This window comes from Xyrauchen texanus, chromosome 35 (genome assembly GCF_025860055.1).
Source record: "Xyrauchen texanus isolate HMW12.3.18 chromosome 35, RBS_HiC_50CHRs, whole genome shotgun sequence".
NCBI lineage: Eukaryota > Metazoa > Chordata > Actinopteri > Cypriniformes > Catostomidae > Xyrauchen > Xyrauchen texanus.
In genome coordinates, this window is record NC_068310.1 from 33,163,555 (window position 1) to 33,235,643 (window position 72,089).

General features: G+C 37.3%; 3 protein-coding genes across 4 annotated transcripts; 2 read left to right on the forward strand and 1 right to left on the reverse strand.

The window, feature by feature from the left end:
- Positions 1 to 1,178: 1,178 nt before the first annotated feature.
- On the forward strand, positions 1,179 to 38,424 carry LOC127628896 (ankyrin repeat domain-containing protein SOWAHB-like). The gene is made up of 12 exons (XM_052105853.1): positions 1,179 to 1,430; positions 7,107 to 7,168; positions 7,632 to 7,883; positions 17,477 to 17,590; positions 20,909 to 20,965; positions 21,199 to 21,300; positions 22,218 to 22,229; positions 26,857 to 26,859; positions 34,117 to 34,203; positions 36,303 to 36,375; positions 37,147 to 37,242; positions 37,389 to 38,424. Exons 1-12 carry the CDS (start codon positions 1,307 to 1,309, stop codon positions 37,571 to 37,573), a joined length of 1,167 nt encoding a protein of 388 aa, XP_051961813.1. The 5' UTR covers positions 1,179 to 1,306; the 3' UTR covers positions 37,574 to 38,424.
- An 8,833-nt stretch (positions 38,425 to 47,257) lies between these two features.
- Positions 47,258 to 48,714, forward strand: LOC127628582 (iroquois-class homeodomain protein IRX-1-like). Its single transcript, XM_052105355.1, has 2 exons — positions 47,258 to 47,549; positions 47,977 to 48,714. The coding sequence occupies exons 1-2, from the start codon at positions 47,343 to 47,345 to the stop codon at positions 48,712 to 48,714; spliced, it is 945 nt and encodes a 314-aa protein (XP_051961315.1). The 5' UTR covers positions 47,258 to 47,342.
- A 2,120-nt stretch (positions 48,715 to 50,834) lies between these two features.
- LOC127628954 (tumor necrosis factor receptor superfamily member 5-like) lies at positions 50,835 to 59,462 on the reverse strand. Of its 2 annotated transcripts, none has more exons than XM_052105948.1 (9): positions 59,330 to 59,462; positions 57,416 to 57,500; positions 56,957 to 57,079; positions 56,610 to 56,759; positions 55,613 to 55,703; positions 55,355 to 55,413; positions 53,178 to 53,279; positions 53,012 to 53,031; positions 50,835 to 52,883 (listed from the first exon to the last, which is right to left on the reverse strand). In XM_052105948.1, the coding sequence occupies exons 1-9, from the start codon at positions 59,357 to 59,359 to the stop codon at positions 52,653 to 52,655; spliced, it is 891 nt and encodes a 296-aa protein (XP_051961908.1). In that variant the 5' UTR covers positions 59,360 to 59,462; the 3' UTR covers positions 50,835 to 52,652. The 2 variants fall into 2 exon arrangements, with proteins under 2 accessions (XP_051961908.1, XP_051961907.1); XM_052105947.1 differs by having other exon boundaries at positions 52,976 to 53,031.
- Between the last annotated feature and the right edge of the window lie 12,627 nt (positions 59,463 to 72,089).

A 72,089-nucleotide genomic window follows, 5' to 3' on the forward strand; every position in this document is an offset into this window, starting at 1 on the left:
CATCAATAAAATAAGTTACTCAGAGGTCCTTAGAGGACAAAAATGTGCACGTCAATAAAATAAATGTATAATATCATATATTAATATTATTTTCCACTTTCAATGAGTTAATATTTTTAACCAACATCAGTCCAGATCATAACTACCAAATATTCATTCATTTTCAGGATTTTAACCCTTTAAATGCCAGTTTGTTTACATAATGCCACTGTTATTTTTTATGAAAAAAAAAAAAAAAAAAAATGAATTATTTCCCATATACAAAACGCTAAGGGGACTTTTTTATTTTTATTATCACAGTCTGGGATATGTCAATGATTAGCAACATCATTGATTTTGATGCATTATTATTTTTTGTGCAGTGTCAGCTTTAAAAAAATATGATATATTCATATTATTTTCCACTTTCGCTGACTTTGATTTTTTAACCAACATCAGTCCTGATCATAACTACCAAATATTCATTCATTTTCAGGATTTTAACCCTTTAAATGCCAGTTTGTTTATATAATGCCACTGTTATTTTTTACATACGCACAAACACAAATTTCTCAATACACACATAAAAAAACACACTCTGACATACCAACACACCCACACAATTTTATCTGCATCATTTATACAACTGGCCTGCAGTGCTCTATGTAATACAGAAAACAGAAAATAGGAAAAAAGCATGTATTTGCTCCATAAACATGAGAACAATGGCGCCATCTGGTGGAATATATTACAAATTAAAATGTTGATGCCAAGGCTCCGGAATGAAAGCATAATATCATAGAATTCCTGATTTTATGCTTTAATGGCACTAGGATCAAATATTGCAATTTAACTGGGTTTCAATGGGGGCATTTGTGTCCTTAAGGTCCTGAGTGTAACTCTTTTGTGTGCACAGTGTATTATAGATGTATTAAAGGAAATGAAATATCAAAATTCCCCCAAAATGCACACCTTTGCTCAAATGTATGCCTATGGCAATACAATTGAAAAAGACAAAAATGTCACTTCGGTCACACAAAGGTTTAACCCTTTTATGAAACACCAGATGGCAGATCTGTATCTAGCAATGACAGACTAAATTATTTACAATACATAATTTTATTCTCTTGCACAGGCTCCAGAGCACAAATGGTTAAATTGTAGGAGGCTCTGTCTCCGGATTTGGGTGGAGTGAACTTGGAAAGCAAGTGTACACTTCTCTTCAGTAATTAGCTGATTCATGTTTCAGCATCTTCGAGGAAAACCCGTCACGTTTAGCGCGTTTTTCTTGTAAAAATTACATTTTACTCTCGGCTCCCTGTCAGCTATGTGGGACATCAGTGAAGCCTCTCTACTGGATTATATCTATTCCTCTGGAGGAAAAGTAAAAAATTCAGACTTGTCCAAAACATATAAGCATTTTATAAACCATAGCGATTTGCAACTACGTGGTGAGTAAACGAGAATCTGACATTTCTTAAAATGCGTTCGCTTTACTTGCACTCGGTCTTGTACTCATAGCCCGTTACCCGCGCGACAGAATGAGGGGGCGTTCACACATTACAAGTCCTCGCGGTCATGTACTGATAGACGGAGCCGAATGGAACACAAGGGGTCGTTCACTCCGAACGTATTTTTGTTATCGTCCGCGCTGTTTTCAATGGTTTTTCTACGTAAACATAAGCGCGTTGCGGCGCGTCTCGGTTTGTGTGTGTGTGTGTGTGTGTGTGTGTTTTAGCATCTCGTGCAACTTTTAAAAGCACGTCTCGGGGGGCCTGGGTAGCACAGCGAGTATTGACACCGACTACCACGCCTGGAGTCGCAAGTTCGAATCCGGGGTGTGCTGAGTGACTCTAGCCAGGTCTCCTAAGCAACCATATTGGCTTGGTTGCTAGGGAGGTTAGAGTCACATGGGATAACCTCCTCCTGGTCACGAATAAGTGGTTCTTGCTCTCGATAGTAGCGTGTGGTAAGTTGTGCGTGGATTGTGGAGAATAGCATGAGCTTCCACATGCTATGAGTCTCTGTGGTGTCATGCACAAGGAGTCACGTGATAAGATGTGCGGATTGACGGTCTTAGAAGCGGAGGCAACTGAGACTTGTCCTCCGCCACCTGGATTGAGGTGAGTAACCGTGCCACCATGAGGACCTACTAGTGGGAATTGGGCATTCCAAAACAGGAGAAAAGGGGATAATAACAAAAAAATGTGTGTCCTGTCCTAATAAACGAAGCAGTCTATATTGCAAGCATGCTACGGTCGTTTATTATTGAATGGGGCATTCGAAATCTGCTTTTTCACGAGCACATTTTTCATCCTTCGTTTTAAAACCAACATTTTCTAACACTGCTGTGCTTTAGCTTTGCTTGAGCTCTGTCTTTTGGGCTGTAGCTTGTTTGGCTTGTAGTAAACCTCTAAACTGAATGTGGCAAACATCTGCTTTAGATTAGAAAAGTTTTACCAACACACATAATTACACATGGAATTCTGTAATTTCCTCTTTGTGGTCCCTCAAGAAGGGCCTCACATTCCCAAACCATGACAGTGGAGTTCTAGATCGGAACTGGCAGTGCCATTGGTGCATTCATTGTTTGTTTGACATAATTTTTTACAGATGTTGAATGTGCATCTGATGCTGGCTGAAGCTTGTTTTCCTTTTCTGATGCCTCAAAGTGTCTTTCATATTGTAACTGATTATTTAAGATGTTTTGTAGTGGCAGACCTATTTCAGCTTGATAAGATCGGACAATATTTTCAGGTATGAATGTGTGTAATATATGAAGGGATGGATTACCGACCGGGCCAATGGGGCCAGTGGCCAGGGGCCCTTGACCTTTAAGGTTGCACGATCCAGTTTGGCGATCCCCCTGATCGAAAACCCATCAACAATGAAAAAATGGAGGGGGGGGCCCTTGGAGATAATTGACCTCGGGGCCTTTGCAAGTCATAATCCATCCCTGAATATATGTTGTATAATAAAACGTCCATGTTTCGTCAAGTAATGCTTACCACAGATCTCATAAATTGGGGATCCCATGGCATAGAATTTAGGGTCCACCTACAAATTGACGTCACAGCTGAACAGTTCTACAAAAACGAAATTTAGACCTGAACACTTGGTGCACAAAACACAATGACTGTAGCAATCAACAGATTTTGTCGAAAGTAGTGAGCCCCCCGCCGCCCACCCACAAGATGCCGGCCTGGGAGGCTGCCCATGTCGGCCTTTCCTAAATCCGGCACTGACACTGCACTCTGGAATACTTGATTCTGATTGGTTAATAGGAGCATTCTGCAGTCAAATATTTTATATAATGACCATTAAAGTGCATATTTGACTGCATCTTCTACTCTGTGCCATGTACGTGTCTCTCATCGCACTCTGAAGTCTCTTTCTTCAAACACAATCGAATAATTTCAGCTCTGAACAATTTTTCATATCCATTTATTTATTTATTAGGTAAGTAGATGTGCAATAAGCAGAATAATGTACATTTAAATGGTCAATATGGCAAGATAAACCCCTTCAGGAGGAAACAAGGGTCCTTATAACCCAGTCCTATACATTATCCCTTACATAGCCTATATCACATACTGTATATATTTCCGCATATCATCGGTCATCAGCCACCCTGCTCTCTAGATATCAGCATCGACAATTGAAAAACCCATATTGGCTGACCACTAGTGTTTTGTGTGTGAAATAATAAATAATATTGAAATAAATTAATTGTATGCATGTTGCAGCAAAGTAGGCCAAATAGTAAACATAATGCTTTTATAAACCATTGAATAATTATTTTAATTAAATTATATGATGTTATGTTTAATCCCTCATTCATGTGTCTAACATAAATATATAAAACAATTATCCATAATGGCTTATAATACTCTGACCAGCTGTGCTGCTACAGTTGTGTACAGAGGTTTCGAAATCTGTTGCATCTGTTACAATCTGACACTGCTGACCAATTATCATAATTATTCTGAAACGGTTACTGCAACAGTATGCATGCCACGCTCCAATTCTGCCATTATTATGATTCTAGTCCTTTTAAGGATTGCAGTTTTTATAGGATCAGTTGCTATTTTCTGTGTGGGAACATGGTGACTTCAGAGTCTCATGCTGTTGCCATGCAGTTATCCAGCATAGAGTAATAAATAAGCTTAGAAATCTAAACCGTGCACCTCTCAGCACCAAGGCAGGAATTTTGCTGGCTACATTTGTTAAGTGGTGACTTCCCTTATGGTTTCCTGTTGTTGTGGATGTGCAGTTGCAATGCCATCCTCAATGTCTTTTTCCCCTGGCAGGAAAACGGAAAGGTTGTGTAGGGTATTTAAAGGTTCAAGACCCAAGCCCTGATATATTATCAGCCAGTTGGTAAACAGTATAAATGGCAGTTTGCATAATTCCAGTTTGATTGGTATTATGAATTGCATTTTTTAAAATCGATGTGTTTTGAAGTCGTGAACTTTCCAAGTGTGTTTGTTATATATGACTTTTGATTTAAGTATATTTTATGCATGATATTGGACTATATGATCAAATATTTCACAAAAACAGGGTATTTTCTAAGACTTCCGTTTAAGTGTCAAAAATGGACTGTAAACCTTTAAAAACGTTTTGTAAATGTTGTATGTGTAGTTTCATTTCATTGTTCTTAGACAGTCACATTTTAATATTACTTCATTAGGTTCATTAATGATGAAATAGGTAATAAATAATGTAAAAAGCATATTTAGGCTGAAAGAAAACTAAAATATATCAATATTGATACATCAGTCGATATCGATACTGTTCAATGTATTGCCTAATTTTACAGCTAAAATGTATGTATTCTAAATACATTCACAATTACATCATATTTTCAATTTCTTTGCATAATTTAATTGCAAAATTACAGCTTGATTGTAAATAACACCTAACAAAAATTTTGCTTACAAGTGGTATTTACCAGTCGAAATATTTTAGACAGTGGCTGGACTTCCATCCATGTATTTATATTATATCGATTACATTTTTTTACTAATTAATCACACTAATCACACATTAATCATTTGTGATTAAGTTACATGATACGTTACAACAAACATTAAAAAGTCATCATAAATATACTTACTTTATACCTTACCTGCAAAAAATTGTTTAGTCATCATTTATTTAAATAATTTGAATAATGTGGAAAGAGTTAATTAGACACATTTTCAGGTATTAATCTTTGCTACAGGTATAAGTGTATATATATATATATATATATATATATATATATATATATATATATATATTCCATAAAATCAGTGGAGATGTTGTAATAACAATCTTCTGGCCATCTCTGGTAGACTTTTTTTTTAATAGTAGAATCAAATGTGCAGATTCTATTAATTTCAAACTTTATTGGCAAGAGAAACGTACGTGTGCATTGACAATGCATTATTAGACACTATACATGTACATACAGATGTAAAACATATTGAACGAAGTTTTATGTGCTGAAGTTTTCTGAAGTGAATGCCGTTCGGTCTCTACAAGTATTTGACACGTGTATTTTATTGTAATCATATGTACCTGTATAAATAAACAATTTAAAGAAGTCTGTTTTTTAAACAGATTATGCAGTATTGAAATACTTAATAATAATAAGTCCACCATGTTGACCTTCAACAGTGTGCTTTAAAAGCAAGCATTGCTTTTGTTGCCAAGGTAACCAATTTTTTTATTACATAACAGAAAACTGCCAGTTTTTCTTCATTTATTATTGACATGGGCCCACAGCGGGTTCAAAAAGTGCCATTTAAAGAGATGTTACTGTGACAATCTGCCAGTATTAGTATATGCTTGTAGGGTTACAGATTTTGTTTCTGCATTAGCAAGCTGAGAAAATTAACAAATAGAATGGGGACCAAAAAGATACTGGAATCTAACCAAAACTACTACTAATCCTATCTGGTAAAGGCTGTTGAAGTGGCGAATCATATGAGCAATATATGAATGTAGAATTTGTTTGTATAGGTCATTTAATAATTTCCTATTCTTCTTTGGTTATTTGAGTCACTACAGTTTCTGGTCCCTCCTCTGTGATGCAGTCAGCCTGTGCTGAAGTACAGGCCTGGAATCAGAGTCCATTGTGCGTGCAGTGTACAAAACTTTAGACAGAACCTAATCTTAATGCTCAATCACTTGTAGATGGACCCAGTCAATAAATAAACAAGCGTTTAAAGTGTAATGTCCATTACAAGTGAGGAAAAGTTGGACTTTAAAGGATAGTTGACCCCAAAATGCTAATTTTGTCATTATTTACTCACCCTTGTGTTATTCCAAACTGTATGACTTTCTTGTTTTCAGTGGAACACAAAAGGAAATGTTTTGAAAAATGTTCATGCTGATCTGTTCCATACAATGAAAGCATACAGTGACATTGAGCTGCTGACCACCATAAAAAGCTACATAAAAGTAATATTTTAGCCCATTTTTAAGATTTACGCATTTCAATTTCCTTAATTTGAATTGCATAATCTTTAATGAAACTAAAATAATATAACAAATATGTTAAAGTATTATTAATTTTAAAAAATTAAAGATTACGCAATTCAATTTGATGGAATTTAGTTTTTGAAATTGAAATGCGTACGTTTTAAAAATAAGCTAAAATATATTTATTTTTAAAGCGTACGACTTGTGTGCTTTTTTCCAAATCTTCTGAAGCCAAACGATAGGTTTGTGTGAGGTATAGACTGAAATTTAAGACATTATTCACTGAAAACCTTGCCCTCCACCGTTACTGTTAAATCTCTTTCACGCATGTGGATATTCAAACTTGAAATGACAATGAGAATAATGCAAATGAGATTTTAGAGCTACGGATGAAGACCGGAAAAAAACAGCCTGAACATTGTTCAAATGATGTTTTCATTTTTGGGTGAACTTGCCCTTTAAGAGTCAAGCGATAGGTTTTGGGGTTTCTTTTGAAATATGACTTAGTTTTGATTTACAAAGAAGAGAACTAATACAAGGTCATATTACATATGTGTAATCTTTCTCTCAAGATAAACATGTTTCAAAAGCATGCTGGGAAAAAAATGCTTTGCCATCTTTATACTCATACAGTACAACTCTTTTGTTCTCCCCAGCCAAATACAGAGAAGAGTTCAAACTCATCATTGACAAAATTGCTGTGGTGAAATCTGAGAATGTGAGTAAATCTGTTGTCATATTGGGATCATTACTGCACTGTTTGAACTGATTAACTCTTCTCTGTGAAATTAAATAATCATTACCGCTCTGCTGCTATGTGCATTTGTAATATGATCACATTTTATTCCCTGTCACTGCCGCATAGTCTCATAGGACTCAGTCCAACAGTGATTCATTATTTACTCTGTGACAAGGATAGGCCCCATTTTCTCACATTAATACTAATCACCGCACCCTATGAGGCTTAGATCATACATCGTCTTTCGCATTTACATGCACTGCTAGTTTGAGATTCCCCTTAGGGAATATACTTTATGATAAGAGTCTGTTCCCAACAGAGAGCTATTTTTATTCAGCCATGTGACTATATGATTGTGTTTAAGGGACTGTCATTATTTGCTCACTCTCATGCTGTTCCAAACCCAAATTATGTTCTTAACAGAAGCATGTTGTCATTTCAGGGAGAGAAATACCTCGTCCTTAAGAAGAAGTATAGACAGCTGATGCAAGAGCAAGAGTCTGGTCATGGAAAGGAAGGAGAATCAAGCAAAAAGGTTCATCAGACTCCTCAGAATGAGCTCCAGGTCTTAAACCCAGTGCAGGATCCTCATCCAACAGACGTGGCTACAAAACAGAAGCCAGCTCAGGTGGCCTGGTGCACAGGGCCCATACTCACAGTCACAGAGGCTCCAGAACCGACCCAGACACATGATGTTAGTGAGCATTAAAGTAAAATTTCAGTTTTATTCATGATCATAGCAGATATCATTTAGAGCTGTCAATCGATTCACATTTTTAATCACATTAATTACATGGTATGCCGATTAATTAATCAAATTAATCACAATTAATCGCATATATAAATATTTGCGGAAAATGTCAAATAATAATGATGCAAAATATAATGATTAAATAATTATAAATAGTTATAATTGAAATAATTATAAATATAATATATATTTTATAAAAAAAATAATAATATGTAATAAATTATTTATTGTATTAAAATAGACAAGTCAAATAAATAAAAATAAATAAATAAAATAGACAAGACAAAAAGTGGCTTTAAATATAGTTTATTTCCATGTCATTGAACAAAAGCATATAATGGGCCTACATCAGCAAATCATTTTGCAATTGAATTCGTCAGTCTGTTTTAGATTATTATAAGGGTTTTTCTAAGGACGTGTCAATGTACACCTGCAGCAGACAGACGCTTTTGGAGCATCTCACTTTGGTTGCATTGCTTCATAAACATAGCGTCTTTAGGTTTAGCTGCGTTCTCATCTTGTGCTGTCTGCTGTGTGTTAGTTTGGTTTGTTCTCTGTATAAGCTGCTGGAGATTTGCTTACTGCCCCCTGGAGAAAACAGGTGGTACTTCAAGCTCGAATTGCTCCGATGGTCGGAAAATTCCTTATTACGGTCCTGGGACATGATTCTGTCTTTAATTGCATCATTATTTTAAAGCTCATTGAAAAAACGTTATGTCTGTTGTGTTGTTATGTCTGTGTGGCAGGGTGGAGGGTGGGGCCGGGTCATGATTCCACACACCCAGCCCCTAATTAGGCTGATTAGCCCGAGAGGGATAAGGGCCAACTGGAGACGGCAGTGCGACAGAGATAGAGATTTACAGGCAGCTGCCCGACACCTGTGTGTGTGTTTGTCTTTTTGGTGCAGTTCTTCATTAGAATATTATTTATATTGTCAAGCCGGTTCTCGCCTCCTCTTTGCCCATCTTAACCCCTTTACACTGGTGCTGAAATCCGGGAAGGAGGAGGGATGCGCCGTAGTGGAGTTCTCGCCGCTACCATCCACCCCAAAGGAGCAGTTGTGGCCATCCGCCACGGGCAGGGGAGACCCCTACTCGCCACCAAAAACGCGGCGGGGCGTTGTGTCATCAGGGGCCGGAGGACTGCCTCCGATCCACCCAGGGAGGCACGCCTATCATCATTGGAGGTTGGAGGAGTGGCCGAGGACCAAGCTGTTTTTTTTCCTCTCTCTCTCTCTCTCTCCCTCTCCCACTGCTGCTCCGTATTGGCCTTTTCCCTCTCTTTTTAAATGTTTTGTTAATTTGGCACGGTCACCGTTACGGCGTGTAGGTGCCAAAACATTTTTTATCCCCTCCCCTAGATGGGGATGACCTGCCGGTAGATGAGGCACCATGAATCTGAGGCTATCAGATCACTTTTCTCCATGTTTGACAGTGGAAAAAACAAACAAATCGCTGATGGTCAGAGTTCATTTAAAATGCTCACACAATGGACTGTTGCACCTGAAAATGAGACACAAAAACAAATCTGTTATGGTAATGTCATATATTCATTTAATAAATTAAGAAAATGTGGTTACAATTTAAAGTGCTTTATAATTGTTGATCAAGTGATCGCTAGCAGTCAATCTAAGAATCGCAACAGGTCTGATTATTAATATACATGCATATGTGATTTTAGGCAGAAAGGCTAATAAAGGGTCTTCCGTTGAACTCGTATAAGCCATATGACGGGTTTCAGATCTATCTATTCAGATGTATTTATAATTGTTTCCTTGCTAACTGTATATTGAGTTACTTTGCACTATAATATTTACAGGTTATACTGTCACTGACACAAATTACACAAGTATTCTGTGATTTTTATTTGACTTTTTACTGCAAAAAACCCACAAAGTAGCTCTTTATAATAATAAGAGTTTATTAAATGCCTCCCAAATGATTGCTACACATGTTGCAATGTTGACATTGTATTTTGACCAGTTTTGGGAGAGCTTTCCATGTTGCCACACATGGCACATCTTGGCGTCTTCTCATTGATCTAAAAAAGCCATAAAAGGGAAGAAAAAAGGAGAAGGACCTAAGAGGAATCTGAGTAATTTGAAGTATTTCAGCAATATTGTTGTGTATGATAAATTCCTGTGTGACCTTATTCCATTTAACATGTTCAAAGCTCTGCTCGTCATTGCACTGGTCCAAAGTATATCATTATTAATGTTTAAACACTGTATCTGTCATAGTCTCTGTTAAACCAGCAGAGAGGATTCACATCAGGTATAGAATAGACTTCTAGTTATGTTGAAAAACTCTTGTGAAATGACTCTTCTGAAATAACCTAATCATTTTCCTAGATATTGCTCAATGTCCAGTGTTTTTCTTTAGTATATTTGCTGAAGCCTTTAGCTGGATTAAAGAAACAGCCCATGATAAGAGTAAGCTCGTCAAAAAACAACAGACTCAAACCAGATAACAACGTTTTCATTGCCTTATCTTTAGCTGTAGGACTTCAGCTGTTATAAATGTAAGTTTGAACCCCATCTTGAGACTTCAGGCAAGAGATAATATATAGGGCATGAAAATGTTCATTTTGGAATGATTATTTACCATTTTGCTTATCTTTGGAGCCTTGAAGCATCTTTGGATCATATAAGCTAGTGCTGTTTGCATCTTTTTGTAGCAGCCTTACAAAAAGTATGTTTGCACAGTCTATGCATACAATTTTCAAAAGGCAAGAATCACTATCACTATTATTCCTACTTTGAGTTATAGCATACAAACTGCTTACCAGAAGTATTAAACTTATGTACATATCTTATCCCACATTGTTTGTGCTATGAACATGATTGATACCTGAAATCCTGCAGCTTATTGAGGTATTGTGTGCTATTACTTTTCTAAGCAATTAGACTTTCTAGATTTTCACTTGGCAGATGATAAACGGGTGAAAAAAATTCCCATAGGGTTGCAGTAAAGGAGGGACCCAACTCATACGCCCTACCAACCACCTAGAACACCCCAGCAACCATCCAGAGCTCCCTAGCAACCACCCAGAATGCCCTAGCAACCACCCAGAACACACTAACAACCACCCAGAACACCCAGCAACCATCCAGAGCACCCTAGCAACCACCCAGAACACATTATAAATCACCCAGAACACCCCAGCAACCATCCAGAGCGCCCTAGCAACCACCCAGGACACACTAGCAACCACCCAGAATACACAAGCAACCATCCAGAGTGCCCTACCAACAACCCACAATGACCCAGAAACCACCCACAATTCTCTAGCACCCACCCAGAGTGCCCTAGCAACCACCCCGAACACACAGTCACACAGAACACACACGCAACCACCTAGAACACCCCAGCAACAATCCAGGGCACCCTAGCAACCACCCTGAACACAGTAGCAACCACCTAGAATGCCCTAGCTAGCAAACACCCAGCAACCATCCAGAGTACCCTAGCAACCACCGTGAACACACTAGCAATCACCCAGAACTCTCTAGTAACCACCTAGAATTCCTTACCAACCACCCTGGACACACTAGCAACCACCCAGAATGCACAAGCAACCAGCCAGAACACCCTAGCAACCACCCAAAAGCCCTAGCAATCACACAGAACACCCCAGCAACCATCCAGAGTGCCCTAGCAACCACCCACAATGACCCAGAAACCATACAGAACACCCAAGCATCATGGCAGTGACTTTTGCATGGCATGCACCGCTCACTTTATTCCATCATTAAATGTATCTCTCTAACAGTCTTCTCATTACATGGTGAAAATGGCAAAGCTCTCTTAAAGGAGATTATAAACATGTCCCTGTAATATTTATAGTTATCTTTAAGATTTTCTTCTAATTCATATGTGACCATTTTCAGACTTACAAAAACGCAGACATAAGCACAGAGTTCAACACACAAATGTGTGGATTTCCTGTCAGCGTTCATTTCAGCTGCACTGAAAATGTGTCTGAAGAAACTGCCAAAACAAAAAATAAACACAGACGTATAAAAATGAAAGTACCCATACTTGTCTCTCTGTAATTGGGTGGTCCTGATCTCAGAATAGAAAGGAGTGCTTTATGAATGATGACCCATTTGCTTGAACTGGTCTAAAAGAATGGTGCCCTAAAAATTAAAATTCTGCCATTACCTCCTCACCCTCTTGTTGTTTCAAACTCATATGCTTATACAGTTGAAGTCAGATGTTTACATACACCTTAGCCAAATACATTCAAACTCAATTCCTGACATTTAATTGTTGAAAACATTCTCTGTCTTACGTCAGTTAGCATCACTACTTTATTTTATGAATAATAGTAGAGAGAATGATTTAATTCAGCTTTTATTTCTTTCACACATTCCCAGTGGGTCAGAAGTTTACATACACTTTGTTAGTATTTGGTAGCATTGCCTTTAAATTGTTTAACTTGGGTCAAACGTTATGGGTAGCCTTCCACAAGCTTCTCACAATAAGTTGCTGGAATTTTGGCCCATTCCTCCAGACAGAACTGGTGTAACTGAGTCAGGTTTGTAGGGCTCCTTGCTTGCACACACGTTTTCAGTTCTCCCCACAAATTTTCGGATTGAGGTCCGGGCTTTGTGATGGCCACGCCAATACCTTGACTTTGTTATCCTTAAGCCATTTTTCCACAACTTTGGAGGTATGCTTGTGGTCATTGTCCAATTGGAAGACCCATTTGTGACAGAGATTTAACTTCCTGGCTGATGTCTTGAGATGTTGCTTGAATATCCACATAATTTTCTTTCCTCATGAAAAAGTAAGATCTTTGTCCCCATGTGCACTTAGTCTGGCTTTTTTATGGTGGTTTTGGAGCAGTGGCTTCTTCCTGGCTGAGCAGCCTTTTAAGTTATATCGATATAGGGCTTGTTTTACTGTGGATATAGATACTTGTCTACCTATTTCCTACAGCATCTTCACAATGTCCTTTGCTGTTGTTCTGGGATTGTTTTGCACTTTTCGCACCAAACTATCAAATCAAAATCAAATCAAATCACTTTATTGTCACACTACCATGTACACAAGTGCAACAGTAGGTGAAATTCTTGTGTGCAGTTCCGAGCAACATAGCAGTCATGACAGTGACGAGACATATACCAATTACAATAAACAACATACTTACACAAAACAATTTACATATCAAATGTACACATACTTACACAAAACAATTTACAAATCAGATGTACACATACTTACACAACACAATAATTATATACAATGCAGAATATAGAACAGAATATACAATACAATACAATAAGTGGGAGTATATGAAATATATATGTGTATATATATATATATAGCAGTTGTATTGAGGAGAATATGTTGACAGTCCAGTGTGAGATTATAGATTAATAAAGTGCAGTGCTAATTATTGATCCTGATAGATCAAGAGTTCAACAGTCTGATTGCTTGGGGAAAAAGCTATCATGTAGTCGGCTGGTGCGGGTCCTGATGCTGCGATACCGCCTGCCTGATGGTAGCAGTGAGAACAGCCCATGACTTGGGTGACTGGAGTCTCTGATGATCCTCCGAGCTTTTTTCACACACCGCCTGGTGTATATGTCCTGGAGGGAGGAAGCTCACCTCCGATGATGTTCCTGGCAGTTCGCACCACCCTTTGCAGGGCTTTGCAGTTGTACGCGGTGCTATTGCCGTACCAGGCGGTGATGCAGCCAGTCAGGATGCTCTCTACAGTGCTGGTGTAGAACCGTGTGAGGATGTGGTGGTTCATTCCAAACTTCCTCAGCCGTCTCAGGAAGAAGAGGCGCTGGTGAGCCTTCTTCACAACGGCCTCAGTGTGGACGGACCATGTGAGTTCCTCAGTAATGTGGACACCGAGGAACTTGAAGCTGCTGACTCTCTCCACCGGTGCTCCATTGATGGTGATGGGGCTGTGTTCTCCGTCTTTCTTCCTGAAGTCCACAACAAGCTCCTTGGTTTTACTGACGTTGAGGGAGAGGTTGTGCTCCTGACACCAGCGTGTCAGAGTGTGCACCTCCTCTCTGTAGGCTCTTTCATCATTGTCAGTGATCAGACCTACCACCGTCGTATCGTCAGCAAACTTAATGATGGCATTGGAGCTATGTGTTGCCACACAGTCATGTGTGTACAGGGAATACAGGAGTGGGCTGAGAACACAGCCCTGCGGGGCTCCAGTGTTGAGGGTCAGTGATGAGGAGGTGTTGCTGCCCATTCTAACCACCTGACGTCTGCCTGACAGGAAATCCAGGATCCAGCTGCACAGCGAGCTGTTTAAGCCCAGAGCCCGGAGTTTCTCATCAAGCTTGGAGGGCACTATGGTGTTGAATGCTGAGCTGTAGTCTACAAACAGCATTCTCACATATGTGTTCCTTTTTTCCAGGTGGGAGAGAGCAGTGTGTATTGTAGATGCAATGGCATCATCAGTGGAGCGGTTGTTGCGGTAGGCAAACTGCAATGGGTCCAAAGAGGGGGCAGAACAGAGCAGATGTGATCTCTGATTAACCTCTCGAAGCATTTGCTGATGATGGGGGTCAGAGCAACAGGACGCCAGTCATTTAAGCATGTGATTATAGCTTGCTTCGGTACAGGCACAATGGTTGATGTTTTGAAGCATGTGGGGACTACAGACAGGGAGAGGGACAGATTGAAAATGTCCGTAAAAACACCAGCCAGTTGATTCGCGCGACGCTCTGATGACGCGGCCCGAATGCCGTCTGGACCCGCGGCTTTACGGATGTTCACCCGTCGGAATGATCGGGTTACATCCACAACAGAGACGGAGAGTGAATCAACCTCTGTAGCGTCAGCAGCGAGTGCTCTCTCCGCGAGGGCGGTGTTACTGTCCTCAAAACGAGCATAAAATGTATTAAGTTCGTCCGGAGAGATGCAGCGGTGTTCATGGCGGAGACTTTATTCCGCTTGTAGTCCGTGATTGTGTTAATTCCCTGCCACATACTTCTAGAGTCAGTGGTGTTGAACTGGCCTTCAAGCTTGTGCCTGTACTGGCGTTTAGCTGCACTGATAGTGTTACGGAGGGCATAACTGGCTTGTTTACGCTCCTCCGTGTTAGGAGAATTAAAGCGGAGGTCCGCGCAGTGAGTGCCGCCGAACATCGCCGTTAACCCATGGTTTCTGGTTGGGGTATATCCGTATAGTTTTGGTCGAACAACGTCCTCTACGCACTTCCTGATGAAACACGTTACGCTGTCAGCGTAAACCTCGATGTCGTCATCAGAGGCGGACCGAACATCTCCCAGTCCGCGTGATCAAAACAGTCTTGTAGCGCAGAGTCTGATTGGTCCGACCAGCACTGGATCGTTCTGAGGGTGGGTGCTTCCTGTTTCAGTTTCTGCCTGTAAGCGGGCAGAAGCAGAACGGAAGAATGGTCCGATTTGCCAAATGGGGGCGGGGAGGGATTTGTAGCCTTCCGGAAGGAGAGTAACAATGATCCAAAACCCGGTCCCCTCGTGTGTTGAACTTTATGTGTTGGTGGTATTTTGGGGCGATTGCTTTGAAGTTGGCTTTGTTAAAGTCCCCGGCAACAATGAACGCAGCCTCAGGGTGCGCGGTTTCCTGCTCACTTATACACCCATACAGTTCCCTGAGTGCCCGGTCTGTGTCGGCTTGCGGGGGATGTACACAGCTGTGATGATAACCGCTGTGAATTCCCTCGGCAGCCAGAATGGTCGACACAGAAGCATGAGATATTCCAGATCAGGAGAGCAAAAGACTTGATGAAATGTACGTTCCTCTGATCACACCATGATTTGTTGATCATAAAACATACACCACCACCTCTGCTTTTACCAGAGAGGTCTTTCGCTCTGTCCGCTCGGTGCACGGAAAAGCCCGTGATTTCGATGGCCGAGTCTGGAATCTCCGTAGACAGCCAGGTTTCTGTAAGGCACATAACGCAGCAGTCCCTCGTCTCTCGTTGGAAAGAGATCCGCGCTCTCAGCTCGCAGAGCTTGTTGTCCAGAGACTGAACATTTGCCAGTAGTATACTGGGTAGCGGGGTCGATTTGCACGACGTCTTACTCTGATGAGAACGCCGGCTCGTTTTCCTCTTTTCCTTCTGCGTTTCCGCGGCCGAGCAGCACAGACAAAGGGCTCCGCCGGCGTGTTTGTAAACAGCGGGTCGGCATTAAGGAATTTGAAGTCCGGTTTTCGATGTGTGATTGTAGAACTAATGTCCAAAAGCGTTTGTCTGTCGTAAACAATAAGGCAGACAACATCCAAGACAAAAAAACAAAGAACTGTAAACAAAACAAACAATAAACCGCAGTGTTGTAACGGAGCTCGCAACGCAGCAGCCATACTCGGCGCCATCTTGAGTCAACTATGTTCATCTCTTGGAGATAATGCTTCTCCTTCCTGAGCGATATGATGGCTGCGTGGTCCCATGGTGTTTATACTTGCATACTATTGTTTGTACACATGAACGTGGTACCTTCAGGCATTTGGAAATTGCTCCCAAGGATGAATCAGACTTGTGGAGGTCCACAATTTTTTTTCTGAGGTCTTGGCTGATTTCTTTTGATTTTCCCATGATGTCAAGCAAAGAGGCACTGAGTTTGAAGGTAGGCCTTAAAATACATCCACAGGTACATCTCATATTGACTCCAATTAGAATATCAGAAGCTAATTGGCTAACTGTCTAAAGGCTTGACATAAGTTTCTGTAATTTTCCAAGCTGCTTAAAGGCACAGTTAACTTAGTGTATGTAAACTTCTGCCCCACTGGAATTGTGATATAGTCCATTAAAAGTGAAACAAACTGTTTGTAAACAATTGTTGGAAAAATTACTCGTGTCATGCACAAAGTAGATGTCCTAAACTTAGCCAAAACTATAGTTGGCTAATATGAAATCTGTGGAGTGGTTAAAATGTGAGGTTCAATGACTTCAACCTAAGTGCATGTAAACTTCTGACTTCAATTGTATATTTCTTATTTGTTCCCGTACATATTTTTTTTCTCCTGTAGAACACAAAAGGAGATTTTGTTTTCTCAGTGTAAAGGAATAGCAGTTCATAGTGACCAGTGGCTGTCAAGCTTCATGAAAACTTTATGTGAGGGTCAAACCAAAATTTAAATTGTTATTAACTGAAAATCTTCCCTTCAACCAGAGCTAACACATCAATTTCTCCATTCCTCATAAACAAAATTGCACACCACATTTAGTGACTTCAAATCTGTCACAACTAATCAAAAGGCAAATTCAGTTTAAGTCTGTTCCCCACACAAAAAGCTATCATATGGCTTCAGAAGACTTTGAATATAGTGCACAATTTATATGGACTACTTTTATGATCCTAGGTAGTGTTTATTGTAACTTGTGTTCCATGCCAAAAATAACAGTGTATGGGTTTGGATTAAGTGAGAGTAAATAATAACAGAATCTTCATTTTGGAGAGAACTATTCCCTTCAAGAGTCTGCTGACTTGAGTGCAAAATGTAAAATGTTCCTTACTAAGTGATCTTGATAAAGTGTAACTTCTGCTTACTTCTATCTGCATCTTGTAGGAGGAAGACAGCACCCACTTACTACTATCAGCTGCAGAGAAACTGGAAGCACTGACGGAGGAACTGTCAGAATCAGATAGAGAAGATGACCTCGATAAGGACTCAGGGTCAAAGGTTAGAATCAAGTACCTTCAGTACCTTTACCTTGGTTATTTACCATGTTTAACTGTGAACTGATCACTCTAGAATGGTTTAGAACAAGTGTCTTTAATTCAAAGTCTAACAGCTTGCACAGGTCAACAAAGTAATCATAATAATTATTATAATTATATTTATAATTATAGTAAAAAATTATATATTTATCATTATATATTTTTTTAAATATTATGAATATGCATTTTTGTTGTTATTTGAAATAAAGTAAAATATAACAAAACAAATGTAATGTACTGGCCAGTAATACCAGTTCTGGCCAACAGGTGGCGCCACAATAACTAGCTGGATTTGAGAGAACACATTTCAGTGGTGACAGCACGAAAGAAACATTAATTTACATTTGAATAGGGGCCTCTATTCGTGTGCAAAGCAGCAACATGCTCCTCCTCATTATAAAGAAAAGTAGCATCTGTGCCCTCTGAACATTTGAATGCAGATCAATGGAGATGCAGCTAGTTAAGGGCAAGTGCTTCACCATGGCACAAATATTGGACACAAGATTTTATACTTGAAATTAACTTTTTTTAAACTATGTTTATTTATCTAACTATATTATATTATATTATATCTGGTTCCTCAAGAGGTTTTTCTCCCTCCAGCTTGTCCTAAAGCTGCTTTGAAAAAATATGTATTATAAATGTTATACAATTTAAACTATATAAATACGAGTTAACTTACTAAATTATTCAATTATGTAAATATATATGATATAAAAAAAAATTGTTTTATTTAATTTACCATCAACTACTATCTTGCATTAAATGTAACCACTTGCAAACTGTTTAAGTGGAAGAGATTCACACTTCAAAGCTCTTTCCATGTACCCAGACAGTACTGGCTAGTCATAAGATTCAAATTCATAAGAATTAGTCATACGGTGTATTGAAGCTGAAACCGTCTGCATATAATACTGTATTCTTGTTTCAAGAGGGGAAACATCTGGCTTGGTTCCCGTTTAAGCACAGGTAAATAAGTATTGCTCACACTGCAAGTTTATTCTTTATGGAAGTGAATAGGATTTCACTGTCCAGTCAGACAGTCTCTCATTGTCGTAAAAACAATTAGGCATCACCAAACGGACCCATTTTCTTGTCACATTAAATCAAAGTGAATGACGCTTTGATGTATAAAGAGTCACTTTGGCTCACAAAGCTGGTTGCTTTGGTAAGGCTTGGAGCAATTTGGTGCTAGAAGCTAATCGTTCACCTTTGAGGTGTTTTAAACATTTTGCTGGTCGTGTGACTTGTGAAGAGCGCAAATTGGTGAAATTACCCACCGTTTTTACTGTTCTCTCATTTTATTTGAGCTATTTCAAGATTTTTGGGGGTAAATGCCATCTGAGTGGATGTTTTCCATTTGTTTTTATTAAGTCTGTGCCCTAATAAAGAGTTATTTTGTCAGTTGCCTGTGCACTGAAAAAGTTTTAGTACATTTTAATGGTGTAAAATCTACTTCATGAAGTAGCATTGATTCAAATACATTTAACTTAATTTACTCAAATTAGCAAAGGTTTTCTACTTTAGGATTGATACATCACGACACTGCAATGACACACCAAACACAGGAACTGGAGATTAACCCAGGTGTGGGAGTTTATTAAAAACAGTGCACATAGAAAACAGGCAAGTAGCATGAGGCTGAGTATTCAGGGAGGAATACACAGTCTTATCAACAAACCAGAGAACATAGGCAGAAGGTGATCAACCAATTGCCACTAGGATCCACAGGTCTGTATTTCAGGTACAATCTTTGCCAAAAACAGAAAACATGAACTTCAAACCGGGCTTCAGACTCACAACATCCATAAACTGAGGAGCAGGTCAATATTTAGAGGTAACGCAAACCCAGAGTTTTCAAAGTCACTTGTCTTGCACATCCAGAGCAGATCGTCGATAAACAGGCAAGTTATAACACAGGCAAGTTAAAACACAGGCAATTTAAAACAGGCAAGTTATAACACAGGCCAGTTATAACACAGGCCAGTTATAACACAGGCCAGTTAAAACACAGGCAAGTTATAACACAGGCCAGTTATAACACAGGCCAGTTATAACACAGGCCAGTTAAAACACAGGCAAGTTATAACACAGGCAAGTTTTAACACAGGCAAGTTAAAACACAGGCAAAGTTATTTTTTTCCTCTGAAGCAGAGCGAAAGGTGAGTCCTAGGAACCTTCAACAAGGCCAGACGCTGACTGAGTCTGAGTGTGAGGTTTAAGTGCAAGTCCAAACAGGGTGATGATGAGATACAGGTGTGCGTGATTAAAACTCAGGCGAGTAAGAGCGGGTGACTGATGGAGTGGAGAGAGAGGGAGTCCGGTGGATCCGTGACAGACCCATTGTAAAGATAACAAACAATCACTAATATGATTTGCTTTTAAGAGCATTAACGTGTTTGAATTTTAAACAAATGTAGAATTTGCATAAGAATCTTATTTAATGTAGAGAGTACTTAATAATTTTTGCCATATTTACTTCACCATAAAATACTTTTTTTTCTTTCTGTGTGTTTGTTGGGTTGTTTATGTGTTTGTTGGGTCTACTGTCTATAGTTGTGTGTGGGTCCCCAGAAGGTTTTCTTCTTTTGGGGATGTATACAAATGTACAGTAAATTGGCAATAATACAGTATGATGCTCATTGTTTACATGAAATATATTTCAAATGCAATTCACAGGAAACAATTACTTGAATACGCCTTTACTAGATGAACATGCTTTCAATTTCTAAGTTCAATGTCATTATGAAGTGGTGTCTCATTAAAAGCTAAACATTTTGAAAAACGATATGTTGGCATAAGTAGTTTAGAATTAACATTTTAGTTACAAGTTTAACAGACTTACAATATTATTAATATTTAAATGTTCTTAAATGCATAGGGTTAGTCTGTAGGCTTTAAAATTATCTCTCTCTCTCTCTCTATATATATATATATAGATACATAAATGGAAGTCTAGGTTATGTCCTCATTATTTGGCCTAGGAAGTGTGTGTCTGTTTGTGTGTATACTGATGACTTTGTGGTTTGTTACTAGCAAACAAGGTTCTTTCATTATTGAAAGTACTGGGTTTCCCTCTACTCATACCGCTACTACAAAACAGGAAGAGGAAACGCATCACAGCCAAACACAAAAGCCAACTCTAGCATCTCAGATTACTTTTTGTTACTACTGTAACTGTACAGTTTCACACTGACTCCAACAAGCTACCAACAAAGTTGCAGTTGAAACAAGTGATTTGTGAGTCATACAGTAATATTATATCTTGTTTCTTTCCCAGAGTGAATCAGAGCACGATGAGGAATGTGGAGGCAGTTTGGGAACCACTACAGTAGCTGTGAGTATCAATAATCCGAATCTGTATTCACGTTTACTTGCCAAGTAATTTGCACTTAGAAGGAATCTGACTTGGTGGTTTTGTTTCGAACCACCAAGGTGAAAAATGGTCTTTCAGGCATTGGTCTTTCATAGACAATAAATATAACACAGACATATTATTACACTGACACCAAATCTTATATCGCCAATAATTCTTCATCTGAAGGATTTTTCATGTTTATTTTACTATAGCTGGACCCTATTGAGAAAGAATGGATTTTGTCTGCAGCAAGTGGCAAACTGTCTCACCTCACTCAGCTGCTGAAACAAGACTCTTCTCTAGCCAATAAAAAGGTGAGGAGAACATTACATCATCAATATGTGCTCTCCGTTATGAGGGAGTGTCTCTTGTGCAACCTTCGGGACATTTTTGTCTTTTTCATTTTTGTTAATGTTAATGTTAATGCCAATGGCATAAATTGACCAAGGTGTGTATTTTTGGGGGAATTTTGATATTTCAACCTCAGTTCCTATAATACATCTATAATACACTGTGCACACAAAAGAGTTACACTCAGGACCTTAAGGACACAAATGCCCCCATTGAAACCTATTTAAATTTAATATTTGATCCTAGTGCCATTAAAGCTTAATATATTGAATTCTATGATATTATGCTTTCATTCTGGAGCCCTGGCTTCAAAATTTTATTTTTTATATTTTCCACCAGATGACACATTTTCCCTCATGTTTAGCCTATGGAGCAAATACATGCTTTTTTCCTATTTTCTGTTTGCTTTATTATAGAGCACTGCAGGCCAGTTGAATAAATGATCCAGATAAAATTGTGTGGGTGTGTTGGTATGAATGTCAGAGTGTGATTTTTATGTGTGTGTTGAGAAATGTGTTTGTGTTTGTGTGTGCGTGTGCGTGTGTATGTGTGTGTAAAAACAACAGTGGCATTATGTAAACAAACTGGCATTTAAAGGGTTAAAATCCTGAAAATGAATGAATATTTGGTTGTTACGATCAGGACTGATGTTGGTTAAAAAAAATCAGTAAAAGTGAAAAATATTATTTTATATATATATTATTTTTATGGTAGTTTTTTGACAAACATTTTTGTCCTCTAAGGACCTCTGAGTAACTTTTTTATTGACGCACAAGGGTTAATGCATAAATGTAGTGATTAAAACCAGCATCTCTCAAAGAATGTGCACAATATAAATAATTTGTGTTTTTTTCTTCTTCACATGTTTGGAACAAACCAGGATTTTACCTCAGTAAGTTTGCATCCAATTGTACAACACTGCACACACATTTGATCAAAACCACTAAATGGTGAACCTAGAAAAACCTGTCAAGAACATTTCCAAGATACTATATCTTGCCATCACTACTTTAAATGTCGCAATTATAATTTAATATCTCGCAATCACATAATATAAAGTGGCAATTGCATGATATAAACCCACAATTTTATATTATATTATGCGATTGTGATTTCTTCAACATTGCTACTTTATATCTTGCAATTGTGACTTTATATCATGCAATTGCGACTTTATATTATGCGACTGTGATTTCGTCGACATTGCAACTATATCTTGCAATTGTGACTTTATATCATGCAATTGCGATTTCATGTCTCACAATTACCAGTTTACACAGTTGTGGCATAATATCTAGCAGTTGTGTGATATTAACTTGAAATTGCGATTGCGGTTGTGAGTTTTAATCTCACAAAAATATCTGACTGCGATTTTGTTGACATTGCAACTTTACAGTATATCTCGCAATTGTGACTTTATATCTCGCAGTTGTGACTTTATATCAAGTAATTGTGACTTTAGATTTCAAAATTGTGACTACACTCACTGAGCACTTTATTAGGAACACCTGTACAGCTAATTATGCATGCGATTATCTAGTCAGCCAATCATGTGGCAGCAGTACAATGTATAAAATCATGCAGATACAGGTCAGGAGCTTCAGTTAATGTTCACATCAACCATCAGAATGGGGAAAAATGTGATCTCAATTATTTCGACTGTGGCATGATTGTTGGTGCCAGACGGGCTGATTTGAGTATTTCTGTAACTGCTGATCTCCTTCGTTTTTTATTCTGTGGCAGGAGCAAGGCACTATTCAAATAATATATATTCACACCAAAGTATTTAGAGAAAATATTAATTTTAATTTGTGAAAGCGGGCCTCAGTTTTTAGATTATTTCAACTTAAACTGTATGTTTTTTGTTTTTCTTATTAATTCATGTATTTTTTTGTTTGTCCTTTTTTTTTTTATTCTCCTGACTGTGACTTCTAAAAGGGGGTGAGTTGCAATTTGTCTTTTTCCTTTTCTATCATGTTGTTTCACATCAATAGTCATGACCAGTGAACCTGTCACGACAAATGTGAATCTTCGCCAGTCTGGTGAAAAGCTTGTTAGCGTCGTACATGACACTACACGTTGAAAAGCATTGGAGAGCCACATTGCTGATTCTCATGAAGTTACTCACTTTCCACAGCTCCCACTCTCGTACCCAGGTGCAACAGAGAGCAAAGAGGAATGCTCTACCCCAATCATGCATTTCAAAGGCTTACATCTGAAGGATTATGAAAGATAGCTTTTTAGCTCTTCTGCCCTCCAAAACAAGCTCAAATCCTTTTATTTGCCCCCCCTGCGTGCTTAAGAGCTTTGAGCCAGTGTTTGTGGTCCCTGCCTGGGTCGGAGTTCTCACACTGTCCTGTGTTGGACCACCTTCTAAGAACCTCTAAGCCCTTTGCCTTCCACACGCAGACAAGATACAACAGCGCTCATTGAAGTGCAAGAGAGATTAGGGCTCACCTCAAAGACTTCAACCACTTAAAGATAATCTGAAAATAATAGAGCCGGCTGGGATTAATTGGAGAACAATCACGGTCGTGTCCCCAGGAAGGTGGTAAATCGGACCCCCAGGTGGCTTTGATGCCCCCCTTCTTGACCCGGGACAGCATGCCAAGCAAGTGAAGTCACTGTGGGCAGATCCACACCTTTCCTTCGGTTGGTACAGGGCAACTGCACTCGCATTTGGCTGCCCAGGATTTCAAGGGGTTATCAGTAGGGCTGTTAAATAAACCTGTTATTTTAGTAAAAACATTTAAACAACGTAGCTGGATTCAACAACAAGGCTTAACCAGTATTACCAGAAAACCATTTCTAACCGACATAAGACAACCTAGACCAGCATGGAAATTGCAGTAATTTTCAGCAGGGATGGAAAAACAATAAAACAACTAGTGTATTCCCACTGACCCACAGGCAACGCACATAACCAAACCGCACTATGAGAATAGGCAGCGGCAGCACAGATTGAGTACAGCACAGGTCCCCCTTTAACACTGAGGGGCCGTTCACAGAGAATGCGTTGGTGTGTACAAAAACAGCTGGATGGAATGCAACAAAATGGAACAAGACACAGGGGTCTTGAGACGCATATTTAATATCAAATTATTTTCAATAGCAGTTTGATGGTACAAAACACATTACAAAACAATACCTAATGGACTCCTTTTGGGATGCATGTGCACAAAGATCAATCATTTAAAAAAAACTGTGCAGATGGAACTCAAGAACGATTTAATCGATTGACAACCCTTGTTCTCAGTCTTAGTTCCCAGGCTTTTTGCATTCTAGCTGTTGTGGATGCTCATTTTTTGCTCTCTTGGATGATTCTGGATCTTTTCTGGTTCATCCATTGTCTGAGTCTTAAGTTTAAGTAGTTAAGCTTCGCCTTTAGCCCTTCAGTAACTACAGTTACACATCACCCCGAGCCCGTAACCCGACACAGCGCGCATTATTTATGTTTTTCTTTCACATGTTGGAAGCTCCTTTGGGGAAAAATCCAATTGAAGCTCTTGTGGTGAAGCCCATAAATAAACAGTCACAATCTAGATGCAACGCAAACATTCTTTCCTTTGAGCCACTCGAGTAAGACTGCTCAGTTTCTGTCCACCAACGAGTGGAAGATAGATAAGTGTAAATTGAAAGCCACCTGCTCCAGTCAAGCAAAGTCCCTTTAAGACAAGTTAGTTCACTTGATGCCATCTTTGCAATGCCCTATATTCTATGTAGGCAATAGGTATAAAACTATAGCTCATCTGCATCTGAATTCCCATGCTTTCAGAGTATGCACTGAACTTGATGAAGAAATTCTTGACTGTGGATAAAGTCTTTAGGGATAGCAAAGTGTCCACTGGTTGTGCACTTTTATATCTCAGTAGATACATTTGGTAATCCTGGTGTTGTTAACCTACTGTATCATGATTACTGAGTGTTCGGACGTCCTAGTAATTTGAAATACTGCTTTTTGCATACTGTGAAGCAGGAAAGTATGCAAAATCGGATGCAGGGCTCTTATCTTCTTTAAAGGAGAAGATCTAAATCTCCAAATCTGTATTTTAAGATTACATTTCAATCCCATATTTCAAAACATCAATAAAATCTTACAACTGTTATGTCATAAATTTGACATCTTTTGCACAAATTACAAAAAAAAAGAAGAAGAAAAGAATGGGGCCTGGGTAGGTCCTCAAGGAAAGATGTTGACTATAACCCCTGGAGTCGCGAGTTCAAGTTGTACCAGGTGACTCCACCCAGGTATGCTAAGCAACAAATTGGCCTGGTTGCTAGGTTGGGCAGAGTCACGTGGGGTGTCAGCGGAAACACGCTCAGCAAGCCACGTGATAAGATGAATGGGTTGACTGTCTCAGAAGCGGAGGCAATTGAGATTCATCCTTTGATTGAGGCGAGTAACTGTGCCACCATGAGGAAGTAGAGAGCATTGGGAATTGGGCATGTGGGGCTGAGTGGCGTGTGGGCAGAACGAGGCCGGGAAGATAAGTGGTGAATGAGTTCCACCTGCGTGCCACACCGGTCTCGCGTTCCAGTGAGGGGCGGCGGGAGTATTTAAAGTTTAAAAGTACTTCTACAGTATTTCAAAATTTGACCGAGACACCTGCGTTCTGTTATATCCATTGGGCCAGGTCTAACCTTTGCTTTTTTTTAATCGCAAAATGCGCATTCGATCTAAACAGTCCCTTAGAATGTGCACGCGTGTTCAAGAGTAAAAAAACTCTGTCCAAAAGGTGATTGGCTCTTTTAGCTAAAAAGTGGGACTATCCCATTAGCCACTATATTGAGCATTTCTCCCATTCATATTTCTCTGAGTTGTCTTTGTTGTCCTCATTATACTGTTTAGTCAAGTCACTACTAAGTTTCTATTTATTGCTGTTCTCTTTATTTGCTCTTAAAGGAATATTCTGGGTTCACTACAAGTCAAGCTAAGTCATCAGCATTTGTGACAATGTTGATTATCACAAAAAATAATTTTGTCTCTCCTTCATTTTCTTAAAAAATATTCAATGTTACAATGAGGCACTTACATTGGAAGTGAATGGGGCCAATTCTTGGATGATTTAACCTTGTGTGGCCCCGTGTCCACATGTGTGGACGTTGTATTTTGTCTTTGCTATACGCAACGCATAATTTAAATGAATTAAAACTGACTAAATACTGTTCACAAGACTCTATGTGTACATCCTCTGGCGCACTGCGTCATGTGACACAACAGCATGACATTGATTTCAAGGAAGCGCTACTACAGGTGCAACACCAACAAAAATACCTCTGGAAAGAAACTTCTTTACGTTTTTTGGTTGAATCTGTTTGGTTGTATAGAGTAGCGTCTCTAGTTTAATTTGATATGCTGCTTTAAAAAATCCATTCATTTTTCTTGCATCAGCGCACTGATAAAGGTGGAATATTGGAATATTATTCAACATTAGCACATCTGTGGATGAATCTGTGGATGAAACATCACCATTTCTTCTAATAACAATTATTAAGCATTTGGGCAATGAATAAACAAGTTTGTTAAGTTTAGAAAGTGGAATTTTCCTCTATTCATCCATTATGCAGGTCTTCAACTGCACAATTGTACAGGGTCCTCATAATGCACCACATATTCTCAGTTGGAGATGGTCAGGACTGCAGGCAGGCCTATCTAGCACCCGCACTCTCTGCTTATTCGGCCAGTATGTGGCTTGAAGTTGTCCTGCAGGAAAATGCCAGGACGTCCCTGGAAAAGATGGTGCTGGATGGCAGTATATGTTGCTCCAAATTTGTACATATCTGTCTGCATTAATGGTGCCCTCACAGATGTGCGAGTTACCTGTGTCATGGGCACTGATACACCCCTGGCCAATACAGACATTGACTTTTGAAGCTGATGCTAATAACAACTTGGAAGTCAAATTGTTATTAGTCTTAAATTGCCCCTGTCTCAACTTTTTTGGAGCATGTTGCAATCATCTGATTATAAATTAATGTGAATTAAATAAATAAATAAATTCACAAGGGGAAAGCATCATATTATGTATAGTTGTGGTGCTTTCAATATAGCAAAGGGTGAATATAGTTGGCAAATCACTCCTTTTTGTTTTTATTAGGATTTTTCATACTGTCCAAACTTTTTCGGAATTGGGGTTGTAAATGTATTGATGTAAAAGCTGAAAAATGTTGCTTTCAGAGGCTTTATATAGAGTTAAGATGAAAATAAGGTGCATTTCTAAGTGTTCTGAGACCAGTATAGACAGACACCACACTGGAGGTTAAATAATTCACTAAATAGGGAGCAAAGGTGCATCCTGTAGCTTTCTATACAGCTAAATGCATTCACTCCTAAAATCTGACAAAAAGTTCAGATTCAGGCTGCAGATGATGTTTGGACCACTCAACATGTTTTGCAGACATGGAACAATGATAATCAGTGCATAAATTCAGAATTTTATAATGCTAAATTTTATTTTACCATTTGATGATGCTGGCAATTACTGTTAATCAGAATTATTAATTCAGCTTAATAGAAAATCAGCTGTAATGTCTGTAAAGTCTCAAAAACCAAATAAGCAACACTCCTGGACACATAATAAACTATTTGATGAGAATAAATCAAAATTTGTATAGCTTGGTGTTACTTAAAATGTCACAACGTAGTCCTGCTGTCCACATATGTGGACATAAATTTGTAGGAAAATGGTTTGCTGTAGAAATTTTAGTTTTTTGCTTGTTTATTAGGTGCTGCTAGTTACAAATCAAAAAGGGAAATGGAAAATGCACCAAGCAGTCATGCGGTGGTCTCAGAAGGTTTACGTCAGAAATGTGAATCTCTTAAAAAACATTTTTTTTAAAAGCACCTTTATGGTGATTTTAGGGTTTTAGGATTTACAGCATTATGCCATCATCCAAAACTGGATCTAACTTTACATAGAAAAGGTTAGTAAGCGATTTCATTATCATGTAAACATGCATATTATTAATGCCTTGTGGCTATACTTTATATAGAAATATAGAATATTTTAACGTTTACAGACGTTTTTTAAAAATAATAAAAAAGAAAAGACAGGGGCCTGGATAGCTCAGCGAGTATTGACGCTGACTACCACCTCTGGAGTCGTGAGTTTCAATGCAGGGCGTGCTGAGTGTCTCCAGCCAGGTCTCCTAAGCAACCAAATCGTCACGGTTGCTAGGGAGGGTAGAGTCACATGGGATAACCTCCTTGTGGTCACTATAATGTGGTTCTCTCTCTCGGTGGGGCGTGTGGTGAGTTTTGCGTGGATGCCGTGGAAAATAGCGTGAGACTCCGCACGCACTACGTCGCGTGGTAACGCGCTCGACATACCATTGACTGTCTTAGACATGGAGGCGACTGAGATTCGTCCTCCGCCACCTAGATTGAGGCGAGTCACTACGCCACCACGAGGACTTGGAGCGCATTGGGAATTGGGCATACCAAATTGGGGAGAAAAGGGGCGAGAAAAAGGAAGGGTGAGTCTAAATTAATTGTTGTTGTAATCAACATAATGCCACAAATGGTGTCGATTGAGCTTAATTGTATTGAACCCAGAATATTCCTATAAAGCGTAAAAAGTCATATGATTTAGAACAACATGGGGATGAGTATATGATGACAGAATTTTCATTTTTGGGTGAACTATCCCATAAAGTGTTTGAAAAAATGTGTGTGTATATTTAAACAATATGCTGTACAGCACAACTTCTTGACTTGATCTCCTCTCTTGTTCTCTCCTCTATATATTCCGTTGGTTCATCTCTTGATGTGCTGCACTTCCTCCTTCACCCAGTTTGTAAGTACATAATTTACCCATTCTTCTTCTTTAAAAGATGCAGTGAATATGTGCACCACACCTCTCTTTGTTTCCCATACTAGTTGCCACAATAGTTGTGGTATTTGGTTAGCGAGAGTTAAGGGCCACCCCCACCAGGCCGAGACAGGAACCTGAGGAACAAGGGTAGGAGACGCCACATCCTGTTGACTATCGTCCATCACAACATACCTTCCTTGAGACCTGTCAGGCTGTCAGTCAAACGTGTGTGCCAGCCAATCCATCTCAAAGGTGTGACAGACAAAACAATAGAGCGTCTGAAAGAGGAACCAGACTTCATCTATCACAATCTGTCCTATGGGCTGGACTAGAAAAACCTACAGGAGACTCGACCCTCCCTTTAGTACAGAACAGATAACATGCTCAAGAATGCACAATGGCAATGTGCTACAACACAGCGCAACGAATAGATGAAATTGCAGGTGTCTCGAAACATGTATATAAAGGTCTTTTTAACTTGACATGGCGCCCTAAAAACGTGGCACTCTCACTCAAGATGCTGAGGAGTTGGTCAATGGTCAAAGAGGCCTGTCTAGCACATTGAAAAACATTTGAAAAGCAGTGTAGATGGATCCGAATAAGCTTTCAGTGTGAATGGCCCCTAATAATTGTGAGTGACGTCCAGTTATCATTTCGGAAATAGAAACATTCTTAAAGGGATAGTTCACCCCAAAATTACAATTCTCTCCTCATTTACTCATCCTCATGCCATCCTCAGATGTGTATGACTTTCTTATTTCTTCAGAACACCAACTAAGATTTTTAAAAGAATATTTCATCTCTGTAGGTCCTTTCAATGCAAGTGGATGGGTGCCAACATTTTGAAGCTCCAAAATGCACATAAACACAGCTTATATGTAAGACAAAAGATTGAAGTGGTTAAATCCATCATTTATGAAGTGATATAATAGGTGTGGGTGAGAAACTGTTCAATATTTAAGTCCTTCTTCTTTTGTTTTTGATGATTTGCATTCTTTGTACATATCGCCCCCTACTGGGCAAGGAGGAGAATTTATGGTAGAAACTGGTTTAAATGTTGATCTGTTTCTCACCTTCGCCTACCATATCACTTCAGAAGATGTGGATTTAAACACTGGAGTTGTATGGATTTCATTTATGCTGACTTAATGTGGATTTTGAGCTTCAAAATTTTGGCACCCATTCACTTGCATTGTATGGACCTACAGAGCTGTAATATTCTTCTAAAAATCTTCGTTTGTGTTCTGCAGAAGAAAGAAAGTCATACACATCTGGGATGGCATGAGGTTGAGTAATTGATGAGAGAATTAACATTTTTGGGTGAACTATCCCTTAAACATTTAAATGCAATTCTATTTAGAAATGTCTTAACTCGTAACAAATGATGAGTCAAGAAGACAAAGTTCGAATATAAAAATAGAATAAAGTAAATAATAAAAAAGGGTGCAAAAATTTGTTCAGGATCATCCATCACACTGGAAATATAGGTCAAGTTATGCACATTGCATTGTCTTATACAGTACCCAGCACAGCGTGTTCAACATTTTACTAATAGTTCATAGTAGTATTTTATGTGTACAAATCTGTACATACTGCACTTTTTCTCATCATGAATATCAAGCTGGGATTTTATTGGTTTATATTATCATTTCCCGCCCACACAGCCTTGGTGACATCAGCAGAAAAGAAAAGTTGTTTCACGTGCAGAGAAAAACTATGAAAAGAAACGTTTTTAGAATCATTCAGAATATCGTTCCTTGATGTATCATGCACGATAACATGGCGTTCACACGGAACACGTTTTTGTGTCCATCTGTACTGTTTTCCAGTTGTTTTCCTAAACACATGCTAAACAAACATTTTTGAACGTTGCGTTGTGTCACTGTTTTTTAGTGTCTTGCGCAGAAGCACTGTCTTTTTTAGACGCTGTGTTAAGTTAGGGCCCATTCATTCCCAACACATTTTTGCATCCATCTGTGCTGTTTTCATTTGCAAGATGGATGTTTTCGACCGTTGCTCCAAAAACTGTTTAACTGTTAGAAACGTGTCTCGAAACTCCTGCATTCTGTTCTGTTCATTGCGCTGCATCTAGCTTTTTAAATTGCAAGAACATAGTCAGTCTAAACAGCCCCCAAGACCAGAGACATTTGTTTAAACATGCTAATTGGGTCAGTTTTGATCTTTGTAAGTGGATGTGCATTGTTGCGTGTTGTAGTTTCTAATATATATGAGGGTGTGTGTTGATGTTTCAATGCACTTTGCATTGTCCTCCTTCAAGCTCCTCCATTCTCTGTACTAGAGAGCTTTGGACATTTAGAAGCTCCAGCATCTGTGCACGTGTGCGTATCTAGACTTGTGTGTGGTGTGGTGGCCCCTTCTTCTCTTGATAGGGCTCGTCAGCAGGCTGATGCCTGGGTGTGTCCTCCGTCAGAGGGTCATACTCTATACTAACATCATCAATCTTTGGGCCTGTGACAGGTCTGTGCTCCCCCCACAGTGGGCACACTGGTTTGTTGTTTTGTAATTAGACCGCTATTAGATGGCTGGAAACCATCCCCTCCGCACCCTTTGTGCACAGCTTGGGGTCCATGGGCAGCCTATGGGAGCCACTGCCTGCTCCATCGCGTGGCGTTAGGGGTGGGGATCTACCTAGTGTGAAAGAATGACCATGCAGGGTGTAAATGATGTATTACAAGGTGAATCAGATGGGTAGACGATTGCGTACAAGAAGGAACTAGCTGGTCAAATGAACAGAATGAGGATTCAAAATGGCCGTGCAGCTCAGTCAGACAAATGTACAAACTGTGTAGAGTGAAATTCTAAAAGATAAAGTTCTACATGAAAATTAGGTGATGTGAGGTAGATGTGAGGTATCACTGTTGAGTGTTACATTGATTCAAATGCATTTTACTATTCACTATTGCACTTGTAGTTAAAGCATAGAAACGTGCCAAATGTTTATCGTAACACTTTTTAATAACTTTCATTAATAGGTCATCAATAAACAATCCAGCTTAACAGTAGTTGATGTTCATTCAAATATAATTATGTGATATGCATAAATTATGGTATGTGAATAACTTTTACATGAGAATGTGAATCAAAGCTAATTGACATTTCTATTTGAATTTACATTAAAGGAATATTTCGGGTTCAACACAAGTTAAGCTCATTGGACAACATCTGTGGCATAATGTTGATTACCTCAAAAAAACAAAAAAAAAAATCATCCCTCCTTTTGGTTAAAATTTATAGGCAGAAATGTGAAGCTTATAATTTTATAAACGCACTACATATATTTTTCTGTTAAAACTTGTGTATTATTTGAGCTGTAAAGTTGTTTAAATCATCATTTTAAGGTTTATGGTGCTACGTGCTCATGGCCATGAAGTTGTAAATTGGATATAATGTGGGGGTCTGGGCTCCTCAGTGGTAAAAGACTCTGGCTACCACCCCTGGAGTTCGCTAGTTCGAATCCAACCAAATTGGCCTGGTTACTAGGGAAGGTAGAGTCACATGGGGTAACCTCTTCGTGGTCGCTATAATGTGGTTCTCGGTGGGTCACGTGGTGAGTTGTGCATGGATGCATGAATAGCGTGAAGCCTCCACACATGCTATATGTCTCCATGGTAATGTGCTCAACAAGCCATGTGACGTAGACGTGGAGGCAACTGAGATTCGTCCTCCACCACCCAGAATCACTACACCACCACGAGGACTTAAAAAGCACATTGGGAATTGGACATTCCAAATTGGGAGAAAAAGGTGAATAAATAAAATTGGATATATTGTTACACAGAACAGATTAGTAAGCAATATTATCACACTAAAATGTTGTTAACACATATAGTGTTTGTGTGTGTATATATATATACTTATTGTGTGGGAATACTTTTGAAACAGTGATTATATAATTTTTTACGGATTGGCCCCATTCACTTCCATTGTAAGTGCCTCACTGTAACCCAGATTTTTGCAAATCAAAATACATTTTTGTGGTGATCAACATTATGCCACAAATTCTTTCTATTGAGCTTAAAGGGATAGTTCACCCCAAAATGAAAATTCTCTCATAATTTATATCCCAGATGTAATAAAAAATCCCAGATGTGTATGACTTTCCCTCATATACTGAACTCAAATGAAGATTTTTAGAAGAATATTTCAGCTCTTTAGGTCCATAAAATGCAAGTGAATGGGTGCCAAAATCTTGAAGCTCCAAAAATCACATAATAATAATAATACTAATTATTATTATTATACATTTTATTTGTATAGCACCTTTCATACATAAAATGCAGTTTAAAGTGCTTCACAGTTGGAAGTATAAAAACATTGAATTCAAAATTTTAAGGAAGTAATAAAAGTCAGCATAAAAGTAATCCATAAGACTTCAGTGGTTAAATCCATGTCTTTAGAAGTGATATGATGGTTTGGGTGCTCAGTCAATCTCCACTTTAACTTTCACTTTTACATTCTCCTTCTTGTGTGATTCACATTCTTCGTGCATATCACCCCCTACTGAGCAGGGGGAAGAATTTCTAGCAAAAAAAGGACTTAAAAATGTATCTGTTTTTCACCTACACCTGTCATATCACTTCTGAAGATACACATTAATACACTGGAGTCATATGGATTACCTTTATGCTGCCTTAACATGCTTTTTTGGAGCATCAAAATTTTGGCACCCATTCACTTGTATTGTATGAACCTACAGAGCTGAAATATTCTTCTAAAAATCATAATTTGTCTTCTGCAGAAGAAAGAAAGTCATACACATCTGGGATGGCATGAGGGTGAGTAAGTGATGAGAGAATTTTCATTTTGACTTGTGTTGGACATGGAATATTCCTTCAGCGTAATGCTCTTATAAACATTATATAGTATAATAATGCTTGCTAATGCTGTTAATGAAAGTTGTTATAAAGTGTTACCAATGTTAATTATAAATGTTTTGTATTTTAGACCGCCTTGCACTGGGCTGCAAAACAAGGTAAAGTGGACATGACCACGGTCTTAGCAGATGCAGGGGCAGACATTAATATGAAAGCAGTAAGCACCTCCTTTATCGCTAGAAAATATGAATACATATACATCTAAACTCAGTATTGATCTTTACAGTCAGTAATCAAATGTCTCCTTTATCTCTTCCAGCATGTAAGTACACCTCTTACATTCACCCTGGGTATGAATGCTTGCGTGGGTTAATGTTTCTCACGTGTATGACAAGTTGCCAGAAAGTCTCTGTTTTAAAATCTCCGCTTCTGACATAACTCTTCACAAATGACATGTGGGTGCCCAGCTGTGGAAATGAATCCATGCGCCGTTTGAGAATGCATGTTCATTAATCAAACTTGTGTCATGTTAACAGCTTCCTTTAAACAACGTCTTCATGTATTCCAACAGCAGTTTCAGAGCAAAGCAATTTCACTGAATTACCAGCCAATTATGATTTTGTCATTAGATTTTGTTGCTGTAACCTCAGTTAATTTGTGCCCCCTGTCTTTCTGTCTCCCCCTCACTCCTCTTTCTCTCTGTCTGTTGCGTAAACTCTCGTTCTGTTATGCTTGGGTTTTTCGGGTTGGGATTCGTGATGTGGGGCATACTAGGGGGTGAGTGTTGTGATTTTTCTTTGAATTTTGGTGAGATTTATCGCTTGAAATTTAAATGTACGTTTTTGAACGGAACTCACAAAGAACACTAAGAACCCCCTAAAATCAAAAGACAATAAGAATTTATATGTTGCATAAAGAAAGTCAAGCAAATCTTCCCCAAATTTCAATTGGTGTAATGCATCTATATCTTATATTTTTTATTTATTTATTTTTGTTTATTGCAATTCCCTTTTTTTTATTACATTTTCATTACAGTAATATAGTGATTTCATTTCAAATGTATTTTAATTTGGGCTGTCGATTTAACGCATTAATTCAGTGTGATTAATTTTACAAAAAATTATGCGTAAAAAAGGTAAAAGCAATTAATCGCCCCTGGACCATAATAAGGAAGATTCCTGAGAAATGCAAGCTTGTAGTACCACCTGTTTACTCCAGAGGGCAGTAAGTGAAATTTCAGCTGTGTGGCAACACACAGTTTATACAGTGAAGAAAACAACACTTCAGCAGACACACAACACAAACATGCGTTACGTTCTCGCGTTCAAAACACTTGATGGAGCGCAAATCCGATCTAAGGGATCTCAAGATGTGTTTAAAGATTGAGTATTAAACTATATTTAACTTGACACAGTGACCTAAACATTTTATGTTTATGATGCAACTCACCCGAGACACACAAGCATGTCTGACGCTGGTGTAGATTGACGGGTCCTTAAACAAGCCCTCATAATAAATCTTCAACTGATTGACAAATTATTTTTTTTTTATATTTAAAGATAACTATGTATAATTATATATTTATATAAATATGTATAATCATTATATATGGAAGTGGAGCGTAGTTCTAGCGGGAAGATCAGCAGGTGCACATCATCACATCATTAGCTGTGTAACTCCTAGCCAATCGCACGTAAGCCAATGCTTTTATAAGTCCGCTCACAATCTATCACATTGCTGTTTCGGTGTGCTAACACCTCCACCTCCCCACCACCACCAGTTGAGCCCAGTCCCGCAGGGGGGTAGGCTCCTCGCCCCTGCCTCCTATCTCCGGCAGGACATGACAGACGGGGCCTACGCCAAAGAGAGACATCACCTCCCGTTTTACATCTATCAAGTAAATGGCATCTCAAACTTCACTCAAGCCTGCCTGTCTTCCCGATAGAAATTGAGTTATTGTTATATGAAGGGCTTTCTCAGCAAATATTTGTATATGCGATTAATCTCGATTAATTAATCGGGACGCCATGTAATTAATTTGATTAAAAATTGTAATCGATTGACAGCCCTAATTTTAATACATTTTAATAGTTATAGTTTTATTTAAAACAAATACTACCATGATGTACAGTTTGTACATATTTTACAATTTAGCTTTAAATATTAAATATACAATTTTTCCATATGAGAATACTGGGAAAAGAGCATAATTAAAGTGGTAGGTAGACTTTATTTTTTTTAATGCAAAATACAGTGAAATGTGACTTTAAATGTTTTTTGACAGACCTCATAAAAGTCTCCCTAAAATTCTTACAGGGATACACACCTTTACACATTGCAGCACTTCATGGCCATCGGCATATAGTTGACCTGCTTGTTAATACGTACGGTAAGCTTGCTTTTCTCACAAAGAAAGACTTTGGTGGAAATTGAGCTATGGAGTTATTCATTCATTATAGGTTATTTAATGTTATATTGAATATTATACTACATTCAAGAATGGCTTTTTGATTTTGCATTTGGTTAACTTTATATTGAATGTTCTTTCAAACAAACAAAAAACAGTCAAGTTGCTTTTAAGAAAATTCTATGCAATATTAGATATGTTATTAATATTATGAACAATATTTCACTGTATCAAAGAATTTCCAAATAACTGTAATGACATGATTATTACTATACTATTACTATAACTTTGAACAAACCCCTAATATTAAACTTTTATGCATAACTCTTACCCCATGTTTGGACATAAATCATGCGGCTATAGTTGAGGAAAGGTGTGCTATTACTTTTCTAAGTGATCTGACTTACAATTTTCACCTGATGAATGATAAAATAGATGCAAAACCCCATAGACTTACTTTCAAGAGGGGACCGGAGTCAAAACTATGGGCCAAAATATCATTAGGACTTAAAACACTTTAGCAACTGCCCCTAGAAACCACATATTGTAGCAACATGCTAAAATGACTAAAATCACCATAGCCCTAGCAGTAATGTAGTAATGCCCTGGCAACCACCCACCTCGCCCTTCAACCATGATGGCATTTTGCCATTTTCAATGGGCACGTTACTTAAATTTCCTTCGGAAAATGTCAACATCTAGTTCATAATAAAGTTCATATTTAAAATAGCTGAAATGTTGCTATGTTCACAGGAGCAAAGGAGAATCTGAGGGACTACAGCGGTCACTTTGCCTATCATTACCTCAATATACGAGAGACACAATCAAACAATCAAGGCAATGAACTATGTAAGTCAAACTGAATTCCTGAATAACTCTTTGTAGTGTACAATTCATACAGGCTTGGAATAACATGAGGGTGACTATATGATGAGAGAATGTTTATTATTGGGTGAACTATTCCTTTAACATGGCTTTGATGTTTGTTCTCCAAGCTGAAGCCAGCAAGTGCCACAATCTAGTCCAAGCCAGCGAGCGCAGAAACAGAAAGATCACGTCACTATTTCACTCCAAGAAGAAATGGGGATCTGCAGAAGAGCTTGCTCCGGTACCAGAGGAGAGGACAGTTGCACACCAACTCATGCTACCTGCATTCAGGCCCAGGAAGTTCTCACGGTAGACAAAGTGAACTCCAAATATGTTCAGTTCTGCTTTAACACTAAGATTATGTATAGTTCGAATTGGACTTGCTTTGTACTTGCTTGAGCATCTTGTGTGATTTAATGGAAACAAGGAAATCAATTGTACTATATTACGCAGTATGTTATAAGTGTATAATGGTGCTGTTATATTATTTCTGCCTTTTTTCTATTCGATTACGGAGTTTAAAGGTTTACAAGTTTCGTTGAACAATGAAACTAAGCGTTTTTAAACATCACACGATTCTAGTGTTTTAGCAAGTATACAGAATTCAATTTCACACTTGATTAAAGGTCAGAGCCTTCTCTTAAAGAGAGATCAAACTTTGGAGAGTTTTTGAAGAGAGACCAAACTTTTTTAAACCAAATCTAGCTTTGTTTTGCTTTATCTTCACCTTACACCTTTGCCACCTTTGGGGAGGCTGTGGCTCAGGTGGTAGAGCGGGTTGTCCACTAATCGCAGGGTTGGCGGTTCGCTTCCCGGCCCACATGACTCCACTTGGCGAAGTGTCCTTGGGCAAGACACTGAACCCCAAGTTGCTCCCAATGGCAGGCTAGCACCTTGCATGATTTCCCACTAAAAGAAGAAAATGCCATTTCTTCAATATCCGCCATATTTTAGTTTTGTTTTTTGCATTTTAAAGTCCATTTTTATAGTAAGACAAAGCTGTATATTGCATTCCAAAGGATGATGCTGCATAAATCTGCTAGTTTGTGACTTATATTTGAAGTCTGCTGGTTTGCAGAGATGTTAATGTGTCTTTCTTCATGCCGGAATCTTTATTCTCATGTAATTTATGTTTGCTGATATTAAAAATAAATTGTACTTTGGATAAGGTTTGCTTTTTATAATGTCATTTAATTTATTTTAAAGGTGCAGTATGTAACAATTTACAAAAATGTTTTGCCAATGTGTGAAAAACGGCTTGTAACGCAACTTAAAAAATGAGCCCTTCCCTGACTTACCTAGGTTGCCTTTTAAAGTCTGTAGACTGATATACATGTGAAGGGAGCGGGTCGGTTTTGCCTGGAAAATTCAAAGGATGTGGCGTTTATGCGCGCTCCCGAGAGCCTTGCCTCAGTGCGTCTCTTCAGCTATTCAACAGTAACAACTAACTGCAACACTAGGTAACGTTATCTTAGAGATGGAATCCAGCAAATGTTCTGCTCCCAGCACAACACCGACTCCTACACAAACTAAGAGTAAGCCAAAAAAACAACAACAACAACAAAAAACATTTATTTACTGAATCCCGTCTGGCTAAGCGGGAAGGTGATCGTGGTCGAGCAAAAACTATAGTGAACATTGGCAGGGCATGAGTACTTGGCATCAGGGATCAAAACCGACCCTGAATTGGTGTTCTTCTTATTGGACAGGTAAACTTACATAACTGCAAAACATGTGAAATATAGTGCCATAAGGATTGATCTCTGTAATTTTAGCGAACTTGATCTGCCTGCTAATGCTGACATATTGCAAACTACCTTGTTTCATATCTTTCAAATAATTTCAACGATATTCTCTTTATAACAAAAGTCAGGTATACTGGATACATTTAAGCAAGTACGTTGTTTTCTTGATCGTAGTACAACATATGACATACGTCAGGGAAATGTGGGAGACACGTCCCCCGAACTCTTTAAAAAGGTGATTTTTGTCCTTTGCACTTTCCAAGCTAAACCCATACTGAGTCCAAATGGTGGATTTGTATACAGTATTCTTTGCATTTTGTTACTTTGGGCTGATTGAGCGACTATCCAGCCAATCACTGGCAATCTGGCATACCAGGCATTTTCCCGGTGGGCTGACGCACTTTGGGGCTAATGAGGGGTGGACTAACCAGCCAGAGAACCAAGCGGGCCAATGGGTCGGCCACGAAACATGCCAAATAGGCCGCGATATGCAAAAATGAGCCGCTGCCTTATGTAGAACGGAGCACAAAATGGTGCTGCGATATGCAGAAAGGACAGCACTCAACAACTTTTGGGCCAATTCCCATGTAAAATCCCAAGCCGATTTCTCTTCCAAGTCCAGCCCTGGTAATAAGACATCAGTCAGAGGGTCTAATCAGCGCGGCTCCATTCATTTCTACAAAATTGCTTTCAACAATGCTCATTTATCCATGTTTTTCATTGATGTTGATCTAAATGAATAATCTAGAGATGAAGAACACATACTAGAGTTATTTATCGGCATATCGTTCTTTATTGGCAGCATTACGTGAAATGCACTGCAGAAAAAACTAAGGACAATCCTTCTTTTAAGCACGCATTGTACGTGGATCCAACATGACCAAAGGGGACACAGATCAATCTGATGGTGACATCACATGGAACAACTAGTTGCAACACAACAACATAAATAATACTACAAAAGAGCCAAAACCACTATGAATTCTTAATAACAACTATTTAAATGCCCAATAGTTATATAGTTTGAGTGCAATGGATTATGGGTATTCCCCAGAGCCTAATTGTATTATTAACACTTAAAATCTTTATACTTAAAAATTCTATAAAAACACTTAACAAGTCTATAGATTTTTTACATAAATAAGTTCAGGAATCATAAGAAATTTGAGTTATTTACAATTTCAAGTAATTATTATTTATTTATTTATTCATATTTTGACAAAAGAGCAGCATGGTGCAAAATTCTTCCTTTTGTGTTCCTCAGAAGAAAGGACATATTAATGGTTTGGGGCAACATCAGGGTAAACTGTTGTGTGAACTTTTCCTTTAAAAAAATATGCATGTCGGCTGTTTTCATTATGGATTATTAGCTGATTTTCCTCTAATTGCTCAGAGCATTTTTTTCTTTCCTCCATAAAGTTTACATATTTAGAAGTCTTGAGCAAACCTAAAGCGCCAGTCTCCCACCTTTCCTCTGGGCACTTCCAATAATCTACCATGCTGTTTCTTTCATCACCCTCATGGATCACCTTAACAAGATTACACCCTATCAGATCTTCAACCTCAGTCACTATTCGCTGGCCTACACCTTCCCAGCTACAACAGAGAAAAGTTATTTTCTCCTGTCCTTCTTTGGTTCTCTTATCAGCTGTTTGGCTTTGAGTTCTCCAGATGGAGTAAATATGGGCCGTAGTTGCCCTCTGCAAGGTCGTGAGCCCTTAATTCCAGTTTAGTGGCAAAAGGGCAGCACTTGCTTTGGGGTTTTGGGTATCACAGGAGTGAGAGGCAAACAGGCAAGTGGTTTTGTCACTTGTATCTGAAAGGCATGGGGGTGTTTGAAGGATAAGAGGGGCTTGCTGTAATAGATACTTATCTGACTTGCCCCGCAGTCCTCAATCGGTCCTTCTCTGAAGAGATTAGGACCCGGGGAGGGCACATTAGCTCTAATCCCATGCTTTGAGGACTCTGCACCACCCCACGCCCCACTTATTCTCGCCCCCGTCTGTTGCAGGGGATACCTTGTATCTGGCCCATGTGTAAGGGGAGCCTGTGGCTACACAGGAGGGGGGTCAGAGGGTGTGTGCGGTGAAAAGCATGGAAAGGCTTCTACTGCTGTGTAACTGATTCTTGGCTCTCTGAAGAGATTAGGCGTACATTGTTGGTTTGGTTGCTCATTTCCATCTGAGGGCTGATCCCCCTGCCGTTCATGGCTGCCATTGTGCTGGGGAGGGGGAACTGAAACCAGCAGCTCAACGCCTCCAGCTTCCTTGTAGTCTTTGTTTTACAAATGGCCTGAAATGTAGATGTCATGTCACAGATGCCTTACAAGCTCCGGGTACTGATTAGGAGAAATCAGTGAGGTCCAGTAAGGTGAAAATGTCCTCATAAAGAGTGCATTTGTTAACCGCTCAATGCAAGTCTTGCTTCCATTAATTTGTTTGTTTGTTGTTTGTTTGTTTTTCTTTCTTTCTGTCTGTCACTCTTTTCTATCTATCTATCTGTCTGTCTGTCTGTCTGTCTGTCTGTCTTTCTATCAAAAATCTGGCTCCCATGTGTACACATTACACAGTATCTTTAACCAGACAGGATGATTCTGTCTATCTATCTATCTATCTATCTATCTATCTATCTATCTATCTATCTATCTATCTATCTATCTGTCTGTCTGTCTGTCTGTCTGTCTGTCTGTCTGTCTGTCTGTCTATCACTCTTTTCTATCTATCTGTCTGTCTGTCTGTCTGTCTGACTATCACTCTTTTCTATCTATCTATCTATCTATCTATCTATCTATCTATCTATCTATCTATCTATCTATCTATCTATCACTCTTTTCTATCTATCTACCTATCTATCTGTCTGTCTGTCTATCTATCTATCGATCTATCTATCTCTCTATCACTCTTATCTATCTATCTATCTGTCTGTCTATCTATCTATCTATCTATCTATCTATCTATCTATCTATCTATCTATCTATCTATCTATCTATCACTCTTATCTATCTATCTATCTATCTATCTATCTATCACTCTTATCTATCTATCTATCACACTTTTCTATCTATCTGTCTGACTATTTGTCTGTCTGTCTGTCTGACTATCACTCTTTCCTATCTATCTGTCTGTCTGTCTGTCTGTCTGACTATCACTCTTTCCTATCTATCTGTCTGTCTGTCTGACTATCACTCTTTCCTATCTATCTGTCTGTCTGTCTGTCTGTCTGACTATCACTCTTTCCTATCTATCTGTCTGTCTGTCTGACTATCACTCTTTCCTATCTATCTGTCTGTCTGTCTGACTATCACTCTTTTCTATCTGTCTGTCTGTCTGACTATGACTCTTTTCTATCTACCTATCTGTCTATCTGTCTGTCTATCTATCGATCTATCTATCTATCACTGTTATCTATCTATCTATCTATCTATCTATCTATCTATCTATCTATCTATCACTCTTTTCTATCTATCTGTCTATCTGTCTGTCTGTCTGTCTGTCTATCACGCTTTTCTATCTGTCTGTCTGTCTGTCTGTCTGACTATCACTCTTTTCTATCTATCTATCTATCTATCTATCTATCTATCTATCTATCTATCTATCTATCTATCTATCTATCTATCTATCTATCTATCTATCTATCAATCACTCTTATCTATCTATCTATCTATCTATCTATCTATCTATCTATCACTCTTTTCTATCTATCTATCTATCTATCTATCTATCTGTCTATCTGTCTGTCTATCACGCTTTTCTATCTATCTATCTATTTGTCTGTCTGTCTGTCTGTCTGTCTTTCTATCAAAAATCTGGCTCCCATGTGTACACATTACACAGTATCTTTAACCAGACAGGATGATTCCATGTAAACCCCCACCAAAACACCATGTGGATGGGCCCCAATCTACACAACAAACTCTAACCACCACGCTGCTTGTCACAGGCTAACGAACGCCACCTGTCATTCACCCCATGCAGGGGCTGTCAATCACATCACACCCAAAAAGGGAAAGAGGAGGGGGCGGGACCGTGCCAGACCTCTAAAAAAGCATCCTCCCAATGGTGAGTACTTGCAATGCCAGTTCTCTGAAAAGAGTAGTGATAGAGTGGGAATGATAACACAAATGACAAAAGATAGATGGATAGTGGAGGGGGGATTGATAGAGGGGAGGTGTGAAAGACTGATAACATTCATGTTCAGCTAACTTCCCTCTGTTTGGGACTGTGGCCTTGGCATAGCTCATTAGGCCACAATATGAGTGTTGAAAACTAAAACAACAGCATTGGACTGTTTTTATTATTTAAACATTTATATCAAGCTTTTCAAAATGGAACATACTGTATATTGTCATTAGCCTATATGGCCTATATATATATGTTTTCTCAAATTGTTTTGTCTGCTTTTAAATGGTTTAGAGCAGTTTAGACCTCAATTGGGTATTTAAATGTAACATGGTTTCCAATGTGGATTGTGAACATGAAAATGTGCTGGCATTCTTTAGAATTTAACACGAACAAACGTGATAGACGTTTAATTCAATTTGACCAGACCTGCTTCTTGACAGTGTACCACTTCTCACCTAATGAGTTGAAAACAAGGACTAACCTACTTCCAGAAAGAAAAACTAACATGTAGAAGGTGTGAAACACTCTCTGTTGATTCACTTCAAGCTTCAAGCTTCACACCTGACTATTGGCCATTCTAATGACATGACCAGCCTTTTGTCTGCACAGTGGTATGTGATGAGCGCTAAATGAAGTCACACCTCCGCCCATTGTCATTATCAACTCATTAGGACACACATACTGAGGTCAGTGGATTACCCTCCACTTGGCCAACCATTCATTTTCCATATTGGGTAAACATTTCTGAATGAAAGCATTAGTTGTCTTATCTTGTTCCATTGGCATTTTTTTCCACTTGTTTTAAACATTTTCCATAGCCAATTTTCAGTACTAGTCCAACAGACAAGTTAGATCCCAGACCATTTTTATGTCTATACTTTTAATGTTTCTTTTTTCATCTTTAAAAGTAATATTTTAAAAAAGTGTTTACATTAAAACTGCTTTTATTACATACACAACATAGTACTTTTATTTACAAAAGGCAACCTGTGAAGATGTCTCCAGTGGACTACACATTTTTTAAATACATTTAACTATAGAAAATATGTTGTTGTGCTGATGTGGTAACATCTAAATTAACTGGTTTAATTCAAGTTAAAGATATCATTTAAAATGACCAAATCAACCTGACTGCATTAGGTTTTATAGATGAACACATGTAAAAACTGCCGGTTCATGTTTTAACACTGTAATGTGATGGAGGATTAACGTTGGCCTTAAAAGATTCTTTGTACCTGAAAAGAGTCTTGTAACACTAAGCCCTTCCTCTGATCATGTTTTTGTTGATGTGTATTTATTAATCTATTATTGATCTGTTTGGTTAACCACAGTGCAAACCACAAGGATTTGAAAACGAACTCCAGCAGAGTGAAACCAATTTGAATTCCGCTCTCTAGGGAAATCTCCACTCATGTTGGCCTTGATTCAGGTTTTCACTGTGTAGGAGATCTGGAAAAGCTCAACTGTTTTATCTGAAGTATGCTGGACTGCTATCTCACACATTTCTCCTCTGCAAATGACTGACATCCCCTGAGCAAACAGTCTTAACCCAACCTGTCAGAACATGAGTACACCTGTATTGTGTGCAAGCAAAGAGGAAGGACAGGAGAAAGCCCAGTTTGAGAGGAACACAATTATCACAGGCCTGAGCTGCTTATCTCCAGAGATGCAGCAGAAGATTTGCTCTTTGCTCTCCGTTTTGACCATTGTGCTAGTTGAGTAAATTTGCTCTCGGCCCAAGGGGATCTGTGCCCCACCCTGCTTCCAAAATCTCTCTTGTTTCTCTCTATATGTCAATCTTTATCTAGCTGTCTGTCAGCCTTTTTTCTGTCTCTTTTCACACTAAAAGACACAAAATCTTAATAAACAATTCTAAATAAAAGGTGAAGCCATTTTGGCAAAGATAAGAATACTTCAATACTTTTGAAAAATGAAATACTGATACTATATGTTAAAAATTATCTGGGCAGGGGGTTGCAGCGTGAAGGAAGCATCTACATGAATCCATTGATCATGGTATAAATATGTGGGGGGGGATTGGGGATTGGGGGAGGGTGGTACCTGGAAACTACGCCCCTGTTTATACCATTTCAGAACACAATTTTGTGAAACTCAATGAAAGTTTTAGGGGAAAATGCATGCCACCACACAGTTAAATTTAACATCAGGAGGCTATTTTCTACATAACATTAAAGAGCAAGTTTCAACAACAAAAAACTTGTATTTCCAATGTCAGTGACCCTACACCCCCTGCTATTGGGGTGTTTGCTGTGCTTTTCTTTCCAGGGCATTGGTATGTAGCATGTTTAGGAATTCTAATCTTATCTGAGTATCTCCCTACATTAACATATGTTATACTGCAATTACCATATACATTAGTCGACACCTGTTTTACTTAAACCTATTTAATTACACCAATTGTTCTGGTGTGTTGTGGGCAAAAACAAAGTGATCCCCTTTTCAAAGAGGTTTGATGTTCCGTCACAATAACCCCAAATAGTTCATAGTTAAAATAACAAAACAAAAAAACAATACAGTACGCAAAAACGAAATATTCCTAAATGAATTGTCGCATTTATAAATTTGTAAGCAAAAAAAAAAAAAAACGATTAAATGCATTATATCTTTTATTTATTTACTGCAACAACAACAACAAAAAAAACATTTATTAAAAAAATGCATTTAAAAGACAGCTAAAAATGCTTCCTATTGGCATGTTTTGAGCGATGAATAGCCTGATGACGGACAGATAGCCCTTTTTCACAGACTGTGATGACGCGTTTCCGCTTTATTTATCATCGTACATCTCGCAAGTTTTTTTTTATATTATACATTTTTTTATATTTATTGTAAATTTATAACATTATGATTTGTGTTATATTACCCTGGAATTCGTTTTAAAAACGGAATTACCACAGCTGGGAGCGGTTTCGATTACAGCTGCTGAGAGAGTGACAGTAAATTTGGCATCTTCTCCCATTTTACTGGCTTAATCCACCGCTCTCTATTTTTTTTTAACTCTTCTGGAAAGTACTTCAAACGTAAAATTAGATTTTTTTTTTTTGGTCTTGGGGCAAATGGGTAAATTAAAATAATATTGGCTGTGATCTCCCATTCACCGCTGTCGAAGTTTACCCTGCAAACGTTTAGGCTACTTCAGTGTTCCAAAACCAAGAGTGGAAAAAGGTCTATTAGACTACGGATTTTATATTCAACATAAAGGTAAAGGTGGTATATTTAATATTTATTTGACGCAAAAGGGGCCACATTCTTAAATATCTATTTGAATAAATCAGTCACAATTTATTAGACCTTTTATAATTCTTTAAACGGGTGTGCAGGCTATTGCAGATCTAACATTCAATAGGGTACATTCGTAAAATGATCTAAATGAAAATTTCTCGACATGCAACTTAAACATTTTTTATGCATTATAGAATAATCTAAGAATTATATCATGCCAAACACGTTTGTTAATGTTTAGAGTAAAGCAATTCAGTAATAGTATTACCAAAGGGTGAAACTTTCAATCCATGTTTATTACATGGTTTTTACAATAGTTTTTTAGCCACTTCCATACACCAAATCTATTGCGAAATCAACCAGCAAAAGTTTTAAAACTAGTTTTAATTTGTTAATATCACAACAAGGCTTTTTTTTACCCTTTAAAACGCCTCATTCATTCACACATTAGCCTACAGTGTTGCTAATCAAATGATAATCACTTGTCATATCGTGTCTTGTATCGGTTTGCTCAGGCAAAAAAGATGAAACAGTCTCAGCAAGACGGCTAAGACGCTAATGTGCCACATTTGAAGTTGTCTTGATGGCTTTTAGCTGTATCTGAGTTTCCATATACATATTTTTGTGTTTTTTAATCATCACAAAATATTATTTTGAAGTACCAACATCAAAACATTAACTCCATTAAAGAGCATCTCCAGAAAACGTGTAGTTCAAATGGAGCCCAACTATTTTCCACTCTCCAATACGGATAAGAGTGCGATAAGCATCATGAGTTGAAAGACTTAGGGGCCGTTAAAAGGAACAACCGAGATTCTCCTTTGAAGGGATTTAGTCCTAGCGAAAGCCCAGTGATTTTGAGCTCAGCTGTCAATCAATGACACTAGCACCGCCCACTAGTGGGAATCCACCTATAAAGACAGCCTTGAACCCGAGGGATTGACATTCAAACACCAGAGCTCAGGGAGTAAGGATGCCTGCATCGCCAACAGGGTTTGGAAACTTCTTCATGGACAGAAACATCAACATGCCCACTGGATATCAATTATTGGGCTGTCCACCTAGAATGCAACAGCCACCTCCACATCTGGTGGGCATGGGTGGGGTGCCCTTACCTTTCACAGGAATACCAGGGTACAGCTTCATCCCTTATCCCCATCTGGGACACATGGCACACATTGTAAGTATTCTGCATCAAATAGCCTATTATGGTTTCTCATGTTGAATAGATATGCATTACAGTTGAATGAAATCGGCCATGGTGAAATAGTGTGTTCTTGGTAAATTTCTGTAGTCTCTATGCAGTGTATATACAAAAAAACAAAAAAATATTAATATAAAAATTGCACTTGTATATGTTTTGAATACTATTCTGATGCTAGTGAAACTTTGTAATATGGCACTTTTGTACCACTGTCTCCTTAAGATGATTCGCTTATGTTTTCCTCTTTTGTAAGTCGCTTTGGATAAAAGTGTCTGCCAAATGAATTAAATGTAAATGTATATTGTATATATAGGCCTATATAATCAGGCTCATAGTGACAAAAACAAGATTAATGCATAGTATTTAATTTGTAATTTTCTCAACCCAAATCTGCTATTTTCAGAGCAATTCCTATGACCTGAAAGCTGCATCTTATCATCAAGCTCTACTCGGTCACGGACGCGGAGGACCCTATTACACTCCCTATCGCCCCATGCCTGCTGATTACCCCAGCCGGGTCACCAAGGTCGCTACCCGGGAGAGCACCACTGCTTTGAAGGCCTGGCTCAGCGAGCACCTCAAAAACCCATATCCCACCAAAGGCGAGAAGATCATGCTTGCCATCGTCACCAAGATGAGCCTCACGCAGGTGTCGACGTGGTTCGCCAACGCCCGACGCCGCCTTAAGAAGGAGAACCGGGTCAGCTGGGCTTCCAAAGGAAAGTCTGATGAGGAGGATGATGAAGAGGAGGGTGAGAGCGAAGAGGAAGAGTCCTTGCGGAAGGGCTGCACAGAGGATGAAGATGAGATTGATCCTCAAACAGTTGATGAGGAGGATATAGAGGTGTCAAAGTCCCTGGAGCAGCGTTTAGCAGAAGGACTAGAAAAGTCTGAAACATCGGAAAAGTCTGAAACACCACGTGAAACCAAAAGAGAGGCATGTAAGCAAAATGCTGATGTGCAAAAACCCAAAATCTGGTCTCTTGCGGAAACCGCCACCTCAGATAAGAAGCCCAACGAGTTGAAACATCTTCATAGCCAGAGTCCAGACTTTGGGAAATGGTGGGATGGTTGGCCTTCAAGGGACACCTACTCACCTATAAACCTCTCCACACATGACCTTCTCAAACAAAGTCATTGAAACTGTTAATCCAAGACACTAGACTTCATTTGCACTTTGAAACTATTGAATCATCTCAAATCCAAATGCCTGGTTTAAGAACCAAAGGAGTTGTGTAAATATTGTACCTTTATTTTGTTTAAATTATAAATGCATTTACATGATGTGCTGACTTATTTTTGCTAAAATAAAAACGTAGAAAACTTTATTTGATTTGGTCATGGTCAATGTCAGTGATATGGGAATTTTAAGACGATTAAATTCAAAAGAGTCACATTCCGTATTTGTATGACTTAAATAATTGTAATGTAAAGAAATAGCATGTTTCTTGAATTTTTGCTTTAAAAAGGTTGTAGCGTAGCTGTCTGGAAATTGCTTTCATTTAAGCTATATTGTTCCAGAAAATAAAAAAAAATTATAATATGAATGCTTTTAAAAGGCTGAATGTAGGCAAAGATTTTGTAAAATTGCAGCAAAAGCAATATGAAAAAAAAAAAAAAAACGTATTAATAGTGACGTTAATTATTAATAACAGGAAAACAATTATTCCGCCAAGTAAAATAGTTCTATAGCCTTGCTCAGACTCCATTTGTCAGTTGCCAAGCAACGTAGAACATTGGCGCATTAATATCGGAGAATATTTAGCATTAATATGGAATTCAACAAATGTGTCGTCACAATAGGCTGTAGAACTCCTTTGAAAGCGGCTCATCAAATTTGATTTTTTGAATCAGCAAAACGCGAAGTTTATTATTTTTGTCGGAAAAGACAATGTAGTAAAATTAGATCATATACAGTTCAGTTTAGGCTGATAATAATAACCGAAACAGCCTAACCAATTCATTTAATTAGCCTAACCGTACGCTATTTACGGTTGCCAAGCAACGCAGCGTTTTGGCGCTTTAATAGCGATTCAATATGTGCGGTCACATGTATCGGCTACTTTACAACGACTTCTAACACGACGCATTAAGTCAGAGTTTAAACTGGGAACTTTCCGTTTGATAGTAGTAGTTTTTTAACTCTGTAAACCCTTCAGAAGAACTCGAAAACAATTGAACTCTATATATGATAATTGCCGTTCAAGAGGAATTCTCCGATTTAGGAGGCATATCAAGGCGTTTCACTTCAAGGCTGGATTTGGGCTTCATGTTATCAGTGAGGATAGTACTATTAAAGGATTTGCATATCTAGATCTGATCTGTAAAAAACAATCCAAAGCAGCGCGGATTAAGGACGTGAATTGTTCCGATTTAAAGGGTGATAATTAAGATTATTCTCCTGTTTAGTCACGACTTGACAGACTAAAAAGGTGCCGGAGGCTGCTACCTTTACCCTCACGTAGTACTCAAATATAGGTGATATGGGTTCAACCCTGAACAAAGTGACTTATGAGAAAATAAATGAGTTATAAGAAGTCAGGTGCAAAACATTAAAAATAACTGTAATGAAACACCCTGTTAAAATCAGATCTATTAAACCAAACATACAGTTTTGAATGTGCAAATATTAGATTTAAGCAGTTACTACTGCAATGGAACCGACTTCAAGTCCAAAAATGTTCATTAAGAGTAAAAATTATGAACAAGATTTCCAACCAAACAATTTTTAATATCCGACTAATACACTATGCCAAAATGGATCATACCAAATTTTCAAATGAAATACCAAATAAACTATCAAGGGTTGGGGCAACACAAATCTGGCACCATTTGGTTTCTTTTTTATAAATCCCTCTGACAGAAACACACCAATGGGATTAGGCCCTAAGGACAATATTCTGTTTTTGTGGCCTCCCCTCTGCACAAAGAATGATAAAAGGAAAACTCTTCCTTGCCAATCACTGAGGCCTCCATGTAAATGCAAAGGTCTGTGGCCCGTTAATCCAAGGATAATGAGAAAACCTCCCACCCACACCCCCCCAAGCACATATTCACAGCTAACATACACCAGGCACAACAATCTCCACCATGGCCCCTTTACAGTGGCCCAAATGATGTGTAATCCCAGTCTAAACATGACAGGCAAAAGGCTGTGATTGTGAGAGAAGGATTGAGGTGTTGAACAACAGTGAGATACAAAGCCTAAGGCTGCCAATGTGTCCCATAAGAGTTACCAGCTCCAAACATATGGTTATATACTTTGGGCAGTGTAGCTTTATTTATAGTTCAACAAACTACTTTTGTTTTTATACAGCAAAATTCATTCAAAAGAATTACCTGAATAGTCAAAAATGCATGCGTCAAAATTACAAAACAAATTTAGCATTTCTTGGAAATTGACTAATGAACAAGTACATTTTAATGGTTACTGTGAGCAAATTTAAAGTTGAATATTGAATAAATGTATTCAGGTAAACCTTAAGATTTGCCTCCAATTGGTCCTCTCTCTATATTTTTCCATACACGTTTATTTTTAATAATAGCAACAGCGGCCTCCTGTGGACAGTCGGAGTATTTCACAATTCTTACACTTCAATACACAAGAGTGACATGTGAAATTCAGATTCACACCAAGATTGTCTGTAGTTTCTAATTGACATTTGAAACCTCATACTGCAAGTGAATGAGTGAATTATTTATAGACAGATGCATGTAAAAGTTCACACCCTACTAATTTAATCTGTAAAAAACAGTTTGCAGTTACTGTAGTCTGAAATCTAACGTAAATATAATACTCAACAAAACAGTATGTACAATGGAAATATTTACAGAACATAACAAAATACATAAAACAAGTACAACATATTAATAAAGACTAGCTAAACAACTGTACATAAATTACACAAACACTGTAAATTAAGCAAAAAAATGTTTGTTTTTTAACCTTTTTTGTACTACATTCTTCTACTTTTATTATTCAAAGTGTTCAGTCCTGAATTCAGAGTACAGTTTGAAACGTGAGCAAGCAGTTGAGTTTAAAGGAAGTTAGGCTCAGTCGACAGTGTTGATTAATTTCCATGTTGATTACCATAATAATTTTATTGACGTCCCTCATTTTCTTAAAATAAATAAATAAATAAAAAATAATATGGTTACAGTGAGGCACCTACAATTGAAGTGAATGGGGCCAATAAGTAAACATTAAAATATGTAAACAAAGTTATATCCATTTTAAACCTTTGTTACCATGACAACGTAATGCCGTAAAAACGACAATTTGAACAATTTAACAGCACAAATAATTCACAGATTTAATAGAAGAATTAATGTAAGTGCATTTATGAAATTATAAGCTTCACAATTCTGCCTTTAAATCCTCCAAATATGGGCCCCATTCACCTCAATTGCAAACGCTCCACTGTTCCCTCAATTTAGCTTTGTCTAAAGAAAAGGAAGCACAGGTTGAACGTAATATTTTGTGGTACTCCACAAATGTTATCGATTGAGCTGAGCTTGCTTTGAACCCGGAATATTCCTTCAAGTAGTTCCTGCTTCCTTTTACCCCTCTATCCTACACAACTCTCCTTCTTTCTTTGTATACTTTATGGATAAGACAAGGCTAGTGTTACTCCCTTAATGTATGCCTTCAAATGTCATTACAATCCATCAATGTTTCTATTTGACCTTTGTTTGTTTCTGAATAGTTTTGAATGCTTTTTATTTAACAATTGTATTTATTGTGTAAGTGTTCCTCGATTGTGAGGTAACTGCAGCATTTCGTCACAATTACAGGATGCTATTGGAGCGGCAAACACTTTCAGCCATAGTGACATTCATATAAGTGTCACTATCTGTCTGTTTACAAACACAAGCTCATCCCAAGGCGCTACTGTTTCAGCCCTTAACGTAACACTTTGAAGACAAATTGAAGTAATGGTAATGTGAGTATTTGTGACATGCTAGTTTGTTCTACGGTACTTTAGGGATGTTTAGTTTAGAGTACGCCAGTGATTTATAACATAATGCTCTGTATGTTGAGGATTGAATCATGCTGCGAGCATAGATGTATGTGCTGTTTTAGAAGAAAGTGCTCCCTGTTTCAGAACTTGCTATGATAGAGTGTTTGCCATCTTCTTGTTCTACGACATTTCCATTTTCAGTCACGTTACTTGACGAGGGGCTCACAGGTTCAGTGTTGTCAATGTCCTCCTGAGGCTGTTGGATAATTGTCTGGTCCCCTCTCTCGCAAAGAGCCTGAATGTCTCCGTTTTGAATTATGCCTATACCCACTATGGGGTTTTTGGGGATCTATAAAGAAAAGAACCATTTATATAGTCTCATTTATATTATATTAATTTATATTAATGCCTATTTCATTTTTCTAGTTCAAAAGGTAATACATTTTTGAAGGACTTTGGTATAAAGTTGACTTTTACCCTATTCCATCCAATTTTGCCTAGAGGAAAGAACAAAAACAGCAATTGTTAACAAAAAATGTGTCTTAAAAATACTTGTTGCATGCAACATGTATTGTGAATTTTATATGATCAAAGTGAAGTCTATAGTGATGAGCAGTACACACGGCAGCATTACAGCACTTACGTTTTCTGATGTAAATCATAAGAACTATGGCTGCGATGATTAACAATAGAACTCCCCCAACGAACAACAAAATGGTAACTCTGTCAGACGGTGTATGCTGCACTGAAATGTGAAAAACAAAACATGCATCACATTGAGAAGAACTATCTATAATTCTGATATTTAAATCATTACTATTTTGGAAGATTCTCACAAGAAAGTGTCCTCCTGGTCCTTTTTACTTCAAAATCAAAATAAACAAATAAGAAATGATATATTGCATAAAGACAGCGCACGCTTTACATTAAAACATTTTCTTAAAGGGATAGTTCACCTAAAAATTTAAATTCTCTCATAATTTACTTGCCCTCATGCCATCCAAGAGGTGCATGACTTTCTTTCATTACTATCTGCTGAACTCAAATGAATATTTTATGAAGAATTTCTCAGCTCTGAAGGTCCATACAATGTAAGTGAATGGGTGCCAAAATATTGAAGCTCCAAAATCCACATAAGGGTGGCATAAAATTACTCCAAACAACTAGTGGTTAAATACATTTCTTCTGAAGGAATATGATAGGTGTGAGTGAGAAAGATATCCATATTTAAGTATATTTTACTATAAATTTTCCTCCCTCCTCAGTCAATCGCCACTTCACTTTCTTCTTTTTTGTATTTGATGATTCACATTCTTTGTTCATATCACACCCTACTGGACAGGGAGGATAATGTATAATAAAAAAAAATTACTTACAGGGATAATTTACTAAAAAATGTTTAATTCTCTCATGATTTACTCACCCTCTTGGCATCCCAGATGCATATGATTTTACATTAATTAAGAATATCTGAGCCCATACAATGCAAGTGAATGGGTGCCAGAATTATTAAACTCCGAAATCCGCATAAATGGAGCATAAAAGTAATCCATATGGCTCCAGTGGTTAAATTAATGTGTATAGACATAATATTATAGGTGTGGGTGAGAAATAGAACAATAAGTAATTTTTTACCCTAAAAATACTCCCTGCCCAGTAGGGGGCGATATGGACGAAGAATGTGAATCACCAAAATCAGAAGGAGAAAGTGAATGTTAAGGACTGATCTGTTTCTCACCCACACCTATCATATCGCGTCAGAAGATATGGATTTAACCACCAGAGACGTCTGGAGTACTTTTATTTTACCCTTATATGGATTTTGAAGCATCAGATATTTGGCACCCACTCACTTGCATTGCATCGACCTACAGAGCTGAGATATTCTTCTAAAAATCTCAATTTGTGTTCAGAAGACGAAAGAAAGTCAAACATCTCTGGGATGGCATGAGGGTGAGTGAATGATGAGAGAACTTTCATTTTTGGGTGAACTAACACTCGGTTTCTCACCCACAACTATAGTATTGTGTCTGAAGATATGGATTTACCCACTGGAGACATATGGATTACTTTCATGCCCTTAATGTGAATTTTGGAGCTTCAAAATTTTGGCACCCATTCACTTGCATAGTGAGGACCCACAGTACTGAAATATTCTTTTAATATTCTTCTGCAGAAGAAAGTCATACACATCTGGGATGTAATCATGGATAATTTTTATTTTTGGGTGAACTATCCCTTTAAATATTAAGTGATATGTGGTTTAAGATATATTCTTGTGAGAATCCCCCAATTCTAAACATTACATTACATTTGAGTGTAAATTGCAAACAATGATATTGGACTTCAGTTCTGATTTGAATAATTCATGTTATTGAGATGATAATAGGCAGCAAACAAATTTTGCAATGAGGAACTAGAGTCTACCCACACAACTCATTTCACTACTGTACTCTCAACGGCCACATTATATCTATTAGGTGCTGACAAAACTACGCAGAACACAGTTTCTGAGATCAAGTGTGTGGTCAGCACATGTGCATGTTGATCTTTAACAACTCTATCAAACACAAGCTCATATAAAACACTGCATGTTGAAAATATTTAAGTGACTATGAAACAACAAGCCTACAATTATAATAAGCAGACATAGCAACACTGTTTTTTTTTTTTAATACATTTTTTCAAGATATTAAGAGATGTCATTGTTGTAGACTCTAATCGCTGAACTTTGTGAAAGAATGAAGAACTATTGGCAGTGCGATATTGCAAATATCCTAATTTCTAAATTGCTTTGGAACAAATGTACAATCTACTCACCACAGGTCCTGTCTGATGTTAAATTGCCAGAAGTGCCTTGAACATATCCAGCTTTACATCTAAAGGCAGGAACAAAAAGGAATTTAAATTAAAAAAACTATTTAGCATCTTGCTCAAAGCATCTGACAAAAACCAGACCCATTTAAAATGTTATAAAAAGTTATTTTTTTATTCTGTTTGGTAATGCTTGTGGTGCAGAAATTAAAATTTTTATTTGATAATTTAACTAGAACATAGGAGTGTAACCCTCTTACATACTTTGTCCATTCAAAGCAGGTGCTTGCTGAATCATGGCTGGAAAATGTTCCATCTATACACGCTGCACACGCAGTATCACTTATTGATGTCCCTGTGAATATAAAGGGAAACAAGGAGCAAATATTACAATTAGTTGGTGTTTGTTAAGCATTAATGACTTTACAATGGTAAATGGTCTGCACTTATATAGTGCCTTTTTAACCTTAACGTTATTCAAAGCGCTTTACACTGTGACTCATTCACACACACATTCACACACTAATGGTGGCAGAGCTGCCATGCAAGGTGCTAGCCTGCCATTGGGAGCAACTTGGGGTTCAGTGTCTTGCCCAAGGACACTTCAGCATGTCGAATCATGTGGGCTGGGATTCGAACCACCAACCCTGCGATTAGTGGCCGACCCGCTCTACCAACTGAGCCACAGCCGCAAATCTAGAATAATCAGTTAAACTAGTGTTCGACCAATATATCACAGAGGCCGATAATTAGGCAGATATTTGGGATTTGAAAATGATCAGTATTGGCAGATACATTTTCCTGTTTGGCTGATCCGTTTCTTAAGCAACGACGGTGCCAAGAATTGCATGCTTGCACGCCATTTGAGACAAGTCAATGACCAATAAGGATGTAAAAGTTTTGTGTGCCATTTTCAGTAACTATATTGCTAAATAAAATGTAAAAAAAAGTCTAGCCAATTTATGCATATGTCATTTACTACCGTATTAAATAGTGTGATAATCTACACTGTATCGGCCAGCCTCCTCTCTGGATATCGGCCTTCAAAAAATCCATAAAGGGGCTGTATTTTGTTCCCATACCTTCAAGACTTCTATGCATTTTTGGGGTTTGAACCTGCAACCTTTCAATGATTATCTCTAAATAACATCTACAATTATAGTCTAATGGATTTGGCATCAAATCAGACAGAAGTTATTCACAGTTCCAAACAGAATCAACACAATTCAGCAGTTGTGTATATATATGTATGTATACAAACCATTTTTGAGGATTCTCTGTCCTGGCTTGCAAACTGTATGTTTCTTACAAGTGCTGCATTCATCCTCTGCCGAACAGTAGTAACCATGTTTGCATTGGCATTTGCTTAGCTCAGTCTTACTTGGATTACTTTGTGGCAGAAAATGTAAATCTGAATTAAAAAGAAGAGCAAGAGCACAGAATGAGAGACCTGGAAGACATGTAGAATGCTTTAGAATCACCTGAATTTTTGTATGTAATTTTTTCAGTGTTAAAATACTTTTTCCTTTCCCAAGCTAATATACAGAGACAACTACAATTTTGACGTTCAAAGATTGAGCCCGATAGTGTTAACATATGTGCACTTACTCGTGTCACAGCTTGGTTGACGTTCACATTTGGTGTCATGTGTGTAGGTGCTCTGATATTCTCCATCTAGACAGTCCTGACAGCGGGGGTCTTCACAATTATCATCCACCAACATCCTCTTACCTGTGACACACTCACAGTAACTACTCACTTCCATTCACAATCTACTAAGAGAGACATCTTTAGAAAAAGACAACGTTGTAGCTAAATATGGTGGTATACCATACATTGAAAGTTACATGTGAAGCATTAGTCACTAGCTACAGTAAGGTTTGATCAATTGCATGCTCACATTTAAAAGAAGATTGAGGTAACCAAGCAGACTATTATTGTGTATACTGTTTTCGGATTTAAAAAACAAAACAAGGTTACACAGTGATTCTTCCCCTAAGCCATGCAAATATATTCACAATCTGGCACCTCATCTAACAAATTTCTATATGTTTTGACAACATTTACCTGGTCCACACATCTTGCAGCATTTATTTTCCTTCATATAGTGTGTTTGCTCTTCACAGGACAACACAAGGCAAAACATCATGGCCTGTAAATGGTAAATGCAAAAGTAATGTTATGAAGAACTTCAATAAAGGCTGACAGAAATTCTGTTTTTCAGATTCAACTAAATTGGTAGACAGACACATTATTAACTCATGTTCTGTTGAGGTTATGGATGCTTCACATGCTGTAATAATAACAATAGTCATTTTTAAGTTAAAGGAATTAGACAAGTTCACCCAAAAATGAAAAATCTCTCATAATTTATTTACTCACCTCATGCCATCCCAGATGTGTATGACTTTCTTTCTTTCTTATGCAAAACACAATTTAAGATTTTCTGTAGAATATTTAAGCTCTGTAGGAGATTTAATGCAAGTAAATTGTGGACAGAACTTTGAAGCTCCAAATATCACATAAATGCAGCATAAAAGTAACCCATAAGACTCCAGTGGTTAAATCCATTTCTTCATAAGTAATATGATGGGTGTGGCTTAGAAACTGATATAAATCATTTTTTACTATAAATCTCCACTTTTAAACAGCGCTCTTCTCTCTTAAGAGTTCTTCTTTTGTTTTTAGCGATTCACATTCTTAGTGAATATCGCCACCTACTGGTCAGTGCTGGTAAAAGGAGGAGATTTTAGTAAAATGGACTTTAATATTGGTCTGTTTCTTACACAAACACAATTATATCACTTCTGAAGACATGGGTTTAACCACTGGATTCATATGGATTAGTTTTATGCTGCCTTTATGTACTTTTTTCAGAGCTTCAATGTTTTGGAACCCGTTGACTTGCATTGAAAGGACCTACAGAGCTGAAATATAATTCTAAAAACCTTTGTTTGTGATCAGTAGAACAAACAAAGTCATACACATCTGGGATGCCATGAGGGTGAGTAAATGATGAGAGCATTTAAATTTTTGGGTGAAGCATACCTTTAAATTTGTATATTTTCTTCACATTTCTATTTTACACTTAGACTTATTGAAAACCCAGAAAAACAGATATTGTTGGACCATATGTTAGTTACAACAAAGCAGCAGGCATGTACTTCACAGAACTTCCCATTTTTATACGAGTAGTAATACTATTCCTGTTTGCTGTAAACGTAATCCTAGCGCCACTAACATGTTTTTTAATCAATAAAACAAATCTGGAATGTGGAAATCCATTACATTTATTCATGTTTCATGCATTACTTAAAAACAGAATTGATGCAACATTTTCAAAGTCATTCATTCAGTCAGTGTCATTCATAGAGGATTTGAAAGATGTCATCAAGTTCAAATCTGCTTAATAATCAGTTATTTTATTAAAAAACTTGTTAAAGTAAATAAGTATCAACCCAATATGTAAAGGTTTCTGAGTTTCTCAAATAGACTTATGGTCTCAAATACCCCCAAACATAACATATTATGAGGGTATATAAAAACTGAAACGATTTTGCTGCAAAACCCAAATGGAAAGTCCCTGACTTCCCCACCCATCATGACTGTTTTTATGGTCTTGCCACAAAACCTAGCACAAGTTCATGCTTCAAATAATTATTTAACAATAAATAAATGCAATTGTTTCCATACCTCACTTAAATATTCGTATATATAAGTCTTATATATACACCTTCCTTACAATCCTATATTACTTGTATCGAAAGTGAAAGTAAAGCCAGTTTAAATATTGTATATGTCATTCTTTCAATTCCATCATAAAAAAAAACAGCTCCGTTCCCTAATCGGCTACACAGTAACAATAGCAAAACTGTTGCATTGTTTATTCACAATGTTAAAATGTAACTGACAACATTCCACGAACATTCACGAGCATTTACACGCATTAAAATAACACAAGCGAGGATAACAATCACTTACCACGAGACAGAGAGTGAAAACTGTGCTCATGATGGCAATATCTGTCGAAAAGGATCTTTGTAAATAGCTGTTAAATGCTTACAAACAGATTAGGCACTGACAGGCTGGTGCAGCTCTTTTAACTACACATTCAACAACGTGAAAGGGGGTTTCTTCCTCCAGACACGCCCACAATGACATGTGACCATTTCAGTCATGTGAGTGAGAATGAAAACTTAAGACATGTACCTCGCTTCAAACCACTGTAAGCGGGGAATGCCTCACATAATATCCCTGCTGCTTTTCAGATATAACTGAAGTATACAGACAGCAAATGCAGCACAAAGATAGGGGTGTAAATCGGACGTTTAATCACGATACGATCTTATATCGAGTATCTTGGCCTGCGATCCGATATTTGCCAATACTTCAAAGTCTGCCGCAATACGATTTCGATTTGATTAGATTCAGGGCCCTGCGATCGATATTCCGATATTATGTGCCTATTTTACTCAGTCAGTTAAAAACAAATATCGCCCTCAAATGCAACCAAAATATAATTTGAATATTTTTTTGGGCTCTCTGAAAAGAGCAAATTTAGTATCCATATTGGGACATCAACAACAAAATAAAATCTTCAGATATTGAATAAAATGACACAGCTAATAATGTAAAAAAGAACATCACACACATATCATCAATCCATTGATTACAGCTTATTTTTCAGTTTAATCCAATTCAAAGTACTTACATACCTTCTTTCCAACTATCCATGCTATCTGTGTGTTTTCTTGGCTACAGCTTCCACAGTTTTTATGAAAAATTATGTTAGAGTTAACTGGGATAAATGTTAGTAAGAGTGATGATGTGTAGATGTGTAAAGTCTTATAACTGATGCTATAGTGCTGAGCAGATGATTTCTCTTTCCCTCGTTAGTTCTGTGTGAACAGCCCCTTACTTATCTCAATGACTGCTGCCTGTGTGTATTAAAGGATTAGTCCACCCATTTTTTTTTAGTTATTTTCTTATTATTTATTCATGTCCATGCCATACCAGATGTGTATGGCTTTCTTTCTTCGGCAGAACAGAAACAAAGATTTAAAAAAAGAACATATCAGCTCTGTAGGTCCATATAATGTAAGTGAATGGGTGCCAAATTTCTGAAGCTACAAAATCCACATAAGGGCAACATAAAAGTATTACAGTTGACTCTGATGGTTAAATTAATAGCTTCTGAAGTGACATAATGTTGTTGGTGAGAAACAGATACATTTAAGTCCTTTTTCCTTCGCTTTCACGTTCTCCTTCTGTTTTTTGGTGATTCACATTCTTCGTGCATATCGCCCCCTACTGGGCAGGGAGGAACATTTATGATTTTTTATTTTTATTAATTACTTAAAGATTGATCTGTTTCTCAACCACACCTATCTGAACACATTAATTTAACCACTGGTTTACTTTTATGTACCCTTTATGTGGATTTTGGTGCTTCAAAATATTGGCACCCATTCACTTACATTATACACTCACCTAAAGGATTATTAGGAACACCTGTTCGATTTCTCATTAATGCAATTATCTAATCAACCAATCACATGGCAGTTGCTTCAATGCATTTAGAGGTGTGGTCCTGGCCAAGACAATCTCCTGAACTCCAAACTGAATGTCAGAATGGGAAACAAAGGTGATTTAAGCAATTTTGAGCGTGGCATGGTTGTTGGTGCCAGACGGGCCGGTCTGAGTATTTCACAATCTGCTCAGTTACTGGGATTTTCACGGACAACCATTTCTAGGGTTTACAAAGAATGGTGTGAAAAGGGAAAAACATCCAGTATGTGGCAGTCCTGTGGGCGAAAATGCCTTGTTGATGCTAGAGGTCAGAGGAGAATGGGCCGACTGATTCAAGCTGATAGAATAGCAACTTTGCCTGAAATAACCACTCGTTACAACCAAGGTATGCAGCAAAGCATTTGTGAAGCCACAACACGCACAACCTTGAGGCAGATGGGCTACAACAGCAGAAGACCCCACCGGGTACCACTCATCTCCACTACAAATAGGAAAAAGAGGCTACAATTTGCAAGAGCTCACCAAAATTGGACAGTTGAAGACTGGAAAAATGTTGCCTGGTCTGATGAGTCTCGATTTCTGTTGAGACATTCAGATGGTAGAGTCAGAATTTGGCGTAAACAGAATGAGAACATGGATCCATCATGCCTTGTTACCACTGTGCAGGCTGGTGGTGGTGGTGTAGTGGTGTGGGGGATGTTTTCTTGGCACACTTTAGGCACCTTAGTGCCAATTGGGCATCGTTTAAATGCCACGGCCTACCTGAGCATTGTTTCTGACCATGTCCATCCCTTTATGGCCACCATGTACCCATCCTCTGATGGCTACTTCTAGCAGGATAATGCACCATGTCACAAAGCTCGAATCATTTCAAATTGGTTTCTTGAACATGACGATGAGTTCACTGTACTAAAATGGCCCCCACAGTCACCAGATCTCAACCCAATAGAGCATCTTTGGGATGTGGTGGAACGGGAGCTTCGTGCCCTGGACGTGCATCCCATAAATCTCCATCAACTGCAAGATGCTATCCTATCAATATGGGCCAACATTTCTAAAGAATGCTTTCAGCACCTTGCTGAATCAATGCCACGTAGAATTAAGGCAGTTCTGAAGGCGAAAGGGGGTCAAACACAGTATTAGTATGGTGTTCCTAATAATCCTTTAGGTGAGTGTATGGACCTACAGAGCTGAACTATACAGCTTAAAATCTTAATTTGTGTTCTGCTGAAGAAAGAAAATCATACACATCTGGGCTGTGTAAATCATGAAAGAATTTGTATTTTTGGGGGAACTATCCCTTTAACCACCAGTCAGAAAACTTAAGGAGGAGGCTTTAACCAATGGTGCAAGTTTGGGGCAGGACTACTTGTTTGTTTGTATACCGGAAGACAGTGGCATTGTCTGGGAAATGTGTTTTGAATTTTTTTTTGCTGCTCATGGAGAAGAAATCACTTTTAGCAGATTCTTGTTAAGTAATGATACATTTACATTTATGCATTTGGCAGACGCTTTTATCCAAAGCGACTTACAGTGCACTTATTACAGGGACAATCCCCCCAGAGCAACGTGGAGTTAAGTGCCTTACTCAAGGACACAATGGTGGTGGCTGTGGGGATCGAACCAGCAACCTTCTGCTTAACAGTTTAGTGCTTTAGACCACTACACCACCACCACTCCATGATAATATTGGTGACCACCCATTTGTGGAAATTGGAAGACTTAATTATATTATAGCAAAAAAACACACATTAGAATTTAGCAGGGATAACATAAAGTCAAACTTTACAGTGGTTTATCTGTCAGTCAGCAAGAATTTCCCAGTTTCAATCACCAAGGAAGTTTACTTTCACTTCCTCCATCGTTATTGAGTCACCCATTACGGAAAACCTTTCCTACTTATCTGGAAGTGACTTATCAGGATTTAAAAAATGTATCTACTTTAAATGTTTTTATTTAGTGCCATTATTTTTTATTCCAATGTATTGTCCCAACCTTTATTATGAACAGTAAATGATCAGTTTTGAAAATAAATGTAATTGGATATTGTAAAAAGTCATCCGCCTAAATTTGCATAGCATTACAAACAAGTCTGAGCAAGCTGACTTCTATCTAATAATCTATTTTGTGGCAAGTTTTATGTGAACACACAGAAAATGTAAATAACATTTAAACGTACGTTTTTATGGTAGTTTTTTTTAACCAAAGCAGCTTACAAAAAGTGCAAATATTGTGTAAATGATAATTGAATGTTAAGATGATTTCTTAATTCTCGAGTGCATTATAAATAGAATAAATAATAAGTAAGATGCAATTAACAAATAGCTTACAATACGCATAGAGTAACCAGTTTTTTAGCTCATGTTATTTTTCTGTTATTTCACATGTTTCCTTTTTCATTTTCACATGTGTCATTTACATAATATCAGTTGAGTTTCAAACCTCTCCTGCACTTTTTAAGTGTGTGTAGGTCTATGTGTGTGTTTACTAAAATTGTACTTGTGCTAAATAAACAAGCAACTAAAGTGACATTACCACACAATTCTGGAAGCAAGAGAGTTGAGATAATGTTCTAGCATGATATGTAACAAGTCCACTTGTTGACACTTGTCCACTTTACCTATGAGAAAAGAGCAGAGTAGCAAAACCGCAGAGATATTCAACATTGGTTAGGAGCTTTACAAACACCAGCCAAACAAACAGGTGAATCCCGCCCATGCTGTAGAACTCTCCCTTATAAAAGGTTTGTATTAAGATCAGCTTTCAAGAATCAACATAGCAGAAAACCCCTCATGCTATAAAGAAGTTGCTCTACACTACAGGGAATATACATGAGTAGTTTTGGGAAATGTTCTCTAAACAATGACACAATTGAGCATTTTATCAGGAAATTCATAATGGCTTGGAAGATCTAAATAGAGCAGAGAAAAAGATTCACTGTCTCACATCCTCACATGGTATAGACCAGCTAAGAAATATCTGAGGCATGAAATACTGTAATTAAACGTTAGAGAAAAACCCTTCAGTCCCAGGGGAAACAGTTCATAGAATACAACGTCACATTTTAATGTTAAGCCAGTTGTGAGAGGAAGTCAGGCTTTTCACTTTCACTTCACTACAGGTCCAGTGAAGCACTCAGACACACATGCTTTATACGCTAGCAGTATGTTTATATTTCTTCTGAATTCTGTGGGTTGGGGGATTGCTATTGGCACACAGCTTTTTGTCTTTGTTTAAAGGGATAGTTCACCTAAAATGAATTTTTTTACTCATTTGAAAACATTTACTCACCCTCATGCCATCCCAGATGTGTTTGCCTTACTGTCTTTAGCAGAACACAAACAAAGATTTTTAGAAGAATATTTCTTGTATGACATGACATGTATTATAATGGGCTCGTGTGACCATTTTTACAGGCTTAATTAAATTCAAAGGTGTTAAAACATTGATGATGATCTTAAATCCTCGTTAATAAATGACATCCTTATGAAAACTACCCATGGATTTACTGTAGTAATATTGTATTTCCCATGACTGTAGTTTTTTTTTTTTCTTTTGGTTTGTTTGTTTTTTAGTAACCAAGGTTTTGATACAATTAACCATGGTTTTTGCTACAGAATTATTTTAGTGTCCATATTGTAACTTGGTTTTAGTTATAGTAGCCATATAATAATATCTATGGTTAATTTTGTGGATTTATATGGTGATTATACTTACTAATTTTTAAAAGGTAAACAAAGCAACTTAATAATTTTCTGCTTAGCCCTATATATATATATATATATATATATATATATATATATATATATATATATATATATATATATAAATTAAGTAATAAGTTACTAATTGTATCCAAATAATTAGTAAAAATGTAATTTATTAGATGTATTGGCATTGGTATTGATATCGGGAATACTGTATGGACCAACAGAGCTGAGATATTTTTCTAAAAATCTTCATCTGTGTTCTGCTGAAGAAAGAAAGTCTTACACATCTGGGATGGCAGGATATGATTTTTGGGTGAACTATCCTTTTAACAAGCCAAACTGATAATTATGGAAGCCGGTTTCCGCCACAGTTAAATAAAAAAAGGTGATTTTGTAAGTCAATATAATGAGATACTAAGTCATTATTATGAGAAACTTTCTCATAATAATGACTTAGTATCTCGTAATAATGACTTAGTATCTCATAATAATGACTTAGTATCTCATAATAATGACTTAGTATCTCATAATAATGAGAAACTTTCTCATAATAATGACTTAGTATCTCGTAATAATGACTTAGTATCTCATAATAATGAGAAACTTTCTCATAATAATGACTTAGTATCTCGTAATAATGACTTAGTATCTCATAATAATGAGAAACTTTCTCATAATAATGACTTAGTATCTCGTAATAATGACTTAGTATCTCATAATAATGACTTAGTATCTCATAATAATGAGAAACTTTCTCATAATAATGACTTAGTATCTCGTAATAATGACTTAGTATCTCATAATAATGACTTAGTATCTCATAATAATGAGAAACTTTCTCATAATAATGACTTAGTATCTCGTAATAATGACTTAGTATCTCATAATAATGACTTAGTATCTCATAATAATGAGAAACTTTCTCATAATAATGACTTAGTATCTCTTAATAATGACTTAGTATCTCATAATAATGAGAAACTTTCTCATAATAATGACTTAGTATCTCGTAATAATGACTTAGTATCTCATAATAATGAGAAACTTTCTCATAATAATGACTTAGTATCTCATAATAATGACTTAGTATCTCGTAATAATGACTTAGTATCTCATAATAATGAGAAACTTTCTCATAATAATGACTTAGTATCTCGTAATAATGACTTAGTATCTCATAATAATGACTTAGTATCTCATAATAATGAGAAACTTTCTCATAATAATGACTTAGTATCTCGTAATAATGACTTAGTATCTCATAATAATGAGAAACTTTCTCATAATAATGACTTAGTATCTCGTAATAATGACTTAGTATCTCATAATAATGAAACTTTCTCATAATAATGACTTAGTATCTCAGTAATAATGACTTAGTATCTCGTAATAATGACTTAGTATCTCATAATAATGAGAAACTTTCTCATAATAATGACTTAGTATCTCGTAATAATGACTTAGTATCTCGTAATAATGACTTAGTATCTCATAATAATGAGAAACTTTCTCATAATAATGACTTAGTATCTCATAATAATGACTTAGTATCTCGTAATAATGAGAAACTTTCTCATAATAATGACTTAGTATCTCATAATAATGAGAAACTTTCTCATAATAATGACTTAGTATCTCATAATAATGACTTAGTATCTCGTAATAATGACTTAGTATCTCGTAATAATGAGAAACTTTCTCATAATAATGACTTACTGTGCGCATGCGCAATGAGCTCAGTCAGACGAATTGTGCGTTTCAGATTGAGACGGATCACACAAATGACAACAGCACAACTCTTTTGAAAGTAAGTATAGTTTTATAGCAAGAGGTTTGCAAATAACAACAATTTAGCGCGATGTAAGTGCAGGGCAAGTGTGTTGACTCATGAATCGGTTTCACACCGCAAGCGAGGTGTGCATTATTAAAATACATATATAATAATCTCGTTTATAATACCACAGTTGTTACACCTCAAGACATTTTCAGGTTTTAATTCCTAAAACGCTCTTGTGAGTATAACTACGTTCTTACGTCAGGGATTCAGGGGTGAACCTCACTGTTTTTAGTTCTTCACCTAGGGTCTTGCGTACAAAGTCTCCGTTACGGATTCGAAAGCGTCACTTTAGACCTACTAACGGAGGTTTATTGGAGTAACGTGTGTGTGCGTGCGTATGAGCGCTGGAAAGAAAGTGTTCAGACCTGCGTGTGTACCTGTGGGTTCGAGCTGTTATGAATCAACTGGGGATCGTTTTAACTGTGGATGTGCGCTTGCACACTGTGGTAAAGTTAGTTTTACGTTTACTGTTACAATGTGATATGTAAATAAATAATAAAACAATGTGACAAGCAATACATCTTGGAAAAATGAACCTAACATTTATATACTTGCACTGTTTTAAAAGATGCCCATCCAAAAACGTAGGTTTACATTCCATGTTTAAAAAAAGTTACTCTGGGTGCTATTGGATGTTATTTAAATAAAATACTTGATTTTAAATTTGTTATTTAGGTGATGGCTTAAATTTCATAACTGACATATGTTTGTCTACAGGATGGAAGATCTAAAGGGATTCTTGAGACAGAGGAATGTCCCTGAGGAAACAATAGAGACACTGGAACATGAAACGGTGAAACAGATACAGATTAACACAGATAATGTTCATAAAAGTTTAAAAGTATTGTGTTAGAGATTAACATTTTAGCTCCAAACTCAAATATAAGCCGCCAAATCCATTCTTGCACTGACATTGGTAGTATTACAACATGTTGCACAAGTAATTGATTAATCGAGTACTCGTTCAGCTTTAAACATTCGACTAGAAAAACTTGATTTTCATTTGTGCCAGCTGTGGGCAACAATGAAACTGCTTTTCTCACTAAAATCTTGCAGTTACAACTAAATGTATTGGCTGGCATTGTACACTCCTGAGCACAAAAAAAATGGGTCAAGCCCAAAATGTCAAAACATTAAGTGAGGAATATTAGCAAGAATTAAACAAATGCTCTCCGAGGCCTTCTGTGCCACCATTTGTTCATTAACTGTTTGGGGAAAAAGATGGAAATGGGGAAATTCACTTATATAGTCTTACTATAGGCAAATGTAAAACCTTGATAACATTTTCCAAAAATGTCACTTAGCCTTCACAGTGGTGCTTAATATTTGAAGCTACTCAAGAACAACATCTCAGATGTAGATGCTCAATAGTTCGGTTCACATTCATGCATTTAGAAGCGGCACCAGAGGTGAATTTTAACAGAATATGAATGATAAGAAGCAAATTAAACTACTGTGAACTTGCCTACTTTGAGGGACAGAGGGTCAGAAACAAAGAACACAAGCTCTTAACTGAAAAGATTGGTCTTTATTTGAACCCAAATAAAAAGGACTTACAAACTCATAAATTTCTTATAACAAAATCCACAAACAAAAATAAAATAAAATAACACAACATTCAATAGAAAACAACTAACAAACTAAAGCTGTCCCCTGTAATGAACAAAGCAACAGCTTATAAAGGAAAGGATGGGCCCATTACATCACAAGAAGGAAAACAAAGTAACTTTACATTTAACAATTAACTCTACTTAAATCATGATCAAATCAACAAATACATTTATGAAATCAAAATTGAAGAAAAGCAAATTTTATAAAGATACCATAAATATAGAACTAAAGAAGTCAATTAATAAAGATATCAGTTTTCCTCCTCCCCATGCAATCTGAGCAAAATGGTATGTGCTGGACGGAACCAATAATGCTTAAATTCCTCATCCTGCCCGGACTCTAATTTTCATCACCACAATATGCTGCTTCTGCCATCCTTGTCTGAAGACCATCGCCACTCATCACCGGTAAACTTAAACTCAAATTGAAACAAATATAAATAACAGACACAACGAAACTAACTTGTGTGCACTCCAAATCAGTAACGATGTAAATAAAGTAGGGCTGTCAATTGATTAAAATTTTTAATCGAATTAATTACATGGTGTCCGATTAATTAATCGCATTTACAAATATTTGCTGAAAAAGCCCCTCATATAACAATAATTCAATATATAATGATGAAATAATGATACATAGTTATCTTTAAATATAAAAAAAAAATATATATATATATATATATATATAAAATAAACAAATATTCAGATAATTAAAATGCATTACATTCCTGTAGCAGAAGAGTTAATCATAGATAAGACCATACAAAATTTTCAATTTACACCTACATCAGATGTCTCGGGTGTGTTGCATCATAAACATAAAATGTTTAGGTCACTGTGTCAAGTTAAATATAGTTTAATACTCAATCTTTAAACACATCTTGAGATCCCTTAGATTGCATTTGCGCTCAAGTGTTTTGAACGCATAAGAACTTAACGCATGTTGTTCTGCCTACTAAAGTGTTTTCTTCACTGTATAAACTGTGCGTTGCTCATACAGCTGAAATTTCACTTACTAGGTGGTACTACAAGCTTGCATTTCTCAGGAATCTTCCTTATTATGGTCCGTGGGCATGCGATTAATTGCATTAATTCAGTGCGATTAATTGTACAAAAAATTACTTAAATTAATTGCAATTAAATGAGCATGTAAATTGAGACATTCAAAATAGTTTTTTTAATATTTCTTGTTGCAGTTAGGTAAATGCTTCAAAACAATCCCAAACTAACATTTGGGCTTTCTTTAAGATTTTCTTTTCTTTATTTCTGTATTTCATTAAATTTTTCAGGTTACATTTTTGTGAAACAAATATTGTGACGTATCTCCAACAGGCTCTCTCGAAGGCTATGAAATTCCTCATCCCTTCCCTCCTCTTACTTATGTGAGTGCGGGTTTTCAGCTTTGACCCTGCTTAAAAGCAAATACAGATCAAGGCTGCAGGTGGAGGACGATTTACCTTTATTCCTTTCTACCGTTTATTTTTTTGCTTAATGTAAGCTTATACTGTGACAAAACAGCACTGTCCATCTTGCTGATGTTGTTTGATGTCTGATGTTGATGTTTTCAAAGTTGAATTGGCTTAAGTTAGTGCTTCCCAACCACTGTGCCACGTGCTGTGAAAGATTGTCAGGTGTGCCGTGGAAAATTATCAAATTCCACAAAATAAATAAATGCATGAAAATAATAATAATTTCAGGGATCTAAACTGCTCACCTTTCGGAGAAATTAGCCATTATGAAACCACAATCTGTCACTTTTGTGATTGTGAAGAACAATGATTAATGTGCAAAAGTGAGTGATATTTATACACATTAAGAATCTTTCACATGACTCGCATCAGCACTGCAGAATACATTGAAGTCTATGAAGTGACTTGACAACAAAGTGTTTTTCACACATATGTTTTTTCTTCACGATAATATTTTTGAGATACTAAGCAACAAGAAATATAATTTTTTTTCCCCAAATTTGGTAAAAAAACAAGTGCATTTCCCGTTTCCAGCTTTTTCCCCAAACAGTTAATGAACAAATGGTGGCACAGAAGGCCTCGGAGAGCATTTGTTTAATTCTTGCTAATATTCCTCACTTAATGTTTTGACATTTTGGGCTTGACCCATTTTTTTTGTGCTCAGGAGTGTACAATGCCAGCCAATACATTTAGTTGTAACTGCAAGATTTTAGTGAGAAAAGCAGTTTCATTGTTGCCCACAGCTGGCACAAATGAAAATCAAGTTTTTCTAGTCGAATGTTTAAAGCTGAACGAGTACTCGATTAATCAATTACTTGTGCAACATGTTGTAATACTACCAATGTCAGTGCAAGAATGGATTTGGCGGCTTATATTTGAGTTTGGAGCTAAAATGTTAATCTCTAACACAATACTTTTAAACTTTTATGAACATTATCTGTGTTAATCTGTATCTGTTTCACCGTTTCATGTTCCAGTGTCTCTATTGTTTCCTCAGGGACATTCCTCTGTCTCAAGAATCCCTTTAGATCTTCCATCCTGTAGACAAACATATGTCAGTTATGAAATTTAAGCCATCACCTAAATAACAAATTTAAAATCAAGTATTTTATTTAAATAACATCCAATAGCACCCAGAGTAACTTTTTTTAAACATGGAATGTAAACCTACGTTTTTGGATGGGCATCTTTTTAAAACAGTGCAAGTATATAAATGTTAGGTTCATTTTTCCAAGATGTATTGCTTGTCACATTGTTTTATTATTTATTTACATATCACATTGTAACAGTAAACGTAAAACTAACTTTACCACAGTGTGCAAGCGCACATCCACAGTTAAAACGATCCCCAGTTGATTCATAACAGCTCGAACCCACAGGTACACACGCAGGTCTGAACACTTTCTTTCCAGCGCTCATACGCACGCACACACACGTTACTCCAATAAACCTCCGTTAGTAGGTCTAAAGTGACGCTTTCGAATCCGTAACGGAGACTTTGTACGCAAGACCCTAGGTGAAGAACTAAAAACAGTGAGGTTCACCCCTGAATCCCTGACGTAAGAACGTAGTTATACTCACAAGAGCGTTTTAGGAATTAAAACCTGAAAATGTCTTGAGGTGTAACAACTGTGGTATTATAAACGAGATTATTATATATGTATTTTAATAATGCACACCTCGCTTGCGGTGTGAAACCGATTCGCGAGTCAACACACTTGCCCTGCACTTACATCGCGCTAAATTGTTGTTATTTGCAAACCTCTTGCTATAAAACTATACTTACTTTCAAAAGAGTTGTGCTGTTGTCATTTGTGTGATCCGTCTCAATCTGAAACGCACAATTCGTCTGACTGAGCACATTGCGCATGCGCACAGTAAGTCATTATTATGAGAAAGTTTCTCATTATTACGAGATACTAAGTCATTATTATGAGAAAGTTTCTCATTATTATGAGATACTAAGTCATTATTACGAGATACTAAGTCATTATTATGAGAAAGTTTCTCATTATTACGAGATACTAAGTCATTATTATGAGAAAGTTTCTCATTATTATGAGATACTAAGTCATTATTACGAGATACTAAGTCATTATTACGAGATACTAAGTCATTATTATGAGATACTAAGTCATTATTATGAGAAAGTTTCTCATTATTATGAGATACTAAGTCATTATTATGAGAAAGTTTCTCATTATTATGAGATACTAAGTCATTATTACGAGATACTAAGTCATTATTATGAGAAAGTTTCTCATTATTATGAGATACTAAGTCATTATTATGAGAAAGTTTCTCATTATTACGAGATACTAAGTCATTATTACGAGATACTAAGTCATTATTACGAGATACTAAGTCATTATTATGAGATACTAAGTCATTATTATGAGAAAGTTTCTCATTATTATGAGATACTAAGTCATTATTACGAGATACTAAGTCATTATTATGAGAAAGTTTCTCATTATTACGAGATACTAAGTCATTATTATGAGAAAGTTTCTCATTATTATGAGATACTAAGTCATTATTACGAGATACTAAGTCATTATTATGAGAAAGTTTCTCATAATAATG

Bases quoted from the DNA above. Each gene is read 5' to 3' on its own strand.
- LOC127628582 (XM_052105355.1), top strand. From the start codon at position 47,343: ATGCCTGCATCGCCAACAGGGTTTGGAAACTTCTTCATGGACAGAAAC. The intron at 47,550-47,976 runs GTAAGTATTCTG...TGCTATTTTCAG, and splicing joins TGGGACACATGGCACACATT to AGCAATTCCTATGACCTGAA.
- LOC127628896 (XM_052105853.1), top strand. From the start codon at position 1,307: ATGTGGGACATCAGTGAAGCCTCTCTACTGGATTATATCTATTCCTCT. The intron at 17,591-20,908 runs GTTAGAATCAAG...TTTCTTTCCCAG, and splicing joins ATAAGGACTCAGGGTCAAAG to AGTGAATCAGAGCACGATGA. The intron at 20,966-21,198 runs GTGAGTATCAAT...ATTTTACTATAG, and splicing joins TGGGAACCACTACAGTAGCT to CTGGACCCTATTGAGAAAGA.
- LOC127628954 (XM_052105947.1), bottom strand. From the start codon at position 59,359: ATGAGCACAGTTTTCACTCTCTGTCTCGTG. The intron at 57,080-57,415 runs GTAAATGTTGTC...AGTGTGTCACAG, and splicing joins CTGCAAGATGTGTGGACCAG to GTAAGAGGATGTTGGTGGAT. The intron at 53,032-53,177 runs GTAAGTGCTGTA...TCTTTCCTCTAG, and splicing joins TATGATTTACATCAGAAAAC to GCAAAATTGGATGGAATAGG.